The sequence below is a fragment of the Melospiza georgiana genome, chromosome W (genome assembly GCF_028018845.1).
Source record: "Melospiza georgiana isolate bMelGeo1 chromosome W, bMelGeo1.pri, whole genome shotgun sequence".
In the NCBI taxonomy this organism is placed as follows: domain Eukaryota; kingdom Metazoa; phylum Chordata; class Aves; order Passeriformes; family Passerellidae; genus Melospiza; species Melospiza georgiana.
Window position 1 is genome coordinate 10,302,782 of NC_080464.1, and position 72,089 is coordinate 10,374,870.

The window sequence follows — 72,089 nt, forward strand, 5'->3', positions numbered from 1 at the left end:
GACAACAAATGAGTGCCAGAAACAGGAATCACAGAGGACCAGTATGGTTTATACTCCCACCTCCCATGCCTGTGGGATTGCAACCCACAGCAGGGGTATTTGATCTTCTTGGTGGCGAAATACAGAGGCCAATCTGGTCTTGCCCTCTATTTCCTTGTCACTTTCTCTTAGCTAATTTCTAGGCAAATTTGGGGTTTTTTTGGTTTTTTTTACAGCCCTTAACTGTGGTTTCCCACCGTCCCTCTGGTATCTCCCATTTAACAGGCACTAATAATCCCCATCCAGAAAACAAAGTTATTACTTTAACACTTCTTGCAACAAGAGTATAAATTTTGTGAACTACAATGGTAATTATTCCTACAATTCAGGCATTTACTTATAACCCAGCTAGCATGTCCAGTATCGGGATGAATCAAATAAAGTTAACAGTATGGTACTGTTGGAGATGGTAATTCCCCCTCTCCCCTGTACAATTCACAGGCTAAGGTCCAAATATAAGAAATCTTGGACCAAAACAGTCCTGATCCTTCTGTCTGAAGTATTCCTCCCCAAGGAGATGTTTTATTCAGGCAGTGCTTGAAACCAGTGATGTAACCTTTGCCTTATTTCTTAATTAGGTGTTATTCTTTGTGCATTTATTGAATCATTTGGGGTTTCCCAAACCATTACCACTCAGTCCCTGTTTGAAAGTTAATTTGGTATCACTCGGTTTACATGTGATAGTCCATTCTTCAGGTTCCTTCAGAAGTCCTTTGATTCTGCTGGCATGAATCCACTCTCTTTCCGTGGTTCATATTGCTGTTTCAGTAGCACCTGGAAAGGACTTCTTAATAGCACAGTGATAAAAGAAAGACAATACAGCATTAACTTTTACCATTAGCTTTCTTCAAAACTTTCTGGGTTTAGCTAAAAGCTTTCTCCACAGCAGCCTCTTCTTCTTGTATCCAGCTGTGCTAATATCTGCACAGGCAAATTTTTCTTTTTGTGAGCTACAATTAGTTAAACAAGAAAGGGCAGGCCAATTTTAATCTGAGATGAATCATATCTATTGCTTTTTACTTTTTGGGCACCATTTAACTGTTTTAACCTTACAGACCCATTCCTCAGAACAAAAACTTCCTCTTTTTTTTTTCACCACGTTTCTTTCAATGCTGTTCTTCGCCCTTCCCCCACTGCTGCCACTTTACTGCAGGGCCCCGGCCAGGGCAGATCCTGCTCTAGTGGGAGTGGGGGAGAACTTACAGACAGGCACGGGCATGGGGACCCTGGGGGAATGCCTTGGGTCCCTTTTGCTCTCTCTCTCTCTCTCTCCATTTGCCAGGGCCAATGCTGCCATCCTGGACTCGGGACCCCACCACTCATACGGGAGCGATCAAACATCTCCCAAACTTGACAACCCCAAACTTGGCATACCCAGGTGCTTCTGACATTCTTTTTTTTTTTTTTTTCCTTAGTCAACATATCCTCTTTTCCCTTCAAGGAGGGCCCGTTCTGCTAAAACTTTTCCAGACCCCAGTTCTGCATTGAATAACCCCTTAACAACCATGTGTTAAGACACTTCTCTGACCTTCATGCGGAAACTGCATTCAAACTCGTGTTCTCCTCCAGCACCAAGACATCGTCACTCCACATTCCAACATACCAGACTCTGCTAACCACCCCTCCCCTACTTCAACTTCTCTCTTTCTTCTCTTCTTACTTTCTTTTCCCTATCTTTTTCTCTTTTCTTTTATTCAACACACCTCAGACTGTATGAGATGTACACATAACTAGTTTACTTCCAAAAGTAAGCTTACAACTTTCTTTTACTAGGATTGCAGTAGCTGTTACAGCTTGAATACATACTGGCCAGCTGTGGCTTACTGGGTCTAACATCTTTGATAAATAAGCTACTAGTCTCTTCACTCCTCCCCACTCCTGAATTAAAATTTTATAAGCTACTCCATTTTCTACATTTATGTACAAATCAAAAGGGTTTTTTTAACAAGGGTAAGCTTAAAGCTGGTACTTAGGCTAGTTTTAACTTCAACTCTTCTAATTTAACATTATTTTGTTTTGTTAATTTTCCATATAAAAATTTCAGTGCTTGTGTGTACCCATCAATCTATAATCTGCAATATCCCAATAATCTGAGTAGTTTTCTGATTTCCCTCTTTGATGCTCTTAATCTTTTTTCTTTTCTCGAGAAAATTTAAAAGTTATATAGTAGCCTTTTTAACCTCAACTTCAGTTTTTCTGGATTATAAAAGATAGTTTCTATTGGCCTTCTTTAGTGGGACAATAAGGGTATTATGAGAAGACATACAAAATTCTAATGTCTCCTCTTTTATAAGTCCTTTTATTATTGGCTTCAAATTTTCCTGTCCTTCTAAAGATATGGGGGGTAATGACATACATGTATGGGATTATCCTCTCTCAATTGTGACCCCTATGGGGTCCCTATCCTCCCCTTTTTCCTTTCCTAGCCTAAACTTCCTTTTTTAATTTTTTCATCATCTTCTTGGCTAAGTTTTAAAACTTTAGCTGTCATTTTCCCTTTTTCTGGTATAACTCCTATTCCTAGTTTTACTTGTAAGTCTTTACCTAATAAGTTGCTACTTGCCTCAGGGACTAATAATACATCCCCTATCTAAATTCTAGTTTCTCCCTCAATTACCACATCTTTAATGACAGGAACTGTGAAACTTTCCTTTTGCTCCTGTTACCTTTACAGTGTCTTTGCTTACACTATAACCTTTTTGAATATTTAACAGGCAGGTTCTTTCTGCCCCTTTGTCTACCACAAATTCTTTTTTTTTTTTTTCTTCTTCTTGGGGACTTGCTTAAGTAATCCCAGACTCTAGATGGTATCTGTCTTCTAAAATATAGAGCTTATGACTTCTCTATTCCTCTTCTGTGCCCATCTCTCAGAAGATTTTAGATCTTTTACCTGATTAGTGCGATTTCTTTTTTAAAGTCCTATGTCTGTCTAACTAACTATTCAGTCGGAGTTTATTCTTTCTCTCTTAAAAAGCTGTCCCTTAAAAGCCTTTTTTTTAAATTTTGTCTACGATATGCTGCCTCATTTATTCCCTTGATTATGAAATTACGATAATTATTCATGTGTTTCCTCCCCTCCTCACCATTTTGACCCCCATCAGTAGGTGCCATTGGCATTTTCTAATATCCTGAGGGGAGGAAGGGGGGTTGAGGGGAGGGATCCATGCCGAGCCTTAGTCCTCCAAAGAGCAGGCGGGGTCCGCTGCTGGAACTGCCAAAGGGGGATCTTCTGGTGGAGACCAAGCCAGAGCATGGGTAGGCCCCACATGGCTTATGGCTGCTGATCCAGCAGAGACAAAGCAGGTAGGAGACCCCGTCAGCAGTGGCGGCGCCCACCGCAGCCGGCACGGGCAGGGCAGCCGGGGATGGGATGGCCGAGACAGATGGGACCCCCCCTCTCGGTGCGGTCGGCGCGGTGACCACGGACCACGTGGCAGGACAGACACCCCCCTCGGCATGGCCGGCGGAGCGGCCACAGGCCACGCGGCTGAGACCGGGGCAGACGAACTCACTGGCGGGGCCGGAGCCGTAACAGGGGCTGGATCGAGTGGTGTAGCCGCGAGCAGCGAGACCGGGGACGGGGGCTGGGGGGAGTGCAGCAGTGAACGGGTGGGGGAACAAGCGAGAACGGAGGAGGCAATCTCTTGTTCCCAGCCCTTTTTCTTTTACCCTTTTTTCTTTTATTGCTTTGTCTCGGGGGTTTTTGATATTTTAAAGATGTCATTTTCTTATGATCTCCTCCCTAGCATGCGGCATATTCGTTTTCTTCTGGATTAAACGTTTTTTTTACAAATAAATCCAGAGCCTAACAAATCCAAACTTCTGTTTGGATACTTTGAAATGGTTGACGAGCTAACTCACGACCTCCTAATGTTGTTTTTCTCATCACCTTTTTATTATCTTTTGGCAAATTATACATCTTTCAGTTACTTGCTTTGCTACTCCAAAAATCCCAATGCATCCATAGTTCCTTAAAAAAATGATCACACAAAGCCTGAGTACCCCAGTGGGTTTTCTGATGGATGTCTTCTAATATTTTCCTAGTAAGCATTTTATTAAGTAATTGTCTTCCATCAGGAAGTGTCCATTTCCCTGATTCATCTTGTTAACCTCCATCTTGTTTAATTCTTTTTTCTCTGCTTCCCTAAACTTTGGAATTTCCAATTTTTCCTCATTCGGAGTTAATATTAACTTAACTCTTTCAGCTCCATTTTCTGCTGCATCCTTAGCTTCCTGATCTGCCAAATTATTTCCTCTTATTTCTGGGGTATTTCCCTTTTGGTGTCCCTTAATATGTACTATAGCTATCTCTTTTAGGTAACTTTATTTTCTCTAAAACCTCTAAAATAAGTTCCTCATGAACTAATCCTTTTCCTCTTGATGTAACTAATCTTCCTTTACAAATTTTTTAAAGCTATGTACTACTCTAAAGGCATACTGCATACCTTGAATCAGTATATATAGTTCCTTTATTTTGTGTTAAATATTCTAGTGCTCTTTTTTTAAAGTATATAATTCACAAGTTTGAGCTTACTAGTTTAAGGCTAATTTCCCTTTTTCCATAGTTTGCATGTTTCCCCCATCAACTACTGCATACCCTGTATTTTCTCCTTTTGCAAGGAGTTGTATTTCTCTTAGCTAACATAACTCCCAAAGGGCTATTTTGGGATAGCTTTGCTAGTATACTTTTATTCCCCCCCCACCCTTTTTTTTTCCCCCTGTGTCCAACTTACTGGTTTTCTGTCCCATTTTTCAAGATCTTATCTATTCATCCCTTGCCTCTGTTTCTCACTTTCACTAGCAACCTGAATACCACTTTCTTTCGACTACACACACACACAAAAAAAACCAAACCTTTTTCTCACACTGCTTTTCAGTACAGTACACCTCCCTCCAAGGAGATATAATGAAGCTTAAAATAAACAATCTACATTACATATACTTTCATTCGTCTATATTCACTCTTATTTCTCATTCACTTTCACACATTCTTTCACACCTGTTGAAAGCGAAGGGAGCCAACCCATCTTTGTTGTTGATCAGCATCGACTCCGATTTATTGATTAAATCAGTCACTTTATATAACAGTGTTAATTAACTTCATGCATATTGCAAAATTCGAGCTCACAATAGGTTACAGAGAAAACTCGAACCTCTCCTTTTGTTTTACAATACCTGTGGTTTGTTTATTGAAAACAGGACCAGCGTTCTCACTGTGATATGAAAAGTTCTCAAAATGCTCATATCTGTTCCCAGAGAGCCCAAGGACAGAATGTTTTGCCTGTTATGGGAAGACTGTCTGAGAATCTTATTGTTTATAAAGTGGTGCTTGAGAGAGCCTAATTATTTATAGAATCAAGCCTGGGAAATGCTTTACAACTACCTTTTACTTTTCCTTCAACTGTATACCTTCATGGCCTCTTTCTTTAAGCCATGCTAGAACCAGACTCTCCACACACACCCTCAGGACCCGAAGCAGATCCCTGTTGCCATAGAATCACAGATCCCTGTGGTGCCCCGTCTCCTTGCGGTTGGCCTCTGGGTTCCAGTATCACCGGGCCTCCGGGAAGTGCCCTGACTCTGGTCGCCTCTGGTGCCAGTTCACCTGTGAGGCTCTCTGTGTGTCATTCACACTCTTTAGCCACAGCTCTCTCCACACACCCGGGAGAACAATGGCCTGTTTGCAGGTCACCTATACCTTATGCCACAGCTCCCACTCACCAGGGGGACAATGGCTTGTTTGCGGGTCCCATACCCCTCTTTCCACAGTCCCCCCCTTCCCACCCGCCTGGGAAGTTGAGGCTGATTTTGTGTTTGACTCACTCTCACACACACAATGAGACAACAATAAGGTACCTTTTACTTTCAATTCACCTATTACAATTTTAGGTGTTACTGGCCAGACCTGGTCCTATTGGATATCCCTCAACCCAGCTGTGTTAGCCAAACCCAGATGCTCTTGGGCATACCCTAAATGCGGCAGAATTTTGCTCAATCCTGGATGCTCTTGGAATGTTAACCTCTCAACCCAGCAGGTTTTAAATCTGGATGCTCTTAGGCACTCTTATCCCTCAATCCAGCAGAATTTTTAGGGGCCCCTTCCACACTTTTTTTTAAATTTTTCCCAGTGGATTATGCCAGGAATGTCCTTGGCTTTCTCTCTCCAAGGGGTCCCACCCCTTCCCTGAGACTCAATTCCAGTTTCCCCCTGGGGGGATTATCTCACTCTTTTTTTATTGCTCGCTTCATCCCTTTACTGACCACTTTTCTCACAAAAAGATGGAAACGCAGCATGGGAGACACCACACTCACGTAGCAGGTCTGGGAAAAGCAGTCTGCCTCTCATCCAAACTTACCTATCCTTTGTGATTGGGTCTTTGTTCTTCGTGCACGCTTTAGTCTTAGGGGCCAATTACCATGGTTTTAGGGAATCCTTTCCCTTTTCTTTGTTTTATTGCCTCCTTTTGTCCATCGATCATAACCTGCGTCTGTTGGTCACACCAGGGGAAACAGAGTAAGGCTGCCTAATAGGGCAGGGTACGCCTTCCTCACCCTGACTCTCCTAAAGCACCTGCAGCGAGGTGTTAGTTAACCATCCTCTGCTACCATAATTATGAAAAATGCCAATCACTTGGTTTTAGAATTTTAAAAGTTTAATAGTAATAAAATGGTTATAAAAATAGTAATATAATTAGAGTAATAAAAATTTGGACAAATGGGATTAAGACAATACGAGACAATAAAAACAAAGAGTTAGGGACAGTCCGGGTACCTCTTTCTGGGCAAAATAAGCCCAAAAAAGGACACACGTTTAACAGAGGATTAACCCTTAAAAGCAATAGTCTGTTACATATTCATACACCTCATACATGATGCATAAATTCCATTCAAACAAAGGATTTTGTCAGGTCAGTGTCAACTTCTTCCTCTGAATCCTAATGGCATCTTCCAAGCTGAGGGAGGCGGGAAGAACTCAATAACGGAGCAATAAATTCTTTTCCTCTGAAAGACTCAGGTGTTCTGTGGCTGCTATCTCAGTGCGAGTCCTCTCTTAAAAAATAGTATCTTACATAGCATAGTTTCTATTTTAACATTATGTTACAACCTAAAACTATATTTAACACACTACTTAAGAAAATTAATACAACATAACTTTCTAACATAACACATATAATATTCCTTTTAATATTTGCAAAAAGCCAATCATAAAATACGCATTTTTCACATTTGATTCCTAAAAGTCTCACTCCTCTTTCTGGGAAGGTGTTTCTTATACTGAATTAAACAAAATCAACGTTATAAACACTGGAGTAGTCTCTCTCGAGGAGCACTCTTTATAAAATATTTTTCTAAGGTTTTACTCTTTACACCTTGAGAGCACTTAGTGTTTAACAATTTACAAATCGCAAACTTACAAATTATAAAGTTTAAAAACTGATTCCTATAGTTTTGATTTATTTGGTTAATTTGGAATGAATGCACAGTAATATATTTCAAGGGGAAAGAAGACTATAGGAGAAAAAAACATTTTCAAAAATACAATAAATAGTTGTTTTCATCTAAAAGCAAAGTGCAATGTAGAATTTTTCAGTTGAAAACAGCTTACAGCATAAGGCTTTAAATATTTTCTCATTGGCTATAGTGAAAGTATTACTTAAGTAATGTAATAAAATGATATTATGTATTAATAAAAGCTAAAAATATAAATTTATGCTTATGGCTATAGCTTCCTTTTCAGTGCCCCATAATGGGCATCTAGGAAAGAAAATAACTAGTTTTTCAGGAAAAAAATGTGCTTTGTTATACTCTTAATTATTTAAGTAACTTATTAAATGTTTTCAGGGTATTTTTTTTAATGTGTAAGAAGAAAGAAAAAAGTTTAAAAAAATAAACTGATGTTAGGCAAGATCATAAACTTACTTCTTTGTACAGAGTATTAAACACTAGCTAATGCTTAAGACAAATAACTTTTATATTTTTCACAAATGTATGGAATTCACATAGTTTTATTTTCTTTTTTTAAAAAAAATAGAATGTTTAAATAAAGCATGAACTTTTTTTCGTTAAGAATACTATTAGTTCTGAGGAGAAGAGATGGTAATAGAAAGAGTATAAACAGTCTATATCAATAAAAGGTAACTTACCTCAGTGATTTGTATAAAAATAAGTAGGTTTTTTTTAACTTGTTTAACAAGAGAATTGAGAAGAGAGGGCATTAAGGCTATTTGATAATAAGAGTTAGCTTGTCAAAGACTTTGAGTTTTAAGTTAAAAAGAAATGAGATAAAATCTTTGAGCTTTATAGTAGGGTTTGACAACTGCTGTGATTGTTTTTGTAATGCTAATAAGATTAACAACAGTAAGCTAATTCTTTTAAAATATTAACAATGATAGGGCATGCTTTTTGATTTTCACAGTAGTTTTATATAATATTACTATTATTTAAAATTATTTCGTTTGCTTATGTTGAATTTTTGTGTAGTTTGTTTAAAAAGGTAGGTTAGGTTTCATATAAGTAGCTTTTAACTAGTGTTTTAAAGGGGACTCAGTATCACAAACAAAAGTAAAGTAGTAATAAACATGGTTTAAAGGAACTGTTTTCAATGGAACTATAGTGTTTCTTAAAGCACTCTGCGAATGCAATATATAGTTTATTTTTAAAATTTTTAGTAGGTTGTTAGAAGATAACTGAAACTATTCATGATTAGTATTGCTTTTAATAAGTTGTTTATCTTAAGTTATTGTATTTTTAAAGGAATATAAGAAAACTTTAAAGGCAAAAGCTCAAGATGTTAGTGGGGGCTTTGAATTTGGAAAGAAAAACTGAAAATAGCTCCTGACATCCTTATTTGTCAGTTTTTAAAGTGTCTTTGAAAACTTTTAGGTCCCTCTGATGACAGTTTTGTTTTAAATGTCCTTTTTCTTTGCCATAATGACAGATCGGGCTTTGGTGGTTGGATTTCCTTTTACTCTCTTTAAAGACTTTTTCCTTTTTTTTGTTGCACTGACTGGTGTCTCACTTCTTTATGGGAGTGGGTTCTTACAAGTTGGTTTTCCCCCATAACAGCAGCTGCCATTATTTTAGTTACTGTCCTTACTCCCTTCTCATCTTTTTGCATATGTATACTTTTTGCACTTATTTTAATAGATCATTTAGCTTCTTGTTTTATTAACTTGGCTTAGTATGAATGATGGAAGTTATCTTCAATAAGGCTTGTCTAGTTACTGTACTATGATTTGTATTTGAATTTTTTTTTTTTTAATTTCTCTAGCTCCTTGGCTGGGGCCTTCCCATTCTTCTGCTGTTAAGCAAATATCTTGCAGGCACTCCGAGCCCATGGGATTGTTTCTTCAAACCCCCTAATAACCACTATTCCACAGTTTTCCATGTTTTGCTTTCCTTTGGGGGTCCTCTTATGGCTTGGCCTGTGTCTCATTCTCTAATTTCTGAGGACTAACTGCTGTTTTTTGCACACTATTTTAATTATCTTTGCTTGTTGTGACTCAGTCACTGTCTCTTCCAAAGCAGTTTTTATCTTTGGATTGTTTACTTTTTACAGTTTTATAGAAATTAAGGCATTTCAATGCCTGATTTCTGATTCTTAATTTACTCTTTCACACTCTCGGAATCAGGCCGTCTGTTGTGTGGATGTTTAGTACTATTTCTTATGATAGATTTTACGCTCACACTATATTCAAAAGTTCACATTTGAGTCTACAACTTAAACAGAAAATTACAACCCAAAATCTTTACATTCATCAATTTCACAAGACATAAAACATATATACTATCTTCATTTTCTATTCACACAACACTAAGGTACCTCTGTTATTTAATATGGTGTTAATATATTTTTAATAGGTCCTATCTATTAAAATGCTTTAAATTTCTTCAGAAACCCCTCTTTTATAATGCTTCTTTAAGTGTAATAACTTCTACTAAACTCTTGATTTGAGTCTCCTTGGATAAGGATCAGAACCTCTTCATGTCCCACCTTTTGCAGCTTGCTGTTCTAACTACTGTTTCACACACAAACATCCTTAATTACTCCGGTGACTCGCCCAGCCGGATACTTAAGCACGGGCTTACAGTATCAGGTTTAAGCTCCAATGTACATCAAGTCTGGGCCCGGTGCAGTACTGACTAGAGCTGTTGTTCCTACACGCGGAATCGAGTTATAGTAATTTCTTACAAATTTTCCGGGATTCACTTGGTCCCCCTCCCTTTTGCTTTGTCCCTTTGCTGGCGGGTCCCCTCGTGGGGAGATGGAATTGAAGGTAGATGGGCTTCGCACTCTCTTGGCAGATCTGGATGGTCCAGTCCATGTCTCACACACACACCATTCATTCTCCCGGTTTTGCATTCCCTCCCCCACCACCCCCCCACATCCCGCACTATACTTACCTGTATAGGTCTTCCTGCACAGTTTAGGGGCTGACAATTGCCACAGTTTCTTGGGGAACCTTTTTTTCCCCTTTTCTTTTTATCCCTTTTATCTACTGAGTGTCAGACCTGCTATCACCAATAACATCAGGAGAAGTTCAGTTGAGCTGCTGAACTAAGCAGGGCGCCTCTCACTTGGGATCTCCTGGAGTTATGGAAATGAGGTGCTATCTCGGTGGAACCTCCAAATTGTGAGAAGCACGGTTTACTATTTAAAATTTTTATAAAAGTTTATTAAAGGATAAAAGGGATAAAATCTAGCGCTGGGGTGCTTGACTATTTGCCAAAAGTACGCCATTAACTTAAACTATGTTCTCTATATATTGTTATATTACAGGGGGTACATGTATATTCATAAGAGTTTAAACATATTCAAACATTCTTTTGAGTTTAGATGTTCTTTTGCTTGGTTTTTGTCAGGGCTTTTGCTTCTTTTCTGCCTCTGTCAGGGTCGGGATTGAAAGTGTTCAAGATGGTATTTCGTGTTCAGACTCAGATGTTTATTATTTCTTATCTATATCACAGTCTTACAAGCTGTGAGTTCTACAGTATTTTACTAACAAGCTACAAAAATGGTCCCATATCTATTTCTACAAGGTCTTTTAAAGAAAAACTATCCAATTAAGAAGTGAAACCTATATTTTTTTTACTTTTAACCTAATAACTAATCGCTCGTGTCCCACAATGTGGACTTTTCTGTCCAATTACAAAATACCACCCAAACCCATGAAGAAGAACAACCAGCCACCGCCCTAAAACATCCATCTTAGCTTTATATATATTACTATATTCAAAAATCTTGTGAGAAATGACTGATCACTTAAAGAATTTAAAAGGTTTATTAAACCTTAACAAAAATACAACAAAAGGACTAAATAAGGAAAAGCGGGCCTGAAAGCTGCCCTCATGACTCCCTACCACATAGCTGGCTCATCTTCAAGATGGATGCTTCGCCTTTTATACTCCTGGGGGGGGGGGGGGTTGCATCAGCCAACCCTGGCCCCTCCCAAATTCTGTCAGTCAACTCTTGTTTGATGTTTATTGGTGGAGATTGCTTTCTTGCAACTTGATTGGCAGGTCAGGTGTTGTCATGCTGTGCGGCCTCCCCCCCCACCCAGCAACAAGCTTTTCCATTCCCAACTGCCCCATGTAAGGGGCACACGTGCGCAACTTCTTTCTACCTGTCCTAGACAACCCAGGCTGTCTGATGGCCACAATACAGGGGGTGGGGGGGGGGCGGGGGGTTGTGTGGAAGGGAACTATGGGGAGAACAGAGGACATTTAAATTACAATAACATAACTATACATCAATAAAGCTTCTCTTAATATTCACACAATATTCATCCCTTAATTGCAAGAGCAAATCATCTAATTAGCCATCTGTAAGAACCTTAAACTATAAGTTTTCCATCATGTGATATTATACACTTCTATTCAAACTACACACCCATAATCCCAGTTATATCATTCAATTTTGGAAGCCTTTTCCATGGCCTCAGGTCAAATGTAGTGTTCTCTTGAGGGTCTGTGCCTTTCAGCGCAGAAAGTCTAAAATTCTCAGCCTCCAGGGTTCCAACAGGTTTTAACTTTTGACTTGTCTTCATGCTATCTTATAGATTAAACTAATATATTTTATTTCTTCTTGTGGTTCCATCCTGTTGTATTTTCACTCCCTGATAACGTGAGTCAATAAATTATTCCTTTTTTTTTTTTTGGTGCTCTGGTTTCTGTTTCTGTTGTCTTTCAGATAAGATAGCCCCCGAATGTGGGAAATCACCTAATTATTTTACACTATTTTCTGAGTTAGTTACACGAAAAAGCATTTGAACATTTTACAGCCTCTATTACGCTATGGTCTAAAATAGTAAATATTACACTACTATTTATAATATATTTATATATTATAGCTGTACATAAACTGACAGATTATACTGTATCAAAAGCAGTAATTATTAATTGTACTATATCAGGATTTTTGTGATCAATAATGAAATAAACAGGGCCAGGAGACTTCTTCTCCTTTTTACTGCCTTTATTAAAAGTGATCAGCTCAGGATTGGGCGGCTCGACGGGTCTGCAGCGTCCGTCGTCTCTCCCAAGGCGACTCAGAGGAGGAGAATATGCACAGCTCTATCCTCTAGAGGCAGGGCTGAGGGAATCCGGTCCTCGTGGGAGCCTTTAGGGCGTGATGTCCCCGGCAGATGGTAGTTCGGTCCGAGTCTCGCTCCCCTCCCAGACCTGGCCCGGGGGATCTCCAAGACAGGGTGAGGAACAATGAAGATTTCCAGCATCTCTTGCAGGCCCAGCACTCCGCTCCTCACATCCAGACATCACTCGAGTCTCTCAACTCTTAAAAGGCTCGTTGTTTTGGGGGTTTCTCCGTGAGTTTGGAGTCGGGGGGTCCCACAAAGCATTCTGGTCTTGGGAGTCACTTTGCATAACGCCTCCCCTCCAGGTCTCTTCTCCTCACTGTTCGGGGAGGTTACTGTCTCAGGAGAAGGGCCATTAACTCGCCCCAGCCAGGGCTTTTACTAATACAAAAACAACCATTAACGACAACGACCCGTAATTACCATAACACAGGCAGCAGCCCAGCAGTAGTGGTAACTTTTTCTCACAAAAAAAATATTAACCGAATTTTTGTTCATAACAGCTGGCACTCAGTTAAGGGCTAGAACTCGTGGAGGGACTTTGCCCTGCTCTCATTAGGGCAGTTGGCTGGCAGGCTGGGGCGACTCAGACTGGAGCAGAGCCGCTCCGCTCCACTCGGCCCAGAGCCTCGAGTGCAGACGGGCACTCCCAGAATTTGCCCCTAGGCAGTCCAAGACCAAGAAACATGTTCTCAAAAAAAAAATCCAAAAAACAAAAACACCAAAAAACCCAAAGGAATGCCTCCGCGTTGAGCAAATGCCACGGGGGAAAACAAAACGCTCTGCTTGGGCAACCCTGCTTTAAAAAAGGGACCCCCCTGCCTGCCTCGCGATTCTCTTTCTGGCCACAGGGTCTTAAAGAGACAGTAACAATTTTTGGGCACAGATAGATATGGAATATAATAACATTTTGGGTTATCCAGGACAACAAGCAGCAAGTGTTATAACAAAACCTGGTAGCCATATTTATTCTGATAGTGAAGAGAGGGTGCATTGGTATAAATGTCGCTATTTGGGTCTGTTCATCAGTCCGCATATGTACTTGTGTATTGGCAATTAACAGTAGAAAAAGTGAAAAAGTCTCCTTGCTATTTCCAATGTAAAATGCATCAAAAACTTTATTTGAAAATAAGCCAGGTTGTTTTTCTTTTCTGATCATTTCCATGAGACCATTCTGAAGAAGGTGCAGGAAAACTCTTTCTGCTGAATAGGAAATAATTTTAAAAGCTTTTAAAAAGTCATTGTCGCATCATGTAAATCAGAACTTCATGAAGAAGCTGAATTTTTTTCACAACTTGTTTATTGGTTTGCTCTTTTTGTTCCCTGCTTATAATTGAACCCCTCCAGAGTGTGTTTTTCCTCAACACCTGAGATTAATTAGGATGCATTCAATTCACTTTGGCATTCTGTTATCTTTCAGTGTTCTGGGGTTTGGAGGTTTTTTTTTGTTTTTAAGGTGTAGAGGGGCAAACTTCTAAAATTTTAATTAATTTTATATAATTTTAATTGATGCAGTATATGTATTTTAAAAAACAGAGCTGAGGCTTTTTTTTCTTGATACTTTTCTCTCCTGTTACATAAAAGGGTATGAAAATAGCGTGTTATGCCACTTGCTGTCAGGTTATCAAAATGAAAACATGGTATTTTAGAATGATATGAAGAAATACTATCTTGGAGAGATGTGAGAATTCTCTCTATGTAATTTAACTTTGCTCCCTGGACCTGACATCAGAAGCAGTAGTGGTGAGTTGTGTTAATAGTAGCTTTTTATCTGATAATAGAGTTTATAATTAGGAAATGACCATTTGGATATTTGCAGTTTTGAGATTGTGATGATCTTCCTCTACTAATTCTCTTGGAGTCAATGTCAGTGCATTCTTTCAATAACATAGTTTCTATAAAATTTTCTGCATTTGCACTGAACCATGAAAAGCTTGTTTAAATTGATCCTAAAGGGGGACTTCAATGAAAATATTGCATGTGTTGTACACACTAGATATTATCATGAAGGCCTTTAATTTACTACTTTTACTACTGCAGTGATGGAAGTTTTTGTGGGCCTTGACAGATGAAAAGATGATGATGTCCTTATCTAAATTAACAGCAGAGTACCAAAATGTCACAGAAAAACATTGCAAAAACCTTTAGAAGATAATGAAGGTTTTTCTTGACCCAGGCAGTGTGACTGATTGATTTACAGTACAGAGTTTGAACTTCCAAAAGGAAGAAGCTGAAGAGATGATGCAACATAAGATATAGTCAAAGTTATTCTGTACTTCAAAATAGAAGACCTAAATTTCTGCTCTTGCATATGTTTCTGTCGTGAAAAATGGTTCTGGTATTCTTCAGAATTTAATTATTAGAAACTATAAAAATAAACACAAAAGCCATGGATGGGTGGTGTTATGTGGTGGTGGTGTGTGGTTTTGTGTGACTTGTGGGATGGTCTGCTGTGGACTTTGCTTTGTTGTTTTCACAAACTATACTATTTAACCTTGAGAATGTTTTGAACCAAGCTTTCGAACAGTGGAAAAAAGTGATTAAAAAGAATTTGTATCCTAACAAATTATCATTTTGAGTGCTTAACTGGATTTTATTTTACTTTAACTTTCACTTTGAATGATTACTGCCTTTCTAAAGATATAAATATGCTTAAAATTGAGTCTTATTGTACATCAGCTCCATAAAAGCTTCTTGGTTGAATTCCTTTCGTTGTTGGGGGCTACAGCAACAAATCTGTATCATTAAACCAATGTGAAATTATTGTTGTTTTCAAGCAATTTTCTTTGTTCACAGGTGTCAGCTGTGATGCATGTTTAAAAGGAAATTTTCGAGGTCGCAGATACAAGTGTTTAATTTGCTACGATTATGATTTGTGCGCAACTTGTTATGAGAGTGGTGCAACAACAACAAGGCATACAACTGACCATCCAATGCAGTGCATACTAACAAGAGTAGATTTTGGTAAGTAATAATTTATTTATATTAAAGCTGTTTGCAGTAGTTAAAAACTTGTATTTTATTTCACTACTTGTGAACTTTTTCCTCTCCAAATAGCATGCTGAAAATCATAGCAAATTCCTGTCTCCTGATAAAATGCTTGTTCTGTCTTTGGTTCTAGCATATGAAAGATGTTTTATTCTTTTGGGTTAAGTGTTTTGGCACACAGCACATTATCAGGCTATTAGATAGCTATCTGATAAAAAGGATTGCTCCTAAATTAACTTTCAATTCAAAAGGTGCAACAAAACTACATGCACCCACCCCTCCTTCCCTTAATATGTTCTACCAGAAAGTACCATGGTGAAAAAGAGAAATAATAGTGAGAGTTTAGGGAAAATGTTGTTTTGTAATTTCATCAGGGGTTTTTAATGCAGCAAGAGTGGTAGGCTGTACTGAATGTGGAAGACTAGTGGCAAGGGCTAAGAAGTAATCCTCTAAATTACTGGTTTTCTTCCCTGAGTAATTTCTATCACATCATATTTATAACATGAGTGTTATAATTCAGGATATACTTTCATAACAAATCTTTGCATTTAAAACATTGGATGCTTATTTCTTCATATACCTGTTTTAAGCCTACAAGGCTGTCTTGGTCCAGGGCAAATTTGGGAGAGAACCCTCAAAGGGGTTTTTCTAAAAAAGCAGATTTACTTGGCCTTTCTTCTAACTGGTTCTGGAAAAAACACTTCTTTGGAGAAAAGTGGAAAAACCACGTTTTATCAAACAATAAAACTTAAACTATATTAAACAATAAAACCTTTTGCTGCTCTAGAAGAGATGATAAATTCAGAAAAGTTTCTTTTTTGGATTGCAGCTTGGCTTATTCAGTCTCTTATCAGTCCTTCTGGCGTTGGAAATCTTGCAGCCCAGGCTCGGCCTGGTGGGTTACAGGTGCGAGCTGCTGGTGCTCTTCTGGGTGTTCAGTTTAGAGCACGTTTAAACAGGTCTAAAGAAAAGGAAACAAAAACCATAGTCTAGGGAACTTCTTTGCCTTAGCTAGCTAAAACTAACTAAAATAAAGGAGAGTTCTGTCCTGCTGTCTGTTTGCTGTCTGTTTAAACATCTACTCCAGCACTGGTAGACAGGGTGTTCAGAGGAGTTGTGTTTTAGTGCTTATTGCTTTTTTATAGGCTTTTAAAATTTTCTTTTCTGTTGGAGTATAGTTGGATTTAGACTTTCTATAGCTTTGACTTTAAAATTTTAGTGGTCGGCCTTGAGTCTTACTAGGTACTTTTTGCTAAAGGCTTTAGGACAAACTATGGGCTCTTGGTTGAAGAGTAGAGCACGTTTTTTGCATCTGGTCTTGTCTTGACTGGGCTAAGGGTTATTGTATGAGCAATCTCCTGCTTGATTTGGGCAAAGGTTTGTTGTTGTTTAGGGCTTCAGTGGAAAGTGTTTTTCTTGTGGATGATTAGGTAGAGAGGGCTCACAGTCTGGTTGTACTCAGGAATGTGTATTCTCTAAAAACTTATGGCGCTTAGGAAAGCTTGTGTTTCTTTTTTGTTGGATGGTGGAGACATGGCTGTGATCTTGTTGATGACGTTGGTGGGAATCTGACGTTGTCTATCTTGCTACTTTACTCTTAGAAACTGGATTTTTTGACCAGGTCTCTTGACTTTGTTTTTCTTGATGGTGAAGCTGGTTTTTAGGAGAATTTGGATGATTTTTTTCTTTTTTTAAACACTTTTGCTGCTGTCTTTACACAATGATGTGATTAATATATTGTAGATGTTCTGGAGCTTCATTCTTTTTTAGTGTAGTCTGGATCAATTTATGGTAGATGGTGGGGTTGTGTTTCTACTCTTGAGGTAGTTGGTTTAAGGTGTATTGTATGCTTCTTTAGGTGAAGGCAAACTGAGGTTTGCATTCTGCTGCCAGAGGAATGGAGAAAAATGTATTTGTAATATCAATAGTGGTGTATTACTTTGTTGTTTTGGACTCTAGCTTGTATTGGAGTTTTAGCATGTCTGGCACAGCAGCATTTAGTGGTGGAGTCACTTCATTTAATGCACGGTAGTCTACAGTTAATCTCTATTCTCTTTTAGATTTATGTATAGGCTAAGTAGGGCTGTTGAAGGGTGAGTGGGTTTTGTTGACTACCTCTTGGCTTTCTAGTTTATGGATTATTTTGTGGATGGGGATTACAGCCTCTTGATTTGTTTGGTACTGTTGGCGGTATACTGTTGAGGTGGTAATTGGTACTTGTTGCTCTTCTACTTTTAGGAGTCCTATTGCAGATGGGTTTTCTGATAGTCTAGGTAAGGCATTTAATTGTTTGATGCCTTCTGTCTTTATAGCAGCTATTCTAAATGTTTATCTGAGTTTTTTGGGGTTTTTGAAATATCTACTTTGGAGGAAGATTATGCTTAAAACGCATGGGGATTTTGGGCTAGTTACAATAGGGTGTTTCTTTTACACATTTCTAGTCAGGCTTACCTCAGCTTTTACTAAAGTAAAATTTTGTGATCTCTTTGTCACACCAGTAATAGAAACAGATTCTGCCCCCACATCTTGATTGGATTAACGTGCACTGTGTACTAGTGTCGACTAAAGCTTTATATTTTTGTGGTTTAGATGTGTCAGGCTAATGAATCTATACAGTCTAAAAGACACGGTTTTCTCTAGCCTCTACTTGGCTAGAGGCAGGGCCCTTCTAAGCCTGGTTATGCTTCTTTCCCTGAGTATATGTCTTGGAGGTTTTTTTAAGGGGATAGAAAATATTGTCATCATCATCATATATGGCAGTTTGGTTATGGGTTACTGGTGCTGCTTCCCTTTTGGTGGAACGTCTCTGAGTCTTGCTTTTCTTTAATTCATGTACTTGTTGTGTTAGAGCAGTAGTAAATTTTCTATTTTATCTCTTCATGTTTTTTCTGCAATCACATAGGAAGAACTACAGCTCAGTTTGTGGGGTGTACTTTCTTTATCTGGAGAACTTCTGTATTGAATACTAAAACTTCTGATTTGTATTGCTGAGATTTGGAGAAAGCTTTTTTTAATCTCTTTTTTGAGTTTTTTTGTGATTTTCTTCTATCTTATCTTCTAATTTTTGCAGACCTGTTTCTACTGCTGCGATTCTGATATGTGTTGGGCTATGTATAGCATTTGTATACGTTCAGAGCTTTTTCACTATATTAAGTACAATCTCTTTACTGTCATCCTGCTTTATTATTGTTAAAGCAGAAGCGTATTTTTGTGGCTTAAGTCGTACAAGTTTCGCTACATTATGGATGTATATGGTATTAAGTCTGGATTTATAGTGTGTACATCATCTGGGAAGACAATCTCTGCTACTACTATTTCTCTTAAGTGTTGAATTTTTTGTTTTATGGTCCTCTACTGAGTTTGTTGCATATAGAGATTGTCTGCACACAGGTATCTTTGTGCTACACTTTCTAGGATCTGTGCCTAGAGGTTGTGAGGGTTAGTCCCCCTCATAATTTTTTTGTTGATGACAGGATCATGTGACAAGGATCTTAAATGCTTTGCTTTACTACTGTCAAATTGTAGTTTTGCCTGCAATATCTTAAAGACAGACTAACTAACTAATTATAGATTCATTAGGTCTTTGAGTGTAATCCTTTCCTAGGTCATGAATGTTGTTATTATATTTCTAGAGTCCCATACCTCCTCGGTGGTTTCTTATGGCTGCAGATCTTCACAGCACGCACTCCTTCTGCATGTTGTTCCTTCTTAGTCAGGGCTCCTTCAAGGCTCTCCCTGACTGGCCAACCCACTCCCTTTTATCCCAGTTATCTTCACTAGCCACAGCTGCAGCCCAATGAAGGACAACTGGGACCTACCGGGGCAAGGCCTATATACAGATATTCAAGTACAATACATCTATTTTAGTAGGACTCAAAGGCCACCTCTACTATGCATGAAGGTCTTTTAGGGAATTGGACTTAATAGTGGTTTCTGTATCAGTTGCTTTCACTTTGGCTTTTGTATCAGTAATTGGTGTTGAGGGTCTTTCTCCTGGATTATTATTGTTGGTTATTGGCTGATTGGTTTTGTTTGTGTGCTTCTTTCCTGCGGTGACTGCTAGTGGTTTAGGGTTATTGTCTGGTTTAGTTACAACTTGAGTAGTTGAGGTGTTGGCTGTAGTTTGAGTGATTTGGGTAGCTGCTGATTTATCTCCTTGCCCTCTTGCTTCTGTTTGCTGCTTTACAGTATTTAGCAGTGTGCGATAAGCATAGGCCAGGACTTAGCTTATTGTAATGAGCTTTTTTTCTTTAGAGTTATTATGGCACTTATCTTTCAGGTATTTCCCTACTTCAGCTGGGTTCTGAATTATGTTCACGTGGAAAATTCCAGTTTACAGGGTTAGAAAATTATTTTAGGGTTTGGTTCATATTTTCCCATTCTCCACACTACTCAGGATTTTTCACGCCTGGGTCTACTTCTCGGTTAGGGGTCTCATTAGCTCTTCTGGTTATTTCAGCTCTCATTCTAGAGAAGTTGTAGACTATATAAAGAAAGCTTATTAGATTAAATACTAGAAAGATGGTTTCTTTAACATTTAGGGGAAACTGAACTTTCTTAAAAAGTGACATAATAGATTCAAAGAAGAAGAAGGAAAGGCTGGAAAGCCTCATCTTTTGCTCTTCTTCTAACAAACTGGATGCAATTACTAATAAATCCCCAAAACATACTATTGGAACTGGGACGCAGGGTAGGATGAAGAAACTATAAACTATACATATCTTGAACAGACTCTAGTATTTTTGTAAATGCCTTATAAATCGTTATCACTAAGCCCAGCACAACAGTTATTTTAATCCGTGCCCCTTTACTGTAAAAACTACTTGTTAGGGACCATAATCTTAGTGGCTAGAAAGGTATTGAAACCTCAGAAAAGCCTAGAGACTAGAACTATATGAAGGCTTCTACCCCAAGAGACATTATGAATTTAAGCAACATGGCTACTGACTGCTTTAACCCTCTACAGAGCAAGCACAACTAGCATGTAATTAATAAAAGGGTTTTTTACTTTCTCAGCCCCACATTAGATTAGCAGTCTGGAGCATCTCTCTTATGAGGAGATACTGCAGGAGCTGGGCCTGGTTAATCTGGAGAAAACTGAGAGGGGATCTCATTAATGCATATAAATATCTCAAAGGCAGGTGCCAAGAGGATGGTGCCAGATTGTTCAGTGGTGTCCAGCTACAGGACAAGAAGCAATGGCCATAAACTAAAGCACAAGGAGTTCCACCTCAACATGAGGAAGAACCTCTTTCCATTGAGGGTGGCAGAGCACCAGAACAGGCTGCCCAGGGAGGGCATGGAGTGTCCCTCTCTGGAGACATTCAAAACCCGCCCAGATGTGTTCCTGTATAACCTGCTCTAGGTCACCCTGCCTTGGCAGGTTTGGACTAGATGACCTCCAGAGGTCCCTTCTAAACCTAACAATTCTGTGATTGTAGTATAAATATAGTTGTTGAAGTTTTTATTTTTTTAGTAATTTTTTTAGCTTTTTGATTTTAAAAAAAGTATTGAATATACACATTATGCTATTTCCTATATCAATTAAAGCTCAAAACAGCTGAATATACCAATATATAGCTTCTTTCTCAGAGCTCTCTGAGCAGAGAACTATCTCATTTATGTTTATTTGTCTAGTAGCTGCTTGCCCTAAGCCTGCCTTGTAATGACTTTGAAATCTGTGCTCTGAGAATCCAGAGTTTGGAAAGACACATTTAAATATACAAATCTAGTCTTGAAAATCCTATAATTGAAGTTTCTAGATATTTGGACCCTGGCCCCTCGCAGTCTTACAAGGACAAAAGTAAAAGACTAGAGGCGCTCTTTCCTCTCCGTAGGATTGTCCCACTTTGTTGTGGAACCACTCCAGGGAGGTCCAAGGGAGGCAAAAAGAGGTCAGAGGTCTCTTCCCCAGAGATTTTAAGCCCAGGGGAAGGGGGGTGGAGGAGAGGGGCCACAGCCAATGGGATACAAGTGAGAAGAGGACAAGGGGAGGAGTAGACCAGGGAGAAACCACCACCACTGGGGCTTAGGGGAGAGGGGAAGACCATGTGATACAAGAGGGGAATCCCATGAGGATACAAACATACTATTCAGTGCAAAATACAAAACCCAGTGCAAAACAACAACTAAATGAACTATTTAGTGCAATACAACACTGATATTCCTTCTTAAACTTTACTTTTCTGTTTTTTCACAAGGTAAAAATATTTGTGTAACAGTATATATTAATTAAATGTTCTGGTCACTATTTGAGATATATGGTTTAAACTTATTTCTTCCCTGATGACAGTTATTCTTGTATATTACATATAGGGTTAAATTACAGCATCATCATAAACATTAAGGGTGCATGATTCATAGGGAAAAGAGGACTGATATATGCTTGCTTGTGGAGCTATAAATTAACATTCAATGTTAACTTTTAAAAAGTTCTTCCAACCATCTTGTGAATGTTCTGTGCATATAGAAACCATCTAGGAAACCACAATATTTTTCTTTGAAAGTCTCTAAGTAAACACACCTTTGGGTTAGTGTGTTACTCATATAATTTTTAAAAATCCATGAGAGATACATGTGGACAAGTAGAAGCTTGTCTTGAACAGAGGGTGTTCCCAAGCAACTGACCCCAGACCCACTGAAAGAGACAGCAAGGGGCAGAGCCTGCACCAGGCAGCACAGGAGATTTAAGCAGGCAAAAATAATCAGTCCAGCTGACTGCAACAAACAAGCATATATATTTCTAGTAGGCAGGCACACAGCAGCAGCAGCATGATAGCCACCTGGCAAAAAGCAGTGTCCTCTGCTTTTCCTGAGCTTCTAGCATCTGGGAAAACCAATGGAGCCATACAGACAGAGCTCCTATTCAAGGATGCAACTACCCAGGTTTCTGGCTGTGGGATGTCTGAAGGGATATTCCTAGAGATGGAAAGTGATTGCAAGCAAGACTGTGGGAGCTGTGACCAGATTGATTAACTGCTCTGCTTCGTGGCTGAGCTTCAGGAGGAGGTGAGCAGCAGACTGAGGAGTATTTGAGAGTCTAAGAGGGAGATTGACGCTCCATCAATGGAGCTGTACTCTGCCATCTATGATGTATAGAAGCCAACTCAACTAGGCCACTATGGAGGCAGGTCCAGGATCTGCTTTCTGCCAGAGGGAAGGCAGTATCACAAGGGATAAGAAATGGTAGAAGAAAGTTGCAGCATGGAGCAGTAAGAGAAAGTAACCTCCTTACCCTCTAAGTTACTCTCTCACATACCCTTATAGAACGGGTACAAACTCATGGGTACAGTAAATGAAGCTCATAATGAGAAAGAGGAGGAACCTGTGACCTGTGCAAGCAGTTTTGTCAAGGTCAGAGAGCCCAAGCCCTCGCAACAAAACCTGCATTAAGACCGTGTCGAGGTTTGAGAGGAAGTGAGTTTTTTGGGATGCTGTGGTCAAAGCAATAGGTGCTCAGATTTGAATATTGGCACCTGGTGTGGCCACTGGGACATGGATACGCCTCTGAGAACACGGGGGTTAAAAGCAGAGAACTCCCAGGAAAATCTCTCTTGGGTTCTGGTGAGTGAAGAGTTCAGACCTCTCCCCTGCCCAGCTGCTGTGGCTGGGCAGGGGAAGGGAAGCCATGGGGCCGGGTGAGGTAGGCCTGGGCCCTGAGGATGGAAGGGTGGAGGAGCACCAAGAGATATCGGGCAGCCTCCCCCTCCCGCCCTCCAGGAGAGAGAGAGAGAGAGAGCGCCAGCCTATGCCTGTGCCACCTTGAAATTTGATAGCACAGCCGGCGAGAAGGAGAAGGGGGGGTGCAGCGAGAAGGTGCCCGGCAGGGCAGCCGTGGGAGTTCTGGACAGGCAGAGCCTGAGATTTTTAACCCTTTTCTTGGATGATGGAAACCTTACAAATGCTGATCCTCCTGCAGTTGAATGAGAAGAGAGATAGGGATGAATAGCAGGAAATGGGCAAGTGTGATGAAAGTCCGTGCAAGTGAAAGATGTCCGAGAGAAGTTGAGAAGAATTCTAGGTGGCAGGAGATGATGGAGTGGCCTTTGGCTGGACTTTTCTTGTATAGCCATGGACAGAACCATGTTTCCTGTGACACAGAGACTGCATCCAGGGGGAGGCAATGGCTCAGAGCCAATAGAGTTCAGTGTTGAGACCCCTCGGCCCCAGGGGGTGAAATTTGGGGGGGACAGGTGTCCCGAAAGTGAGAGACTGTGCTCTTTTTGGAACTGGACAAAGCACCCTTAAAAGGAAAACCCTAGAATCATCTCTGGTCCATGTGCAGTGGTGAGAGCACTGGACATGGAAGGAGGAGGTCACAATGGCAAATGTTCTCTGGGTGGTGCCATGAGTGACATGGGAACACAAGAGGTTTCAACTGTGTTTCCAGGGGAAGCCTATGGCACAAGAAGGACTCCTCTCCTCTTGATGAACTGAGAATTGATTATCTGAAGGGTGGTGATGGACTGAGAGTTGGTGATGTGAGGGGTGGCAACTGAATTGAGAGTCCAAGGTTTTGTCTTACTGTGATGCATTCGGAACTTGGTTGGGGGGAAGAGGAATGTTTGGAAGTTTTTCATCCTGAGTTTTGTGTGTTTCTTTTATATATTGTAGGTTAATAAAGATTTTTCCCTTCTATTCCTAAGCTGGAGCCTGCTTTGCTTATTCCTGGTCGCATCTCACAGTAGACACCAGGGAGAAGGTATTTTCATGGGGGCACTGGCATTGTGCCAGCGTCAAACCATGACAGACCAGCACTAAGAAGAAACAACATCGAGTTATGGTCATTGATTCCCTCCTGTGTGGAGCAGAAGCACCTGTTCTCAGACCAGACCCTCTTTCCAGAGAAGCTTGCTGCCTCTACGGGCCTGAATTAGGAATGTTGCCACAAGATTGAAGAGCCTAATTCAACCTTTAGACTATTATCCATTCCTGCTTTTTCAACAATGTACAAAGTGTCACCAAAAAAAAAAAAAAAAAAGTAAGGTCAATCAAAAGAGACTTTAGAGCCCAGGGAAGAATCCTAAAAAAGGTCAGGAGCACAGGTAGTGTTTTCCTCAGTCCTTCCAGTAATGGAAGGAGACTTTGGAAGAATCAGGCAAGCCCAGGATATCAATACCTGGCTCCAGGACTGGTGCCTGTACCAAACTTTGGGATTTTAAACCACTGAAGACAATGTATGCTGGGGCCTGATGGGATCCACCTGTCCTGGATGGGACAAATGGGTCTGTGGGCTTAAGCTGATGGGACTAATCAGGAGAACTTTAAACCAGAATCAATGTGGGAAGGTGTTCTGGTTTGAAAGCAAAACCAGTTGATAGCGTTCAGGAACACATAATCACGGAATGATTATATGCAGGTGCTTTTATTGAAGAGCTCTGGGTGTCAGGGGTACAGACCCAAATCTGACTCTGACATGGGTTCAGGGTTAACATGTTTTTAGACCCTTATCATTATATAACTACATATTAATTATTAAACTTATATTCTTCTATTGTATACACTGCTTTCATCCAAGCATGGATTTTTGTAATTTCCATCAAACCCCCAACATCGTTTCTCATTATTCTTGTTACGATTAAGCAATAATTATATCCAATTACCAAACAATCATTGCATCTAACAATCATATCATTTATCATAGTCATTAAATGATTATACAGGTGCAGCCTAACATTTTCCTGGGCCTACCAGGCCTATCCTTCCTTTCTAACTCCCCTGATCATTCCATGATTTTAGAAACATTTTATCCTTATACTATCATTTCCCCCCCTTTGAAAGGATTTTCACTTCACTTCACTTCACTTCACTTCACTTCACTTCACTTCACTTCACTATAATAAGTGTAAATGCTTTCACTTGATGCAGTCCTTTGGCTTCGGAGTTTATACTTAATGTTCATCTTCAAATCTGGGGTTGTTATAAATGTTGTCATGGATGCTGTCACAAACTGGAGGACCTGAATATGATGGATGTAGATTCTTGTCCCGTGTCAGTGCCTTCATTATTTTTTGGTTTCAGGACGTCTTTTTCTGTATTTCTCCTTTTAGATTGCTGTAAACTAACCAAATTACTAAGAACATGATCAGTAAGATTATCAAACTCTCAATGATGGACTTAATCCATGAACTCACATTCCATCCTAACCCTTTGAAGATTTTGTCTAACCAGCTTGTAGTCAAGTTCTTTTGTTCTTCTTGTGCCTCATGCTCTATTCGTTTCAACTGATTGATATCATATTCTACATCTGCAGTTACATTTGGGATGTGGCTGCAGTAATGATCAGTTTGTCCTTTTAAAAATCCACACACTCCATGCTCTTTCAGGAGTAACAAACCTAAGGCCAATCAATTTTGTAAAGTAATTTTTGTGGTGGCTTGTAATTGCACATTTAGGTCTTTAAATCCTCCCCAGGTTACTCTTCCCAGTCTATCTACCTGACCCGTAAGTTTGTACAGCATTTCTCTATTCTGGTAGTTTGCTATAGGACTGAACGAAGACTCTAGGGCCCACCCAGATTTCATTCCACTAGAGGGTTCTTGCCAAGTGTCATCTGAATTTTCATTGTCTAGAACTTCTCATCTTGCTCTTATCTGCAGAAGTTCATGTTTTCCATTGAATGGGGACTTTTTCCAAATTGGACCTAAAGTAGGGAGGCCCAAAGAAATTTCTTTTACTTTCCCATCTACAGGCAGATGTGTTGTCCAGGTACCATCACTTGTTGCCTATACTAATTGTCCTGGACTTCGGATTGTACTTTTACTACATCCCACTAGTATTTTATAATTCACTTTCCCTTGTTTGTGTTTGATCCCTCTGCAGGCACAACCAGTTTGCAAGGCTAGTGCCAGTGGTGACATTTGTTTTATCTCTATGTTATCAGAAGTGCAATCATAAGTTTTATTACATGCCCACAGTTGGTGGGGCCAACTTTGTCTGCCTTCATTCAACTACTAGTGGCAGTGTTCGTTACTGCTGGATCTGTTTCATTCTCAGAGCCTTCCCATTTAATACACCAAGGGGTGTTTGCCATGTATTGGAATCTTTGAAGTATACTCATGGACCACGCACTGTCCCAGGGCTCCATTTGACCTTTCCAATCTTTTTCCTCACACTTCCACACCAGAGTGGTCTCTGTGATATTTTCTCTAATCTTTTTATAGTGTGGCAAGAAACATCCCCAATTTGCAATGTCTTGATCTTTAACCCACCACTCTATGATTTTTCCTACCTTGCCATGACTTCAAATACAGTCCCATTTCCTCAGAGGCCTCATCCACTCCCCTGTTACTTTCCAGGTTTCTCTGACTACTTGCCTTGACTCTGGTACCTGTTTACATGCAATTTTGTTCTTTTGTATTTCAGGTAAATTAGACGTTATGATTCCCCAACTTATTGGGTCTCCCACTGCCTTTGGTATTGGCAGACAGGCAGTTACTCTGCTGGTGTTTTGCATTTTGGCAAAGTCTTTAACTAATCCAGTCATTACATTCTCAGCCCGAATTGCATTAAAAACCTTTATCACCTGTGTTTCTGCCTGTACCTCCCTCTTCATTCTAGAATGAAGAGTGATTAGTTGATCTTTTTGCATTCCACATCCCAAAGATATTAATAACCATAAAGTGAGCATTGGAACAACTACTGATAATATTTGAAACAGTTAAATACATCTGTTCTGCAGCTTTGTTGGTCCTACAGTTTGTGCAGTCCACTGTCCAGGACAGACTTTCTTCACTCGGGTGTAGTGGATCCAGGAGTCTACTCCAGCCACTTTGACTGCTGTGAAAGTGGTCAACAGTACCTGATAGGTCCACTCCACCTCTCTTTTAATGGTTCTTTGTTCCAAGTCTTAATGTACACTTCATCTCCTGGGTATATGTTGTGAACTGGATTCTCGAGAGTCAGCGGCCTATTCCAGACAAGGACGCTCCGAAGCCGAGCTAAAGTTTTCCCGAGAGACAGAACATAATTATATACTTCTTGCTTTTCTGTGACATGTACATTTGGGTTAGGTTCAGGAGATTCATATGGTTTCCCATACAGTATCTCATAAGGGCTTACTGTCATTCCATTCCTAGTTTTTATCGGGATACTCAACAGTGCTATTGGTAAAGCTTGGGGCCACTGCAGTTTGGCTTCTTGGCATATTTTACTGATTTACCTCTTTAATGTCTGATTCATCCTCTCTACCTGTCCACTTGACTGGGGTCTCCATGGTGTGTGGAGGTCCCAAGCTATTCCCAGCAACCTACTTACTTCTCTTACTACTGTGGCTATAAAACGAGGGCCCCTATCTGATGATATCTCTAGGGGAACCCTGAACCTGGGAATGATCTCGTGTAGTAACCACTTAACTGTTTCCTTTGCTTGGTTTGTGCAACAGGGAAGGGCTTCTGGCTATCCAGAAAATGTGTCAACCCCCACTAACAGATATTTGTATCCTCAAGTTCTTGGCAATTCTACAAAATCCACACATTTTCCATTCCAAGAGAGGTTCTCTCCTTCCTTGGCAGACACCTGTCCTTCAAATCAGGAATGTGGAGAAGAGTAACAAGAAGGGATTCTAAAAGTGCATAGGTCAGAAAAAAAAGGCCAAGGAGAATGTACACACTACCCCCCTACCCCCCACCCCCAGTAAATGAGAAGGGAGAACTGGTTGCAATTGATACTTCTTCACCTCAGTCTTCACTGGCAGTCAGTTTTCTCCTGTCTCTCAAGTCCCTAAACCTCTAGGTGGGGGTTGGAGTAGCAAAGGCCCTCCCACTGTAACCAAAGAGCAGGTTTGAGACCACTTGATGAAGCTAAATAGCCACAAGTTCATGGGGCCTGATGAGATGCATTGCAGGGTCACAAGGGAACTAGCGGATGTTCTTGCCAAGCCACTCTCCATCATTTTTGAAAAGTCATGGCAGTCAGGCAAAGTCCCTGGTGACTGGAAAAAGGGAACCATCACTCCTATTTTTAAAGAGGGGAGAAAAGAAGATGCAGAGAACTGCAGACCTGTGAGCCTCACATCTGGGTGTGCCTGGAAAGATCATGGAACGGGAAGTAATGTTAAGGCACATGCAAGGCAAGGAGGGGATCCAAGACAGTAAGCATGGCTTCACTAAGGGCAAACCGTACCTGACCAATCTGGTGACCTTCTATGATGGAGTGACTGCAATGGTTGACAAGGGAAGACCAAGCAATGTCATCTACCTAGAATTCTGTGAGGCCTTTGACACGGTCCTACATGACATCCTCATCTCCCAATTGCAGAGACAGGAATTTGAAGGGAGAACTACTTGGTGGATAGGGAATTGGCTGGCTGGATGCAGCCAGAGAGTTGTGGTCAATGGCTCTATGCCCAGGTGGAGGCTGGTGACAAGTAGTGTCCCTCAGGGCTCTGTCTTGGGACGAGGGCTCTGATATTTTCATCAATGACACAGACAGTGAGATCGAGCGCACCCTCAGCAAGTTTGCAATGACACAAAGCTGAGCGGTGCAGTTGACACAACAGAAGGATGGGATGCCATCCAGGGAGACCTGGACATGAGCCAACGGTGTGCACTCATAGCCCAGAAGGCCAACAACATCCTGTGCTGCATCAAGAGAGGTGTGGCCAGCAGGTTGAGGGAGGGGATTCTCCCTGTCTACTCCGCCCTCGTGAGACCCCACCTGGAGTACTGTGTCCAGGTCTGGGGTCCTCAACACAAGAAAGACGTGGACCTCTTAGAGTGGGTCCAGAGGAGGCCACGAAGATGATCTGAAGGCTGGAGCACCTCTCCTATGAAGACAGGCTGAAAGTGCTGGGATTGTTCAGTATGAAGAAGAGAAGGCTCAGGGGAGACCTCATTGAGGCCTTCTAGTACTTGAAGGGGGCTTCTAAAAAAGAGAGAGAGTGCAACTTTTTACATGGATAGATAGTGATAGGACAAGGGGGAACAGTTTTAAACTGACAGAAGGCAGGTTTAGATTAGATGTTAGGAAGAAATTCTTTACTCAGAGGGTGGTGAGGCACTGGAATAGGTTGCCCAGAGAGGTTGTGGATGCCCCATCCCTGGAAGTGTTCAAGGCCAGGTTGGATGGGGTCTTGAGTAATCTGATCTAGTGACTGACATCCCTGTCCATGGCAGGGGGGTTGGAACTAGATGATCTTTAAGTCACTTCCTGTGGAATCCTCTGAATCCTTCCCCCTCAGGGAAATTCCCAGAGCCTTGCCTTGGAAGAATTTACTATAGAGTTTTCCCCACCTAGGCGGACAGAAAAGACTTCCCCATGGAGTCTTGCACAACACCATGAATCACTCCAGTTCCTTTTCCCATATGTTCCAAATTCTAGTAGTTTCTCCTTTCCCTGTTTCCTCATTGGTTGTGGTATCCCTGGTGGCTGGCCCCATCTTCCCTGTAGGCCAATGGCCTTTGCCCTGCCCTTTGTACCGCCCCTGTGCCCTCCCATACTTAACCTTGTGGAGACCACATGGTCTTGTCTTTTGTCTCTGGTTTCCCTTTGGTGTTCTGCAATAAACCTTTGCTGGAACTGACCATACAAAAGGCCCTTCTGCCTCTCTTTGCTGAGCTAGCCGTGTGTCATAGTTTGACACGGGAGGAATTTAGGGAAGTGATGCAAAAGCTTTGTGTGCAACTGACAGTCTGTTGAACCACTGAGAAGCTGAACGCACCTCTGTGAAAAACACATGTTAAAAGACGAAAGAAACCCGTGAACTTCCTTTTTCTTTCCCAGCCGGCAAGAAGGTAACATGCCCTGGGCCCGCTGGACCCCATCCTGGGCCGGGCCAGGTAGGCTCTGCCACGGGAGGCCAGGGGGTCAGGGGGGCTCCGAGCCCCGTCCTGGCTGGGCCGGGGCCCCAGTCCGGCTGGCCGCGGCTGTTAAGATCTTGCAGTCAGGTCCCCTCCCCCCAGTGCGGCTGAGACGAGAGGCAGCCCTGCAGCTGTGCAGAGTGGCCCTGAGGCTGGAATTGAATGCAGAGAAAACCAAACACCAACCATGAAGCCGATCCTGACACAGCCACAGCTCCCGCCACAAGTTACCCGGTGGGTCAGGTGACCATTTGAAGGGCCCAAGCAACATGTTAACTCTTTCAGTGCTTCAATCCGCCCTCAAGTGAGAGAAAGAAACAATATGCAAACATGTGAAAGAACAACATAAGGACATCATAGTCAGTGAGAAAGAAATTAAGTTGCAGATGGGAGGGATGAGGAGATCCCTTGATTTTGGAGCTGAAATCCTCTTGTAAGCTATGGAGAAAAGACTCTTTTTCCCTATAACGCATGAAACTATGGAGAGATGAAGAGTTCAAATTGATATTGCGCAAAGGCCTCCATGCTAAAGTAAGCAGATGTTAAAGTAGCTGTGATCCCATGAGAAGTCTGAACAGAGAAAGAGAGTAGTCCTGTGCCCCCAGGAAAAGAAGATCTCTGTTCCCAAGGATGAAGATGATTTTAGAGATAGATAATAAAAACTTTTGGCTTTGAACAACTCATCTTTAAAACAATACCCCATAAGTTGACATGGCCCATCAACAAGCTGTGGGAAGGCTTGTAGAAAATGGGAGGGACTTCATGATAACAGGGTTCCCTGGGCAGCTGTTATCGGTAAGGAAATTGCGAACCACGAGAGAACTGTTTTTTTCACTCTTGTGGAGAAGTCTCCATAACATTAACAAAAAGGACTGCTCTCCCTAAGTGAACTGAAGAAAGACTATTTTAGAGGTAGTAAACTGACTAGAAATTTTAGGTTTTGTTTCTTTACATTGTCAGTGAGAAAGAAAAGGTTGTGGGGAGAGGAGAAGTGTTCTGAAGGATTTGTTTTAATTCTTACTACTTTTTTTCTTTTAGTTACTGTTAATAAAATTTTCTTTATACCCTTTTAAAGTTTTGAGCCTGCTTTACCTTTCTCCTAATCCTATCTTCCTATCTCACAACAAGAAGTGAGTACATAGGTGATTGAACAACACTGAAACCCATCACACTCATCAGGCAATTGATTGAGAAATCTCAAAATTAGTGAAACCTCAGATTTTAACAAACCAAAACCACTACATGAAATTAAGAGTTTCTGCCTGGTTTTGAACTGAAACCGCCACACCATGGTGAGTGTGGTGTGTGGACTTGACTGCTTTGCCTGAATGCCTATCCAAGCGGCTTTTCCACAGGAGATGCTTATTGGGGAATAAGTATAGGTAGCAGTATCCACCATCTAAACCCCACGCTGCTGCACCTTCCAACCCAAACCATTCTGGGATTCTGTGGTAATCTGTGCTTGAGACCTTGTTCAGATTCTGGGTTGTGACAGGGCAATGAACCAAATAGACTGATGTCAGGGATAGCTTGGAGATCTAGTGAAATTAATGTGCAATTGTATAATTCTGTCAGAATACTTGCCAGGATCTTTGGGGGGGTGGGCAGGGGGGCTACAGAAGTGGCTTCTGTGACAAGACACCAGAAGCTGCCCCCATGTCAGACAGAGCCAATTCCAGCTGGCTCCAAGACAGACCTGACACTGGCCAAAGCTGAGCCAATCAGCAGTGCTGGTGGTGCCTCTGTGATAAAATATTTAAGAAAGGGTAAAAAGCACTGTGCAGCAGCTGTGAGGGAAGAGTGAGAAAAATGCAAGAGGAACAACCCTGCAAACACCAAGGTCAGTGAAGAAGCAGGGGGATGAGTTACTCCAGGCTCTGGAGCAGATGTTCCCCTGCAGCCTGTAGTGGACCACATCAGAGCAGCCCTGCAGCCTGTGGAGGGCAGGAATTGCAGCCTGTGGAGAAATAGCCTAAGTAGGACCAGGTTTTTCTAGCAGGATGGGTTTTTCTGGCCAATGGGTGACCCATGCTATAGCTGTCTGTTCCTGAAGGACTGTACTCTGTGGAAAAGGACCCATGTTGGAGCAGTTTTGTGAAGGACTGAATCCTGTGTGAGGGACACCCCCCCCACACACACTCTGGAGCAGGGGAAGAGTGTGAGGAAGAATTAGTGGCAGAGATGAAGTGTATGGAACTGACTGCAACCCCTTATTCCCCATCTGCCTGCACTTCTTGTGGGGGAAGGAGGTACAAGAATCATGAGTGAAATTGAGCCTGGGAAGGGTGGAGGGGGAATGTGTTTTTAGTTTTGTCTTTGTTCTTTGCTATCTTACACGATTTTTATTTGCAATAAATTAATTTTGCCCATGTAGGAGTCTATTTTGCCCCTGACAATAACCGGTAAGCAATCTCCGTGTCTTTATCTTGACCCATGAGCTTTTCCATCTTATTTCTTCCCCATGTTCTGTTGAGGAGGGGGAGAGTGAGAGCACTTGGGTGGGCACTTGGTGGCCAGCTACGGTCAACCTGCCACACCTGATCAATTATTTTAGTCCTTAGCAGCCTTGAAATGATGTGAAATACATACTAATGAGAGGTTACTGGAGGAGCTTTAGTCATGGCCTTGAATTTTGAGACTTGGACCAGTATAGGGACTCATGTGAGACTGCAGGAAATTAATAAGAAGCACTAGTGACTTTCAGCTTCGGCTGTGTTTGTGTTTATGAGCCTAGTTGTCTCGCTTCTTCTGTAAGTCAATGCACAATCTAGTATTTCTGAATGAGGAAGGTGAAATTGTGAATGGTAACAGTTGTATTGTTTTTCAGTTCCTAGAGTGATTCTGGGAAAAGATGCTTGCTAGACATAAACTTTAAAATGCTGAATGGGCACAAACATTGGTATGCTATCCCGGCAAAGGGCAGAAAGCATTGCAATAAGTCTATTAAAGAACAGGGATATGCATATCTAGTACTCTACAGAAATTATACTTTTTGACAGAACAGCAAAGAAATTCAGAGCAGATTTCCCAGTTTTGGTGTTTCTGAAAAATAATTGCTGGCAGGGAGCCACAGACTCTGCATACTAAGCTGAGGATGCTTTATGATTTGTATTATGTGGAAGCATATGGTTTTCTCACTGTTCCTGCCATTTTCAAGGAGTTAACTAGACAAATAAGGTAGTACCACTTCCCAGGAGTATCATATTAAGAATTTATGTTACTTCTGTTTAAGTTCCCGTGGTGTAAGTTCATCTTGGGTGCTTATAAGGGTACAAGATCAAAACCCTCCAGCTACCTTTTGCAAAAATGTGAGCTGCTTACATGAAGTTAAGCTTTAAAATGCCAAGTTTGAGGTTTGGATAGATTGACTACATTTTAGCTTGAGTCTTTACTATTAGAAGATGATTCATTTAGCCAGGGATTAGCTCCCCATATTGTTAAACACTGGTTCAGCTATGGCACCAATATCAACATATGAAGTGCTGGTGTCACCGAGTCATTTTGAATTACAGTATTTAACATAGATTTGCTGTGAGAGCACAATGCATCTACAGTGATTTTACCTGTAATGCAAGCTCACCTATGGTAAAAACAAGGATGGGGAGAAAAATGATGGTTCAGACTTAGTTTTCTAACATTCAGGAAGAGCCATGTTGTTTGTTAGTGTAAAAATCATGTAGTCTGTTTATTTTTTTGGAAGTTGAGTCATTGAACAGCTTTATAGTATTGGCATTTACACTTTGTGCAGAAGGAAAATGTTTATTTTGATTAATTAGTTAATGAAATTGCCAGTGATTACATGTACGCAAGTGTATATATACAGAAGTTATTTAAATAATGAGCTATCCTGCTTGAAAAGAGCCATTCCTAAAATATCATCTTTTTCCAGATTTGTATTATGGTGGAGAAGCTTTCTCTGTAGAGCAGCCACAGTCCTTTACTTGTCCTTATTGTGGAAAGATGGGTTATACAGAAACATCTCTTCAGGAACATGTTGCTTCGGAACATGCAGAAACATCAACAGAGGTGGTAAGCCGCTTCAGCGTTGTTTTGAAATTACAGTGAAAGTATATGAAAATATCCAGAAAATAAGGTGGTTTTTTTCTTGAAGTACGTGGTAATTTGAATGCTGACCAGGAAGGTATGTAGCATACATACACGCTATGCTGGTGTTTTCCCTATAGACTCCTTGAGCTATTAACAGTGCCTACATCATCACCTTTACCTCTCTCTAGAATTTCTCACAACACTCCCTCATCAGTCTGTCAGTTTTGCAGCCGAGTCCCTGCGTCCTTGCTGTGCAGGCCACTAAATCCCGATGTTACAGAAAAGGCTAAACCTTTGTAAAAATAAAAACTTTTTAAAATATTGATATATTGATTTTCAGTATATTGGGGGTTTTTAATAAAGTGGCTCCTGCTGTTTCCCTCAACCCTTCCACTTGATTTTTTCTGATGATTTCAACAGTGGCCATTGATGCAGAGCAATTACATACCATATAAATAGCCTACTGCAACAGTATTTTGCTTTTGTTTTTGTCAGTAAGCATTCTCCTCAAGTCTTCTCAAGTCTACATCTAGATGTTACTGTTGCTTGTGCCAGAAGGTCTGAAATTTTTCTGAAATGCAAGGTGACTTCTTTGCTATTGAAACAATAAAATAATAAATAACTTGGATTTTGATACTCTTAGAAATAGTTTGTTCTCAACCCTCATTACAGTGTTGAGAAACTACATGCTTGCACTGCTTTTTGTTCAGACAATTTTCTTTTTAGGAAAGTTCGTAGCCTTGTTTTTAGATTTCCCTTTATGGTGCAGGTGTATGTTTTGTATTTATTTCTAACACCCACTTCACTAATTCAACAGTTATGTGTGTTATCAATCCTAAGTTAAATTCTTGACCAAGAAATTTGGGCATCTTTCCAGCAGTAGGGAATATATTCATATTTGTGTGTGAATACTGTTTATGCCTGAGGAATGTATGATTACAGAAGGACATTCAGGGAACTGTTGTCTAGTTATTTTTGTTGTAGATCCCTATAGATATGTGCATGCTTGAAGAAATTTTTTTTGAGAACTTATATGGGAGAAGGACAATCTCTCCCCTTAGCACCTGCTAAGGGCCTTATATCAAGGAGTAGTGGAAGACTTAAAACTGGTGTAAGACCCCCCCCAAAAACTCTCTTGACAAGCCTCTTAAAAGGGCTTACGGTTTTTCATGTACTCTGAGTTAGATGCACAGGAGAAATACCATCAAGATATTCTCAAGAGGTCAAAACAACAACAACAACAACAAAAAACGTTACTGGCAACTTCACAAAATCAGGGAACTTTGGTAAAAGTTTAGAGCAGCATTCAATCAACATAAAGCATTTCACAAAGCATTAACTTCAGTCCATTCAACTTAGCAAACTCCAAGCCCATTTGATTTTAAGTTAGTCAAAATTCCAAGAAGAGGGAATTAGGAGAAAGAGAAAGAGAATAAATATAGAAAAGAACAAACATAGCTGATACTCCTGGTTCCAGCAGTGTTTAGCTGATAGAAATTCCAAGACGAGGTAGGGTCAAGATGTGTGCTCTCCTCATGCTTTGGTTTAAGTACCCTTTGGCTTTCCTGGGCCCTTCCCTCAGGTGGGACTTCTGGTCATCTGGCCACTCTGGGGCTAGATTGAGGCTCCAGGGATGAGATGTGGAGCATTGCCTCCAGTGTGCTAGTGATTGGCAGCCATTGTGGGGCTGGGATACAGGCCCAGGGAGAGTGGGGTGTGCGGGACAGTGCATCGCCTCACCAAAGGCAAGGCCCGACCTGTTCCTTCCCCTCACACACGCACCCAAAATGTTTTGAGCCAGCAATGTCCTCCAGTCTCTCACAACTGGTCAGCCTGTTCTGAGACTCAAGTGTCTTGGTCTTCCCTAAAAACATATGAATTACTGGTCTATATATTTTTCATTTTTAGATTTAAAACTGGAGTAATTATTATTTCTCCATCAAGTGATTAAGGATAATGGTCAGAAATGCAGGACATATTCAGATGGATGATAGTTACTGTTGATATTGGGTTTCAAAAGCAGCATTCAGGCAGAGGGTTTTTTTTGAGGGTTGCAGGTCTGAAAATGGTAAGAAATGCAATCAGATATCACCTTTGAATCAAGTTTCAGAATGAAGACATCACTTTTCTGCTACTCAGTCACATTTAGCAGATTCATTTTGTATTTAGTAAGGCAGCAACTAGACTGACGTGAAAGGTCCAAAGTGGGGTGGGTCAACCTTGGCTGGCTGCCAGATGCCCATCAAGTTCTTCTCTCTCACCTCCCTCCCCAGCAACAGGATGGGTAGAAAATATGGCAAAATGATAATTGGTCAGGATAAAGAGGGGCATTACTCAGGTCCTCAACATTTCCTGCAGCTTTCTTCAGAGCACATCCACCTGATCTGATGTGAGATCCTTCAAGGGCTGAAGGGGGACAACCTGTGTCACCATGGTCTTCTCCACTGGCTGCAGGGGAATCTCTACTGCCTATAGCACCTCTTCCCCCTCCTTCTCTACTGACCTTGGTGTCTGGGGGGTTATTTTTCTCATATTTCCTCACTCCTCTTTCACAGCTGCTGCTGTGCAGTTTTTTTTACTTTCTTAAATATATTATTACAGAGATGCTACCACCATCACTGATTGGCTCAGCTTTAGCCAGGGACAAGTCTGCCTTTGAGCTGATTGGAACTGGCTCTGTTGGCCATGGAGACAGCTCCTGTTGTCTTCTCAAGCCAAAAAGTCTTTAATGTGTACAGTAAAAAAGGGAGCATGGCACAGATCAGATAAAGTAATAGTGAGAACAGATAAGTTAATATTATGGTCAGCAGTGGTTAAACAGCTATAATAATTCTATGTTTCCTCTAATATGCTCTGGTCAAATCTGTCATTATCTCAAACCCTTTGAGTCCTAGGTTGCATGCCAAAAATACTGGTCATGGTTTAATGTTGAAGTGAAGGGAGACGACCCATCCTCTGAGCAGCATCGAACTCCGATTTATTGATCCACCAGGCACATTTTATAACAATTAAGCTCATACATATTGCAAAACCCGAGCTCATCATACGTTACAGATTAAACATTAATCCCTCCTTTTGTTTTCAATACCTGTGGTTTGTTATTGAAACCAAGATTTGTGTTCTCACCCTGATATGAATGGTTCTCAAGGCCTCCATGTTTGTCACTTTTGCTTTCCGTAACAGCCAAGGACAGAATGTTTACCTGTTATGAAAAAACGGCCTGAGAACTCTGCTGTTTATAGAAATGTGCCTGAGAACCTTATTATTTACAGAAACAGGCTTGGGAACTGCTGCTTACAACTGCCTTTTACTTTTCCATCAGCTGTATATTTTCATGGCCTTTTTTCCTTCAAGCCATATCTGAGCAAAATTCTACAACAGTTTAATCCCAGCTGGCAACCGGCATACACAGCTACTTGCTCACTTCTCCCCTGCCCCTAGGGGGATGGGATGGCAGAGGGGGGAGAGAATAAGGAGGGTAAAAGTGCAAAAACCTGTGGGTTGAGATAATAGGGAAATCAAAATCTGCCTATGCAAGCAAAGCAAAATAAGGAATTAATTAATTCCTTCCCATTGGCAGGCAGATGTTTAGCCATCTCCAGGATGCAGGGCTCCATCACATGTAATGATTTCTTGGGAAGACAAACACTGTAACTCTGAACCATCCTCCTTTCTTCCCTGTGTTTTTTATTGCTAAGCATGATGGCATATGGTATGGAATATCCCTTTGGTAAATTTGGATCAGCTGTCTCAGCTGTGTCCCCTCCCAACTACTTGTACATCCCCAGTCTACCTGTTGTTGGAGCAGTGTGAGAGACAAAAGGTCTTGATGATATTTGAGAACTGTTCAGCAATAGCTAAAACATTGATGTATTATCAACACTCCTTTGGTCACAAAGCCAAAGCATAGCAATATATGGGCTACTATGAAGAAATTTACCTCTATCCCATCCAAAACCAGTATACCTGCATACATAGGGAGGTGATGGTAATAAGGGAACATATCCAGAAACTGTCAAGTGTGATGTTTGGAGGCTAACTAGCTAAAGGCTTTTTAATAATATCCTGGATTTTATTCCAAGTAATATGGTGATCTGTTAATTTTAAGGGATGTTAAGAGCATGGCTGCCTTATCCAGCTCAGGACTCCCTTCTGCTCAGCTGCTGAAGCCCAGCCTGGGGACATAGGGCCCATGTTCAGACTGAGGGATGCAGCTGCCACTTTCCTGTTTGCAGGTTCAGCCACTACTCAAGACGAGCACATATTTTGGAGACCTGTACACTCACAGAGGACACTGACACATGGCCTATCACACAGATGACCACAAACACAGTTCTGCCTTCAGTAGCACCTACACGTAGGACTTGCATAAAACATAAATATAGGCCGCCAAGTTCCCTCCTTCCTCTTCATCTGGTAGAGATAAAAGGTTGCTGCTAGTGAAGGTACATGATGCTCTCTAGATTCACAAGCACACATATGTTCACTGTGATCCCTTGAGTCCTGGCATGGCCCTCTTTGTCCAGTACCCCTGCCTGGATTCCAGGCACTCTTACCTGCTTCACAGGTCTCCTATTTGCCAGCTAGTCCAGCTTGATGCTCACTTGCAAACACTTATGCACTCATCTCACAAACGCTCCACATTGACAAGTCCCCCTGGGCTTACTAGCACAGAGTCTTGCCTGCTTAATACTCCTGCCTAGACCTGAGATTCTTCCCTACTCATTTGCTAGGTCCAGATTGAAGTTTCCTAGCCAATACACATGCACACCAGGTTTGGGGAAGATGCAGGCAACCACTCCCTTTTCCCCAGCAGCTGACACCAGGCACCACATGGGCTGTGATTGGTTGTCCTGCTTCAGCTACCAGTGCTGGACCCCTCACTCATACTGATTTCTCCTGTTAGCTGTGTTTTGGGACACATACTGTTCCTGCCCCAGTGGCTAGAGGCAGAGACCATGACTCACTCTGGTAGCTGATCTTAAGACCCCACTCAGTCCAGTAGCCAACACCACAGGCCAGGGGTGCCTGCACCTCTGGTCTGACTGGAGTAGTTGGCACCAAATACACTTATGACAGCTCCCCCAGCTGCAGACACTCCAAGTACAAAGTTTGTAGTACCCACCCTAGGTCTAAACAGGTATGGCCCCTCCAGCTACTGATACTTGTTCCAGTAGCTGACACCACAGGCCGCGGAGACACCTACAGCCCTAGTCTGACTCCAGTATCTGGCACCAATTTTTTCTTCATACATACACAAGTCTCACCAGTAGCTAGCACTTAGTCCTCGCAGCATACATACACATGGGATAGACTAGTGACATTATGCAGAGATTGTTAAAATTTAATAAGAAGATATAGGAAGACAGGGCAGACTATGGTGATCAGGCTCAATCAGATAAACATACCGACCACCTCTGTTTTACATGTGATCAGTCCACTTTATACACATTTGTGTCTACCCTCCCCTTTGTTCCTCCTGGCTCTCCCTTCCCCCTGCATTTCTCTTATAGGTTCGTATGGTTCTAATGATTCTCTCACCCCTCCCAGTCTGGAGTCTCCCCGCTAATTTACAGCCTTATCAGTTGCAAAGTCCAGGTTGATATCCTTGCAAGAGTAGTTCAAACCTAGCATATACTGTATCAAAGTTTCTCCTTTCTGGCTTATTAACATGTGATCTGTCAAGCTTGAAGGCTGGCCTGCAAAACTGTTGCAAAGGACTTTTAAGGAATGCTTCTCTCAGATGGTTGCAGTCATTAGGGGGAAAAATCAAAATAGTGAATGAAGATTGTTATGGTAGTAAGTGTCCCTAGACTTTTCTTAAATGTGAGTTTAAGTTTAAGAGAAAAACAAAACCATAATGCTATCTCTCAAAATACTTGGTAGGAATAAGGAGTTTCTCTGCCAAATTTCTACTTGTGTAATTGCAGTGGGTGGTCTCAGTTGGGATACTTTAATGAATATTCACATCTGGTTTCATTCTCCTTCCTACACTTCACTGATGAGATGAATGAGAAGTATGTAGGTACATTCAAGCAGTAATCCTGTGCAATTAGACCTACTGTCTGTTTTGGAATTGACACATAAAGACAATGTTGAAAGCTGAAACATTGTAGATAGGATTTGAAAATTTTACTTTTTGGTTTCCATGGTATTATTAAAAGCATAATTACAAGGAAAAGTGAGACTTAAAAAGATTCTACAATTAACAGCTGTGTTTGAACACATTTACTGTTTTAAATTGTGGCTGTTTAGGTGTAGGATTAGAATGTGATATTTAAAGTATAAGAATCCATATCAAGTGATCAACTCTAAATTGTGTTTTGTGATTTGTATAAATTTGGCTGTGTTTGGTTTTTTTTTCTCACTTTGTTGTTTCAGATCTGTCCAATATGTGCAGCATTACCTGGAGGGGATCCTAATCATGTCACAGATGACTTTGCAGCTCATCTTACACTGGAACACAGAGCTCCTAGAGATTTAATATCCTTTCTTAAGTTGAGGGAAAAGGGATAGACTGTTCCTTATGATAGCTGTAACTACTTGTTCTGACTTATGTAGTCAAGTGGCTCCATCAGTGTAGCTTTTTTTTAGAATTGGTGTTTAGTTATAGGGGAACTATACATCTGAATTTTTTATGTGTGTGTATATATATATATATATATATATATAATATATATATATAAAATCTCCATCAGACTGTGAATAGGCTTTAGGTGTTGCTTGACAATGTGGGTGTGTGTTTTTGTTTTATTTATGATAGCGAAAGCTTTTAAAGATCTTTCTGATGCCCAGCTGCTTCTTTCTGCAATTTTTACCCTTCTTGGCCATTACTTCTGATGCCATTTTGTGTCTGGGAAAGCAGCAATCCAGATGCAGTAGTGTTTTATAGATAATTACAAGACTGAAAGCAGATTTCACTAAAAGCATATGTGTTAGAGAATACGTTGAACTTTGAAATTGAGGGATCTTAAATGTTTGATTAGTTTTATTACTATATTTCAATAGGGTAGTTGCAGCCTCTTATTTATTGACTTTTTAAAAAATATAACTAGAAGACCTATCAGGAGACTTCCATGGGATTAGGGCTATCTTTGTTAACTGCAAATTGCAGTGCTATAACTACTGTCAATGACCGAAGAGCTCAAACTGTCAGTTTCTTCACACTCCTATTACTAGCTGCATAAGAGCTAAAGAAATCAGAATAATCTTTTCAGTTACTGAGTAAAGCCACAGTGTCAGTCATCACAAAACTGATGGGGAGACTCTATAAATAATTATAGGAAATGCATATAAAAGTTTCCATATAACATTACTTTAGCAATCAGTGTTGCCAAGTTCACAAAAATTGAGAGTTTCTGGACTAGTTGTTCCATGTTGGGTGCTATTTCACATCTTCTGACAGCTAAGACTAAAAAAAAAGAAATAGGGGAGAGATTTCCCCCTGCCCAGTTGCTATCAGCTTAGGAAAGGATAGATATAGTCTTCTGTGTAGCAGTTAGGAGGGTATTTAAAGCCGTTTTAAATGGCTACACGTATTTCTTGTGAAGAATTCTATGCAGATGTTGCAAGATACTACCTTTATCCCTGGAGACTCTGGACAGCTCTTTAAATTCCAATTTCTTTCCTAAACAATTTTCAACTGTTTTACTGTTTAAAACATGGCTTTAGTCTTGACCTTGTAAATGGTTCTAGCTTGGTTGTTTTCAGTATATGTTTGCAATGAGTTAAGAGTTCCAAATGCTTTTTTTAACCCCAGCATAGTTGGGTGAGACATCAGTATACTCTTGACTAGTATATTCAAATAATGTTATTTTTCTTGAAAACACTTTGAAAGGTACAGTTAGCAAGCTACTATGATACTTTTTGAAATGAGGCCAAGGCTGGAATTTTTCAAAGTATTTATATTAAGGATGTTCTAGTTATCTTATTTTCCAGGTTTACTTTTTAAAAAGACCAGAATTGGGGCATTTGTCTGTCAGATGTAGCTATGGAAAGCTTCCCAAACTGCCTGAGAGAAGCAGTCAATCAGTAAAATATTAGTGACTATGTTCTGTCACTACTAGTATCCAGTATCAACAGATTCAGAGGAGGAACAAACCAATCTGTGCTAGACAACTATATTTTGTCCCAAAGGACATTTTCTCCCCCTCCTAAATCCTGCAAGTGAAATGTTTTATGCTCTATAGTATAATAGATTTAAAAGAGTCAATTCTTCCTGAAAGTATTTATTATAGTAATTGGATATTCTTACTTGCCAAAAGAAATCTTAATTTTTCAGTCTTAAATTTTTCAATTCAGTGATATTGTGAGGAAATGAATTCTACACCATAACTGTGCATTGTGGAATAAGACATTGGACACCAGTCTGCTGCAGATAATAGATTTTATACAAGTGATAAACATGCTTTTTTTGAAAATAAGAAAATTGGAGATAAGGTGAGCTAAAGTTACTGTTTTTGAAATTGGAAAAATATTATATGTATAAGTACATTATTTCCTAGCTTAGTAGTTAATTGCACTACTGCTTCTTAAGGTAAAAGGAAGTTTTACCTAGACTGTCTTGGGAGAACACATTTGTGTGGTAAGAATAGCAATAAAATTTTGTAGATAATTTTCAGTACTTAAATACCTTTCCCAATTTTGATGTTAAAATCCTTGTCTATTGAGCAATATGTTCTGCTGAATATGCATCATCAGTTGTAGCATTACCTAGTAAAAACTTTAATCCAAAAGGCATAAAATCCATCCTGAGATTTTTTTAAACATGATAAAAAGCCTGGGAACGATGAATTTGGCGCAAGGAGCCCTGGGTGCCTTGAGTTCACATCTATAGATCTGACTGGTGCCATAGCTATAATTACTTATTATTCACTTATAAAGTTGAATCACTGTTTTATGAATGAGGAATGTGTTGCCCAATTATTCAATCTAGTAAATGTTCTTGCTGTTTAATAGTTGATAGCAATAGACTTTTCTTAACTGCTTGATTATGATGAATCTAGTGGCGTTCGGCACGTACGTAGAATGTTTCATCCGGGCCGAGGTTTGGGAGGCCCCCGTGCACGTAGATCAAACATGCACTTTACTAGCAGTTCCAGCAGTGGGCTTTCATCTTCTCAGAGTTCATATTCTCCAAGCAATAGAGAAACCATGGATCCTATAGCTGGTAAGAGCTGTAACCACTGATTTTAGATCAGAGTCTTTAAACAGACTTTGAAACAAAGTCCATGATGAAAATGGTTGTCTTATTTTTCTGTTGGTTTGGGTTTTTTTTTAAATGCTTCTCAATGTCACAATTGATGGGTATTTACTGATGACAAGTACCCTTAATTGGATTGTCTACAGGGATTGAACCTGGAACTTCTGAAATGAAAACCACTACCCCTTTAGCTTGTGCTTTTAGAGACTTCTAGGCTCATTTCCATGACTGACCTGTTCACAGGTGGCATGCAAGAATGGTTGACATTTGAAAGGAGCTTTTAAGATCACCTACTACAACCCCATCCAACTTCCCTCCCTCCCTGCCCCCAAGCAAGACCACCTAGAGCAGGTTGCTCAGGACCATGTCCAGTCAGGTTTTGAATATTCTTACCTATGAACTCCACAACCTCTCTGGACAGCCTGTTACAGAATTTGGTCACCCTCACAGTATTACAGCGTCATGAGTGGGTCGCTGCTGGTGAGAGAGAGACGAGAATCTTGTTTCTTGATCAGAAGGCTGGATTTATTGATCTATGATATATAACACATTATAACTATACTAAATAGAATAAAGAGAGAAGTTTGCAGAGCTGCTGCTAGGCCAAGAATAGAAAAGAAAGAATCTATAACAAAGTTGTGTCCAAGGACTCTGTCCCTAGCTTGTTCCTTGTGATTGGCCCTTAATTATAAACATGGGAGCATGAACCAATCACCAATCAAAATAGGTGCCCCTGTTGCATTCCACAGCAGCTGATAATAATTGTTTACGTTCTCTTCTGAGGCCTCTGCCTTCCAGAAGACACAGAAATCTGAAAGAAAGGATTTCTGTGAAAAAATGTCTGCGACACTCACAGTAAAAAGTGTTTTCTTGTGTTCAGATGGACTTAATTATTTTTTTTTTTAATGTCTGCCCATTGCCTCTTGTCCTGTCAGTGGGCAATAGAGTGTCTGGCTTCCTTTTCTTCATTTCCTCCCATCAGGTATTTATATGCATTGTTAAGATTCCTCCCCCTTCAGCCTTTTCTTTTACAGGCTGAAGAGTCCTAGGTCTCTTAGCCTCTCCTCATATGACATGCATGAATATATTTTTGAATTTTTGAGTGGATGGACAGCAGGATGGGGACTAGGGGAGCAAAGTCCCTCCCACTGTAAGTAAACATCAGGTTCATGACTACCTGAGGAACCTGAATGTACATAAGTGTATGGGACCTGATGAGATGCATCCTAGAGTCCTGAGCAAATTGGCTGATTTAGTTGCCACGCCACTCCCCATGATATCTGAAAAGTCATGGCAGTCAGGTGAAGTCCACAGTCATTGGAAAAAGGGAGACATCACACCCATTTTTTAGAAGAGTAAAAGGGCAGCAAGTCTCAGGCCAGGTGCCACAGCACATGCACCAGTGTAAAAGATGACTTATAGGAAGAAAGTGTTACTAAAAGTCATCATTATTGGAGACTCTGGGATGGGAAAGACATCACACATGAACCAGTATGTAAACAAGAAATTCAGTAACCACTACAAAGCTACGATAGGTGCAGGCTTCCTGACAAAAGAGGTCATGGTGGATAACAGGCTAGTGACAATGCAGATGTAGGATATAGCACTCCAAGAACAATTTCAGTCTCTGTGAGCTGCCTTCTACAAGAGAGCAGACTGCTGCATCCTGGTGTTTGCTGTCATGGCCTCCAACACATTTAAAACCCTAGACAGCTCAAGGGATTAATTCCTCATTCAGGCCAGTCCAAGAGATCCTGAGGACTCCTTTTTTTGTGCTGGGAAACAAGATTGACCTAGAAAACAGATAAGTCACCACAAAACAGGTACAAGCCTGGTGCTACAGTAAAAACAACATCCCCTACTTTGAAATCAGTGCCAAGGAGGCCGTTAATGTAGAAAAAACTTTCCAGATGATTGCGTGAAATGCACTTAAACAGGAAACCAAAGTGGAGCTTTACAATGAATTCCCCAAACCCATCAAAGTAGACAAGAATGACTGAATGAAGGCTTCTGTGGAGAGTTGTATCTGCTGAGGGGAAAGGGAGGAGTTGAGCACAGTCCTTCACAGATGAATATCACACTTAGGCCCTCAAACACATGGTCCCTCTTCTGTGTTTAAAATGAAATTTTTAAAAAAATTTCCATCTCCAGCTGCCAAAATCTACCCATCTCCCATAAGTATCTGAATCCCACACTTCAGAGCTCGTGTCCCCACATCATCCACATTGCACTTCATGGTAACAAACCTTTCTCTTAGTTTAGAATGGAAACTGTCATATATGTGTGGAACTGAATCTAATTCCAGGTGTCCAATGGAGAGAAACTGTTTACAGGTAATCTGTGTAACAAGTTATATACTTTTTTAACTGTCTCATGTTTTCCACTGTGAAGGCTTCAACTGGAAAGGCTGATAGTTCATTGCAAGCTCAGCACTCAGACTGACTAGTTTGAGTTTTGTATCTCTGTTAATGCTTGTTACTTTTAACTAATCCAATCTTTTTACAGTAGCCATGTATTATGCAATGCTTCCTTAGGAAAAATCTTATAACACATGTTAATATATACAACCAATTAAATTTTTGAAAAGAGAGAATACTGGATACTCCCGACCATTCAGCCTCATCTCTGTGCCTGGTAAGGTCATGGAACAGATCCTACTGGAAGCTATGTCAAGGCATATGGAAAGCAGGAATTAGACACAGCCAACGTGCCCTAGGCAAGGGCAAATCATACCTAACTAATCTAGTGACCTTCTGTCATGGAGGGACTGCATTAGTGGACAGGGAAAGAGCTATGGATGTCATCCACCTGGACTTCTGTAAGGCCTTTGACGCTGTCCCTCACAACATTCTTGCCACTAAATTGGAGAGAGATGGGTTTGACTGGTGGATTGTTAGACAGATAAGGAACTGACTGGATGGCTGCATCCAAAGAATTTCAGTCAATGGCTCAATGTCCAAGTGGAAATCAGTAACAAGTGGTGTCCCTCAAGGGTATGTATTGGGACTAGTACTATTTAATATCCATGATGCAGAGGGATTGAGTACATCCTCAGCAAGTTTACAAACGACACCAAGCTGAGTAGAACAGTTGATTTTCTAGAGGGAAGGAATGCCATCCAGAGGGACCTTGAGAGGCTTGAGTAGAGGGGCCATGGGAACCTTATGAAGTTCAACAAGGCCAAATGCAAGGTCCTGCATCCAGTGTGCATCCAGCTCTGGGGTCAGCAGTACAAAAAAGACATGGACCTGTTAGAGTGGATCCAGATGAGGGCCACAAAAATGATCAGAGGGCTGGAACACCTCTCCTATGAAGAAAGGCTGAGAGAGTTGGGTTGTTTATCCTGGAGAAGAGAAGGCTCCAGGGAGACCTTATTGCAACCTTTCAAGATATAAAGAGGGCTTATAAGAAAGACAGAGTTGTTGGGGTTTTTTTATGAAGGCCTGTAGTGACAGGAAAAGGGGGAACAGTTTTGAACTGAAAGAGGATAGGTTTAGATTGGACAGAATGAAGACTTTTTTTTTACAAGGAGGGTAACTCATTGTAACTGGGACAGGTTGCCTAGGGAAGTTGTAGATGCCCCATCACTGGAAGTGTTCAAGGTCAAGTTGGATGGGGCTTTGAACAACCTGATCTAGTGAAAGATGTCCTTGCCCGTGGCAGGGCGGTTGGACTTGATGAGCTAATGTAAAATCTTAGAGATATCAATCTTACACTCATATAGTAAAAAATGATAAGTGTCTATCGTAGTTCTCTCTGTATCTTCCACTTGGGTAGATTCAGACAGCAGTAAGATATCTTACAAAGTATTCTTTTCCAGTCTGAACAAAAACAGTTCTCCCACTTTTTCATCCTGTAATATGTTCCAGCCTTCTGAACATCTGGGTGGCCCTCCACTGGATTTGCTCTGTTATGTCCATGTCTCATGTCCAGGGAGCCTAAAACTGAACACAGAACTCTGGATGTGGCTTTGCCCCAGTGCCAAATAGAGGGGGAAAATCACTTCCTGAGACCTGCAGGATGCATTCCAGCTACTAAAAATATCCAAGCAAAAGAGGATGAAAAATTTTCTGTCATCTTAATGACTTAAGTTAGGTCGTGGGTCTCTAAAGCACTAGAGTTGGTGCAAGAAGGGAGGATGTTTGTGTCTCCTGGAGTCCTGGAGTGCAACACTTCCTCTTATTGATGCAGTGGGTGTTAGTTTAGCTGAGTTAAACATGAAGTGGCTGCCTTGGTTTATTTTAGCCTCACAGGACCATCTCATTTAGGAGCATGTGTAATAAAATGGTATTCCTTTGAGTCTTGCCTTTTTTCTTTTTCTTTTTTTTTTTTTTTTGGTGTCAATGTTTTTTGCATTCAGACAATGTAGTGCAGCCTGGCTTGGTGTCTGTGTCATGCCAAGCCTGTGTCTCAAATTCACAAATTCACATCTGCTACTAGGGTTCTGTTAAGCTGTATTCAAAGTGATCTTACAAACAGCAAGGAAAAATATGTCTTACCTGGCAGTGTTATAAGTCTTCCTTTGTATTGGGGTAATAATTAGTACGTACTACCAGAAGTTAGAACTTGTGCTTGTAACAGACATGTACATTTTATTTATTTTTCTCCTTGTGGTTGTTATCAGTAATTAGTGAAATGAAATATTGGTAGCTGACAGTGATATCAGGTGCTCCAGATGCAAAGAACAGATGCATTGTGCTTTATTCCCCTAAGAAAAGCCTAGTTTCAAATGATTATATCATGAAAGTGAGATGGAAGGAAAATTTTCATGACTTATAATAATGACTTGCAGCTTTAATGGGGATTGGATGGATAGGGAAAAAAGGTAATCTACTACTTCTGCCCTCCTTGTATCATACACAACAAAGTAGTACTCACAACTTTGGGTGGAATATAATATGTAGCAAATTGCTGGGCAATAGCTCATTATTAATGTTTATTTTGGGAAATGCTTAGCATGGACATAATTTGTCACAGTCTTGAACTCTGGAGGAAAGGAATCCAGGCTAGATTTAACTTTTTTATCATTAGAATTTCTCTTTTGAGCAGAGGTCAAAAAGTGCACCAAAAATCCACTTTTGTGGTCAAATATTTTTCATATAAGTAAGCATTTAAAAAACCTTTCTGAACTGAATATTTTCTAAAAGTGTCTGAAATTATGCTATAAATATTTGTCTTTTCTGCAGCACAGCTTTCCTCTGGAATATGCATTGAAGGTGCATAAAGCCACCAATTGAAGTCAGAATCGAAGGGGTTAATAACTATTTTGACTAACTTGAAAATAAAATTTTAGAGAATTCTTGCACAGGATACTGCCTATATGGTATTCTCCATAGGTTGACCCTTATCAGTTTAAAAAGCTTTAAGCTTTGACACTTTTTTATACATAGTTCTTTAAATAATTCTTAATCTTCCTGTGGGTTTTGAGACATGGGGTGCTTGTAATGGATAGTCCATGAAGCTTTTCAAATCAATACAATTTGTTCATGAATTTCATTGATGAAAGTTTTTAGAAAGCAAAGAAATTGATATACTGGTATTCAGGACATAATTATGCTGTTGTGTGATATGAATTTAAGCAGATTTCACTGTAGAAACTTCTCTCTTTTCTGGCAGAGCTTTTATCTCAGTTATCAGGCGTGAGACGTTCTGCAGGGCAGCTCAATTCTTCTGGACCTTCTGCTTCTCAGTTACAGCAGCTGCAGATGCAACTGCAGTTGGAAAGACAGCATGCACAAGCAGCAAGACAACAACTGGAAACTGCACGCAATGCCACTAGACGCGCTAACACAAGCAGCATACCGACCACTCTTACACAATCTATAGCAGCAACCAATACATCTAACACAGAAAACAATCATCAGACTATACAGAATTCCCAGTTTCTTCTTATGAGGTAATTTGGTTTGGGCTTTTAACTTTTCTTCCATTTCTGTTTTCCTTGTCTTCTTGTGGACATAGAGTTCAGTGAAACTACTGCCAGATCACTAATGAAGTTTGTAGTTGAGATACTATGCTTTTGTTTGCATTTGTAACATCACCTTTTCAACCCTGCTGCTTGTTCCTAGGCAATGAATAAATATTACTTGCTTTTCAATTTGAAGAGAAAAATGGGATATTGCCTTGTTAACCTGCGTTTGTTTACTACTTCTGATAAGACAAGAGCCTTTACAATAATATGTTTCAAACTTTTATGCTGATAATGTGAGTGGAGAGAACTTTAAAGTTAGTTTTATTTAATAGGAAATGAATCTTTAATGAAGGATGAAGGTTGAATAGACATTTATATATAAAATATTTTAGATTAAAAAACAAAGAAGGATTGTGCTATTAATAACCAGCATGCATATCTGTTTCAGAAAGTATCGTTAGATCCTATAGTTCTATAGAACAGAATAGTTCACTTGGAAAGAGACCTACAACCATCATCTAGTCCATTCTACTACAGAAGACTTGCCCACTCTCATTCCAGCTCTTTTCGGAGGTTTAGAATATTGATTTTCTGGATTCAAGGGGGAGGATATTTTTAAGTTGCATGTTAAGAAAGAACAAAAGCATTTAAATAGTTTCTGTGTCTAGAAACTGGGGTTGTGATAAGTTATTGCTGTCATGCTGATTTCTATCAAAACTTGTGATGATAACTCAATCCAAAGTTTTTTGAAAATCATAAGTTTAAGGAAAGTATCTGCAAATGTCAGTCACTGATCTTGTGAGCTAGGATAGAACTGAAGCAAGCAATTCTCTTGCTTCTATTAGGTGATGGTGCATGGACTGATAAGTAAATGGAATGATGTACTGTGCTTTGGGAATCTCTGGGCATTATGTATGTAGTAATGTATTTTGTGTCATGCTTGCATTTAGAAGTTGTCCTGAGGACAAAATGAATACAAGAGATGACTTAATTTTAATGCCCCTTAAAACAAAATCCCTCTAAGGGGAAACAAACTTCAGAAATAGATTTTATTTTCCCTTCAGCCTTAGAATCTACTTCTATGAAGGATTTTTTTGAAACATCTTGGAACAAGTTTGTTAAATGTTTGTATTCTTGCATCAGGAGTGCCATATGGTGTCAGATCTGTACACGTCAAGAGAAATGCAGCAGTACCTAGGTTGTTTCTCAAAGGAATGGCTTTCAGATGTTATTCAGCATGCATCAGTCCAACTGTTTAGGCAATTAGAGAAAGCCAATTTTGTTGATGATACTACTAAGCCTGTCTTATCTTTCTGTGCTGCTCTGCAGGTTGAATGATCCCAAGATGTCAGAAGCAGAGCGTCAATCAAAAGAAAGCGAACAGGCAGATCACAGCTTGTTTGTTCAAGAGCTTCTACTGTCCACTTTGATGCAGGAAGAAAGTTCCTCCTCAGATGAGGATGAACGGGGAGAGATTGCTGATTTTGGTGCTATGGGCTGTGTAGATATTATGCCTCTAGATGTTGCTTTAGAAAACCTAAATTTAAAAGAGAATAATAAAGGAAATGAGCCTCCTCTTTGATGGCATCCCACTTTGCAGACAATGTCCCCTGTGCTGTATTTGCCAATGAAAGTGGACAACAACTATCTTGGGTTTGTTTTGGTGATTGTAATTTCAGGTCTGTCACTCTTGTTACATTGTGTACATTCAAAGGAAAAGAGAAAAGATATATACGATAATCATTTCCACTTAACCAATTTTTACTTTTAGCAGATAAATATAGGTTGCAGTGCAGAGAAAAAAAAGCTCTGTGTCCTGTAGCTTGACGTGCAAAAAGCTCTCCTAATACTCCACATTCAAACTGAAGAGGAAAAAATGAAAAAAATCTCTAATGAAGCTGCTGTGTGTATTTATGAATATTAATGAATAAAACTTGCTTGGATGGTTTACCTTAACTACTGCATGATTTTTATTTCAGTGTGCGTGAGTTTTAGTGACCTTGTAATTTGTAATTTAAAAAAATCTTAAGTACAAGGAGTAAAACTATAAAACACTGTAGTGGTTTCCCATTCCCAAAACACCAAAGCTTTCCCATTATTCAAAGGTAATGTGAAAAAAAAAAATTAAGCTCACTAGCAGTTTGCAGCCATGAAGTAGCCTTTGAGTAACACATGACCAATGACCTTTTTATGTGTTGTCCCTGCGTATTAATGAAAACTCTACAATGGGCTATATTTTTGCTTACATACTGTGACATTTTGCTCTATTGTGACCACTGTGTTGCCCTGTTAGACATCATATCCAAGTGGAATTGAGCTTTGTAGTCATCTGTAGGAGACAAAAAACAAGGGCCACTACTGGAATCTACTACAAAGGGTTTCTGTGTGCCCTAACACCAAATTTTGTTCAACTTTCTTCAAGTTTTCCTTTTTGTGTTAAATATACCTTATTTAAGTATAAATTATTCATATATTCACTGGTGAGGAGTGTGTGTTAACCTGGATTATGTTGTTTTAGTTTTAAGACTTCATAGCTCTTATAATTTTGAGTTATGTATTTTCTTCATAGTTTACAGAGACTCCTTAGGAGAGACTGAGGATTTGACTTCCCAGATATCTCCATATATTACAATTTGGATTCTTAATGTTAACTTGCTATCAAACTTGGTGAAAGAAACATGACACCTGGTCTGGATGAGATTTGGGTCTTGAATAGAAACATGACAGGTTGCAAACTAAGCATGGGATGTGCTCAGCAGTCTGGCCTTAGCACACAAAGGTAATATTTTAATAGTGATTCTACACATAGTACCAGCATGATTGCTCATTTGACATACAATGAGACTGGAAGAACTGTGAGCTTTGACAATACCTCTAACTTGTCTATCTGTGTCTGTCTTTTAAAGAAATGAGAGCTTTTTTAACCTATCTTGGGCATATTATTTAAGGGTATGGACTGTTACAGATTACTTATGGGCACTATAGCTTGCCTCAAAAGCTAAGTGTCTACATGTGCATGCATTTCTGTCTTGGGGGCCCCTGTCTGTTCACAGAATTGTGGAATGGTTGAGGTTGGAAGGAACATCTGAAGGTCCCCTGGCCCAACTTCCCTTATCAAGCAGTACCTCCTAGAGCTGGTTACCTAGGATCATATCCGAGAAGCTTTGGAACATCTCCAAGGAGGGAGACTCCACAACCCCACTGGGCAGCCTGTTCCAGAGCTCAGTCACCTTCACAGTGAAAAAGCATTTCCTGATTCTCAGACAGAACCTCCTATGTTACAACTTGTGCCCTTTGTCTCTTATCCAGTCACTGAGCACCACTGAAAAGAGTCTGGCTACATCTTGTTTTCATCCTCCCTTCAGGTATTTATATACATGGGTGAGATGCCCCCTGAGACTTATTCTAGAATGAATAGTCCCAGCTCTCTCAGCCTTTCCTCATAGGAGAGGAGCTCTAGTCCCTTGATCATCTTTATGGCTCTTGGTTGAACTGTCTCCAGCATGTCCACGTGTCTCTTGTAATGAAGCACCTAGGTGTAAGTCAGCACAGGAAGGCAGCTGTGACAACCACAAACATATGACTAAAACACAAAGAGTAAAATTTTTCCCGTTACCTTGCTGACCCAGGGGATTCCTGAAGCAATACCCAGGCAGAAGCGCACAAGTGGAGAGACAGGCACCATTAAATTCGGTCCATGACAGAGGATCACTGGCTGCTGTTCATACTGGTTTTCAAGGGTTATTCCCAGGCGCAAGTTCACTTGAGCAATTTAGTCCTCCTTGCCAGTCTTCCACTTTTTAACCTATTCCTCCCAACATTACACCCCCTCACTCAAGAGACCACTGCTGCTGGGGCTGGAAATGTGGGATAGGGAGTTTACAGAGGCACTTAAAGCATACGGAAAAAGGAATAATCATCTAATGCTCTGAGTTAAGTGTCCCACCCTTCTTGGCAGGGACTTAAACCACACAGCTAGCCAGGCACCACCAGTAGGTTGTGTGATTTGATATATTAAGTCCTGAAGATGCTGAATATTATCCTCCATGCCAGCTGATTCAGCAGTCAGGTAGAAGCAGCCTTCAAACTCAACAGCGTTTATGATGTTGAAGAGGGCAGTAGTTTATCCGTAATCAATGTTCCTTGGTGTACAGCAGTTATTCACAAAGTTAAGGCAACAATTGCCTTGGATGTCCAAATGAAACTTTGCACAAAGGCACATCAGGTGCTCTATAGTCACTACTCAGAAAGAATGATAAGTTAGTTACAGTAAAAAACAACCACACACAGGTATTTACAAAATGACTTTGCAGAAAGGTATCCAAGGTATGTGCTCATAGTACAAGCCCATGAGTCAACCTGTGATAAGGGAGGAAAATAGGAATGCCATCTCCTTCCAGCAATACATATGCTGTTGGTCCAGCTCCTTCTGCCAAAATTATTCTAGGCCTGGTAGCTTGAGATGGGGTGATAGCCTACACAGATAGAAGAGTTTTGGCTTATGTTTTTTTCAGATCAAACTTCAATTTTATGTTGGGTTTATGTCAAAGATACCTGAAATTTGAGAACTCAACAATATGATATTGATATAGTATATAGAATAAGGGGAAAAGACAGAGTACAGAACCACACTGCATTGTCAGGGGTTATTACATGAATGTTCACATCTAGATTAATAGGTTGCAGTCCCACTACAGAATCCATTGGTATAAACAAGTCCATTTCCCCTGTGGCTTATATTTTGTGAGAGACACTATAGGAAAGAACTTCAGTCCTCACTGTGTTTTGTACTGGCGGTTTACAGTCATGTTATTTTGGCCCGTGATTCTTCCATTTTCTTGCAGTGCCCAAACTACAGCTTAAATTCATTTTTCCATCAGGGTATAATGTATAGCAGAGCCTTGTAATCCCTTGGACCAAAATACCACAGATTTTTTTCAACTTTTCATCCCAGTCACCTGCCACAATCCCCACAAGGCTATATCATCCAGAATTGTTACTTCTAATTCAAAAGAATATCCTTGCCTAGGAGTGTGTAATTGAGCATGCTCAATAAAAGCATTTTGGCAGGCATTGGAGGCCTCTTGTTGCTTGGTCCATTGCCAAACAACCTTCTTCCTAGTCCATTTCTGGTGGTTTGGCATTTGCCAGGCAGTGCCTCACTCTGATGTGGCAGGTGGGGTGGAAGGGGAAGATTTTTTTTTTGCATAGGCACTAACTTCGCCAACGATGAAACACTTCCGATGCTGCGATCCCATTTCTTTCTGATGGCGGGACACCGACGTGCACAAGATCATTCCACATTTATTTACTTGTCACCTGTGAGGTAACTCTTTGGTTTTGTCAACTTATTTTCATTCATTCCCCCACACAGCTGGTTCCAAAATTAGAGCCCAAATTTCCCTCAAGGTATTTTCTAGGGTACCTATATTACCAGTATCACTCAGGACTGCTGCTTAGAATCAAGGGTTTCAGTGAAACAGGAATCCCACTCAAAAGCTGCATTTTTATACTTTTCCTTAATGCTGCTCCATCCAGACTAGATCCTGTAATTAAAACATGATCCATCCCCATCTGCTACAAGAAACTAATACCTTCTTCCATTGTACACCAGTTTCTGAGGAACAGCACTAGGTTGGCAGCATCTGCATATGCTATTAAAACTGCTGTACCCAACCTTTTGTATAGCGTAGGTGCAGCAGCATCCTGGCCATCAGGACCCCTGATATTTTGTAATTGAGTATATCCCCATTGTATTTGATCCTCACTGGCTGTAGGGCTTAATAGATCTTTTTCACACATTAATAAGCGGAAAGATGCTGTGCTACTATCTAAAGCTCACAAAATCCATGCCAGTATGCCTTCCCCACTCTGCTGGTAGACCTCTAGAAATTCCATCTTGGGGTGACTGTATGATACTCTATCCCCTATCATCTGCTTTATGCTCAGACATGAGTCCTGTAAACTAGGTCCAGGAGAGGAGGGGAAGCCAGTGGAATTCTTTAGGTGTGATCTTCACTCATCCTACCCAGGGTTCTCTCTCGGCTATGTTGTCTAGCACGGAGAGAAAGGACATATTTGCTTTTAGCTAGTTAATTTTTTTTAGCTGAGGCTAGAAGTTATTTCCTGGGTCTGTGGCTTCTTCTTCTGGAACTGTTCAGCTCTGCTCCTGTCCAAAACACCATAACATGGCCTGGAGCCCCATGTCCCAGCCCAGAGGGGAGGCCCTGGGATGCTGCACCCCAGCTCCAGATCTCAGGAGAGCAAGAGCAGGACTCAAAATCCACCAGTTTTCTCCACAATAAGAAGGTTTATTATTCATTCTTTTTCTTGTGCCTGCATGCATCCTGCTTGTTAAATAAACAGGGGTTTTTTTTCACGGTCCTCCAAGAAATTATTTTCAAACATGTGGGGGAAGAGCTGCCAAAACCTACTGTTTTTTAGAGGAGACACCGTTTTCAGGATGTTTCCTCCTAATTTGCCTCGAACCAAGACAAAGAATTTGGCACCCAATGCATGGCTAGGGAAAGTGGAAAAAAACTCTAATAATTACATTTTGGTTTTAATCATTTTGTATTGGGGTAAAGCAGTCAGTAGTCACCATGTGGTTTGAGGTAATAATGTCTCTCTGGTCCCTAGGCCTGTTTACCTATCCACAGATAGCTCCAGTTTTTTCCCTGGCATGTAACTTTTATAGAGCAGGGGTGCAAATCAGGCTTGCTATACTGATGTGCTTGGTGATAATGATTTATAGAAGCTTAACAGAGCTACTGGGAGTTGTTAAAAATGTATATGGTCTGTTGCTTCTCCATCCTAGTTTTGGTGGCCTGCTTTGGGGGTTTATTAGTAATTGCATACAGTTTGTTAGAGAAGAAGCAGGGGATGAAGTTTCCCAACTGTCCTGGGGTGACGTTATGATGCTTGTATCCCCATTCATATGTTCTGTGCCTTTAAGACTGGCTCTGAAGAGTGAAAGTTTTGTTTGGGTTTCTCTTATCAGGGACACAGAGACTGGCAGTCCATAGGGCTGCTTTTGCTTTTTGCTTTTGGCTTTCTGCTTTGCTCTCTCGCTGTCTCTCTCTCTGCTCTCGCTTCTGCTTGCTTTTGCTTCTGCTTATTAGCTAGTTCTAGCTAAACAGTCCAAATTCCTTCCTGGACTGTTTCTCCCCTCCTTTTTCTTTGACCATCTCGAACCTGCTCCGGACTGGGACCTGGGAACACCGAGGGTTTGCACCGTTTGGCCTGCAGCAGCTGCCCCAGCACCAGAGGGACTAACAGAGCAACCACCCCCGAAAGAGACTTTCTGATTTTGTCATCTTTTTCAGAGTGGTGTCATCCGGTATTGTTCATTTTGTGTGCTGGGGGGTGCTGTGCCTGTTAAATAAACAGGTTCTTTCCACTTGTCTCTGAGGAATTTTTCCCAAACTGGTTGGGGGGAGGGGCCATGTGGGTTTGCTTTCTGGAGGGGCTCTCCTTTGGAGAGTCTCTACCAAATTTGCCCTAAACCAGGACACCAACCTTTCATGTCCTTCATCTCCTTTAAATCTGGTACGTCACCTTTGAGAATGTTAAATTTCCCCTGGTTGTTAAAGACACCACCTTCCTGGTATTTTATCTGGTAGGTTTCTAAAAATGCAGGAGTTTGATGATGGGTGCTGCTGCCTATTTTCTGTTCCCAACAAACATCTCCTGTAGAAAAGCAGGTTGGGTTAACATTCAAGCAACACAGTCAGATCCACACACAACACTCACCGCAGCTGTCTCAGTGAGAGAGGCAGAAGGCTCTTTCCGGGATTTTATTCCAGCAAGGTTAATTACATGTGGCGGCTGAAGGAAATCCAGGTGAAAAAGCAGTAGCACATGCTTTGGACAGCTTAAGAAGGAGAAGGGATGAGAGGGCGGAGCTTAGGGCAGGGCAAAGGGGATTGGTCTCCAGGGGAGAGGGGGAGCCACCAGGGGTATCTAACCAATGAGGGAACAGGGAAAGAAGAAACCAGGGTAGGTTGCAAAATATAGAGATCAGTGAGACAGAGATCCACGGGGGAGATTTGTCTTTTCCCACAGGAGGAGTGAACTCTATGGTGCAATGCCCTTGGGAAGTGGCTGGGGGAGAGAGAGTTCATGGGATACCACAGACTTCCTCTATATGGTCTGCAGCTTGTCTAGAATGAGGGCTGAGATGACCAGAGGGGCTGACCAGACTCCTGACCCAGGTGTGGAAAATTCTGAGTGGTGTAGGGAATGGGAGGACATGGTCCAAACCCTGAAGGAATTCTCTGCCCTGATAGTTTGGAACTTCCCCCTTGAACAAGTTCAGAAGTCAGCTGAGGTGGGGAAATAGCTGAAAGAGAAGTGCAATGACAACTCTAATGAGACGAAACTCATTGCAATATGCTGGGCCCTGGCATATGCTTATCATATGCTGCTAGATAGTATAAGGCAGTAGATAAAGGCAGAGGGGCAGGAAGGTAAATCAGCAGACACCCCAGTCACTCAGGCTGCAGCTAAACTAGACAGGGAGCCTAAGCCAATGGCAGTTCCACCTATCCAGAGAAGAAAACACAAAACCAAAACAAATCGCCGAGTGGATGATGATGACGATGCAGGGGAAGGACCCTCAAAGCCAGCAGAGGACTCAGAACCAGAAATCATTACTGAGTCCTGTCCATGAAGGATCTTTGGGCCTAAGAAAGGATTACACCTGACAGTCTGATGAATCTATATTAAGTTGGTTAGTCTGTATTTGGGATGCTGCATATGATAATACAATTTTGGACAGTACTGAAGCGAGACATTTTGGATTCCTGTCACATGATTCAGGTATTGACCAAGGCATGGCAAGGAGGCCTGACTACCTCAGTGTCTGGACACAGCTCTTGAGAAGTGTAAAGTAAAGATACCTGCCGGTGATGAGGAGAGACAGGGAAGACTAATTCAGTGATCAGAATCTGAATTTATTGTGGACTACCAACGCTTATATACTGTTTTAGGAAGACTAGTAATGTTTACTACAATTTTTAGGTTAAAATCACATACACAAACTTAAGCATATTACAACATCTCTTGCTTGCGGAGTTTCATTAAATTTTATTTTTCTGGTAAACCTGTCTGATTTAATCTTCTTACAATCTTGATTTAATTCTCAAAGTTCTGTTTGCTCTTGCCAAGGCATCCTGTTATCAAATCTCTTATGCTAAACAGGTCCAAAGTCCATCATCTGTCTTGTGTCTCAATATCCCAACAGATACCTGTGCCAAGAATATCTCCAGCTACAGGAAACCCCATGGAAGACCATAGAACAAGGAATTCAATGCTTGAGAGAACTGGAGGTGGCAGAGATTGCTTTCTCAGCTGACTAAACAATTAAGAGTCCAGACATGGTAAAATGTACACCAGTGATGTGGCTAAAACTTGGGCCACAAGAATACGCTTCTCCTTTAGCATATGCAGATGCCATGCATGGCCCAACACATGCAAGAATCTCAACTGTGGAAACATGTCTGTCAGAGGGCATACAGAAAATGGAAGATAGGATGGAGGAGAATCACCAGAAAGTCAAGAAGGAGCTTAAAGAGGACCTTCTCCAAATTTCGCCAGTAGAGAGCAGAGGTTCTTTTACCAGATGCAGATGTCCCTCAGCTAGGGAGAGAGGGTACCTCCCACGAGCTGAGCTGTGGTTCTTCCTGTGTGACTGTGGGGAAAACATGAGGAGATGGGATGGAAAACCCACCACTGCTCTGGTGCAAAGGGTGCATGAATTGAAGGAGGGCAAGACTCAGAGAGGAAGTTCAACCAGAAGGAAAGTAGCTCCAGTTGACAATAGCTGAGTTGCCAGACATGATGGAAGAAAAGATGACATGTCTGATCCCCTTGAAGGAACCTCTAGAATGTATGCCCAGGGAGGGAAGGACTAATGGGTCCCTGCCTCTAGCCAGGTAGAGGCCAGGGAAAGCCATGTCTTTTGGACTGTGTGGATACGATGGCCTGGCACATCAAAACCACAAAAATATGAGGCCTTGATTGACACTGGTGTGCTGTGCATGCTAATTCCATCATGACACATGGGGGCAGAACCTGTTTCTATTGCTGGTGTGACGGGGGAATCACAGGATTTGACCCTGGTGGAAGCTGATGTAAGCCTGACTGGAAAAGAGTGGAAGAAATATCCCATTGTGACTGGCCCAGAGTCCCCATGCATTTTGGGCATAGACTTCCTCCAAAGTGAGTATTTCAAAGACCCAAAGGGACTCAGGCAGGCGTGTGGGGTAACTGCTGTGGAGACAGAGAGCATTAAGCAATTGAACACCTTGCCAGGACTATCAGAAAACCCATCTGCAGTAGGACTTCTGAAGGGGGAAGAGCAACAAGTATCAATTGCTACCTTGACAGCACACCACTGGCAGTATCAGACAAATCAAGATGCTGTGATTCTGTGATTCCCATCCACAAGATGATACATGATCTGGAGAGCCAAGGGCTGGTCAGGAAAACCCACTCACCCTTCAACAGTCCCATCTGGCCTGTGTGCAAATCTGAAGGAGAATGGAGATTGATTGTGTGTAAGAGACAGTTTGAAGTTTCCATCATTTGCCTCACGATCGTCACAAGGACAGAGACTAAGACCCTGAAGACCCTACTGGAGTTCTGGCCTGGTTGAGGTGGATGCTCGCCAAGTGATTGTTTTCAGGTATGCTTGCTGTGCTGCCACAGTACACTGCTCTGAGCAGGGACTGGCAATTAGCAGCTTGCTCTGTATGCTTACACCTGCTTCATGATCCCCACTCACCACAATAGCCCATGAATTTCCCTGCCTCTTGGCCAGATGCCACTCGCTTTAACTTTGGTGATTCCCCACAGAAGACCCCTCATCTGCCTCACGACTGCTCTCAAGGATGGAGATTGAAGCCCCCTCCCATGGACTGAGACTGAGACCCTTAAAATTCTAACACAGGGGCGCTGGCTTGACTGAAGCGGGATGTCTGCCAAATGTTGCCTGCAGGTGTGTTCACTGGACCAAGACTGGTTTCCCATGGGAACCAGTCCTGAAATAATGGGCCCCGCTCACTGCTAGGACTGGTTTGTCCTGTTCAGAACTAGACTGTCTGTACTTGTTCTAAATGGACTTATTCTCCACTGTCCTGTACCTGTTACATCGACACAAGACTATAAAAGACCCCTGAGTTAACCAAAGACTTTGAGATTCTTCCTGATGTGACAAGACAGATCTATTGACCGGACCACAAGGATTTTGTCTCTCCGTTGGTAGCTATTCCCCCCGCTCTTTCTCTCTCTCTCTCTCTATCCTTTATCTCCTTTCTAATCCTTCTATTGCATTTGCTGTGGACACTCAATAAAAGGTGCATTTGTTTTGATTAATACTGAAAGTCCCCTGCTGTGTGTCTTTTGCACTCTGAGATCGGTAAAACAAAACATGACGATCCTCGCTTGTACTAGCGGATCATGACACTGTGGACTATTGTGCCTTGAATGAAGTGACTCCACCACTGAGTGCTGCCATGCCAGGTATGTTGGAGCTGCACTACGACCTGGAGTCCAAGGCAGCAAATTGGTAAGCCACTATTGACATTGCCAATGCATTTTTCTCCATTCCTCTGGCAGCAGAATGCATGCCTCAGTGTCTTGGTTTACAAGACAGGTGTCTGCTAGGGAAGGCAGAAAAAGCCTCCCTTGGAGTTGTTATAAATGATCAACAAGAAAGCCAAATTAATAAATGCGAAAGATTTTTATTTTCGCGACCAAAATACGGTCCTCAAAAACCACAGTCAAAGAGACAGCGTCGAGCCTGGGATTGGCGCTGGGTGAATCTATATCTGACCTCTATCGCATCAGATATCCCTCTGTTCACGAATGCTGTTTTTTATGCCTGAGGCAGAGGCATCCTGATTCCTTTTGGAACCCCGCATATGTATGAAGGATTCTTTCACTGTGCAGGGCTGGACAATTGCTGTTTCCTGAGTAGTGGCAGGTGCTGATCATGTCAGGGGAAGTCGTGTATTCAGATGTATGTTCCTTGTCAACTTTGGTTATCTTGATTGATGATATCCATCAAGTGATGATTGTTCTTGGATGTTCCCTGATGGCTCTGGAGGAAGCCCATCTCTGCACCGGCCACATTCTTTTATTAGTAAACAAGGCATTGTTCTCCTGTTGTCACCAGGAGTTTTGTAATTCTAATGTGGTAATCTGTCTCCAGGTTGCTCCTGGTCAGAGGCTCGTTGGATGTTAGATTCCTTTTACAATTTTTATTTTATACATTTTCCCCTTAAGCATGAATTACTTTATAATATATTACAGAATGGAGAATGTAAACCCCCTCCCTCCGAATTAGTAGAATTTTGAAAATAAGGGGATCTCAGGCAAAGATATGGGAATAGAATTAACAGTTCTTTACTAGTGTGTATAATAAAGCAAACAAACAACAACTATGGCAGTAACAAAAAACAGAACCCAGAACCCAGTAACAGCCTTTCAACTGTGGTACTTTCTCCTTTGGTGTAGTTAGGGTCACAGCTGGCAGTGTTTTGCAGAGATAAACAAAACTCCACAACTTTCACAAAAGTTGTAAAGCTGGTATGTTTATTACAGCGCTGGACACATGTAGGAATCGTTCCCCTAAAATGACATGTGTACCTCTGGGAACTCCAGATCTCTTTTTATCTCCCTCTCAAATACATATGCATGCAATTTCACAATAGGTTCATACATATTCATTCTACTGATTTTGCATGACACTTGCCACTAATTCTTCAGAAGGAACTCCTGAGTCAGGTTGCCCTGCTCTGTCTGCCCCCCCTCCCCCCTTATCTCTTGTCCTTTGGTTGAAGCAGTCCCTCCAAGCACAGGCCCTTCATGACCACAGGCAGTCAGACTAAACAGCAAGCAACATACTTAAAGATGTACATTCCACCTAAATCAAAATGGATTTCTACCCTGGAAAATTTCCACTCTGCCTCAGCAGGGGCGCTGGCAGGCTCCCGGTGGACAGGGCAGAGCGATGATCTCTATGTGGTTGCAGGGGGCACTCTGGCACGGGCTCAGGGAGCACGTGGCAATGGCAGCTTGGCCGAGATGAGGAGGGATGGAGGAGAGGTCTCGCTTCACAAACCCCTGGGGAAGCCTATGCCAGTGCCCCCATCAGGACTCTCGGGAGCAGCAGGCTGGAAATGGCAGGAATGAGCAGAAATCCTGGGACAGTGAACGAGAATGTCCCAAAACTCCACGGCGAATTGCTGGAACCAGCGGGATTTCCTGGCAGGGCAGGGGAATGCAGAGGCCCAGCAGCAGAAGAAAAGTTCTCTGCTGGGTCACAGTGGTGGTAGGAGAAGGCAGCAGGGATGGAGCCTCACAGTGGGGGCGAATCTTCTCCACAGTGCCCACAGCCTGTCTCCCCTCTGGTGCCGAGAGAGCAAGAGCCAGCCAAGAAGAACTGTCCCCCAGCCTGAATCTCCGAGGAACTCTTCCCCCCCCCAGAAACTCCAGAAAACCAAGTCTCAAGCCATCAGTTTCCATTAGCAACTCCATGGGAAGAAATTCCACAGGTGATAAGGAAAGAACAGGAAAAAAAAACAAAACAAAACCCAAGCCCCAACGCTCAGTTTGCCTTCACCTGGAGTGGCATGCAATACACCTGGAACTGACTACCCTAGAGGTGGAAGCACAGTCCTGCCATCTGCCATGGACTGATCCAGACTGCACTGGAAAAGAATGAGGCTCCAGAACACCAGCAGTACATCAACGACATCATTGTGTGGGGGAATATGGCAGCAGAAGTATTTGAGAAAGGAGATGTTATAGATGAGTAAATGGTTGGCTCTCACAATTAAGGGGTAAACATTATATGTATGTTTAAAAAAGTTTTATAAATGTATAGTTATGCTACTGCAATGTGCTCCCCCAGGTATGTGTTATCATGGGATGGCCTTGGTAATCTGGGGATTTGGGAAGGTTGGCTTGTTACTATTGTGTCGTTATAGAGCATGACACAGTACAAAGTACCATGACTCCATCAGAAGGGTGCAAGAGATTTATTATAGTAACATGTTGCTTTTATATTTTTCCCAGATATTTACATTCACTTAACATACACATTCACTGCCCATTGGTTATAGGAAAAAACCAAAGTTCTCAGTGGGTGACTAAGGAGCCACGTCATTCTTTGAGCCAGCTAGAGTCTGTATCTCTTAACTTTCTCTCCTTCATCACGTCTCCATGGTGACAACCTTGGTGTCTTCCTCAGGAGAGATATGGGGCTTTCCTTTATCTTCAGGAGGCCTTTGCTGGCTCACAAGAACAGCACAGAATGTCTTTCCCACTATTCCCCCTTTTTGTATTTGACCGGCAAATACAACTGCTAAGGACTTCTGCAGGGCCCTTGCAAAAATCCAAGCAGATGGAGGATCCATTCATCATTCACTTACAGATAACCAACTTCTACCAACTCCACAACACACACCCTCACAATCTTAACGTTCATGTACAAACAAAGCACGTAAAGACAGATCTTCAAATATCGTTACAGACCTCGCAATTTCCTGATGACACGTTCGTAGCATAATGACACCTTCACTTCTAATCAAATAACTTTCTCCCACCCAGAATCAGAGACCAAGTCATCTGCCTAGTCACCACTTACAACCAAGTAGCATCCATTTAACCTTGGAACTGGTTGCTGCTATCATAATGGGCAACCAACCTAGTTGCTCAAAGTGTGGACTTCAGCTACTAATTCAACCCCTATGCAAAGGCAACACTACTCCCTTAGGTGCATCAAATTCCCCTATTTTGGGGTCATCGGTGCCCTTCTAAAGTAAATGGTACAAGACACACTTCTCAGTACTACCAACCTCTCTATACGAGAATTCAAGGGAACGAAGCAAAAGTAACATCCACTAACAACTTTTAGAATTTCACTGTAAGCCTATAACTACCTTTACTCTGTCTTGAATTACCATCTTTACCACACATTCCTTGAAGGTCCGTGCTTCCATCCACCTAATAACCAATGCAATTACCTACTCATTTTGCTCTCACTGTAGAACCACCCATCCTGTCCTTTTCTGTGTGCTCCAAATAAGGTTTAATGCAAGGGGCAGAGACCCATCGAGGGCCATTTTCTGTTAAAACACATGCATATCCTCTTCCCCATGTTACTAATTCCACTGGGCCAGTCCACTTTCCCGTGATTAAGTCTTTTACCCATACCTTAATACCTTTCTTAAAGTTTGGCTGTTTCGAAGTCAAAGATGAAAAATGGTAGAATACAGGAGACACTTGTAAGTCAGGTAAAGGACACAAAAAGTTTAAGACATAAATGGCTTTGTCTAATCTCACTTACAGTGACTCCCTCTGCATTCCCCCATTTTGTTTTTGTACCTGGCGCTTCAACACACTATGAGCACGTTCAATAATTGCTTGGCCTGTTGAAGCATGAGGGATACCAGTAGAGTGACCAACACCTCAGGCATAAAAAAACACTTGCAATTTCTTTGAAACATATGCCGGGCCGTTATCCATCTTTACATGTGATGGAATGCCTAAGATGGAAAAGGCGTGGCAAAAATGACGAATAGCATCCCGGACTGTTTCACCTGCTAATGCTGAGGCAACCATGGCATGAAAAAAGGTGTCAATTGTAACGTGAACATACTTTAGACAGCAAAATTCAGGCATTTTTGTAACATCTGTTTGCCCTTCTTGCAAAGGGAGTAAGCCTCTAAGATTAATACCATAATATTGTGAAACATGAGACATATGACAATCAGGGCAAGAAGAATAAATCGACTTTGCTTCACTATGTGATAATTTAAATTGCTGCCATAGTGCCTGAGCACCCTGATGAAAAAATTAGTGAGATAGAACAGCTTGCTGTAACACATTAGGCACCGTTTTTACAGCTGAGGCAGCCACAAGGGAATTCACATAGGTGTTACCTTCAACAAAGAATCCAGGTAGTGATGTATGGCTACGAATATGCATAATAAAATAAGAATACATTCGATTATGAATAATGGTCCACAATTTCAACAACAAAACAAATAATGGCTTCTCCTTTACATGATACAATACAGCTTGATCCAACTGCTTCACTAAATTAGCAACATAAACAGAGTCAGTAATTATAGTTACGGAACTAGGAAATAAGGTAAAGGCCAAGAGTACGGCACAAAGTTCAATTAACTGAGGAGACCCTTGTTGAACCATTACTTCATATTCCCAGTGGTCATCTTTCTTCCAGGCTACAGCAGCTTTTCCAGTTCTTCCTGATCCATCTGTAAAAACTGTTGCACCTTCCACTGGCACGGAAGAGCAAAGTTGTTTCCCCTGAAAAGGAATCCTCTTAGTGAAATTCAAAATAGGATGAGAAGGTAAATGATATGCTATTTGACCTGTAAAGGAAGATAAAGCAGATTGCAGCTCATGATGTTTTGAAAACACCACTCAAAATACCACTGTTGTACCGGTATGACAATAGTTACACGATCACGGCCTAAGATGTCATGACAGCCTGTGCGACCTTTGATAATGATGTCTGCAAAAAGCTCATACAGACCTGGAGCTGTTTTTTCCGGACCTGAAAGACAAAAATACCCACTCCAAAATATGCAATTTATATTCCCATTTATCATTCCATTGACACAACAATCCACATGGTATTTCATCATCTCTCAAAATAAATAATTGCGCACCAACAGAAACATCTATCCTAGTAACCAATTTAGATGTCAAGGCCAATTCAATTTCTTCTACAGCCTTTTTTGCTGCAGCAGTCACATGTCTCTCATCGGTAGAGGAAGTTATCCCAGAAAGTAAGTCATACAAAGGTTGCAGTTGATGATTGGTTATCCCCAAGTATGGCCTAAGCCAACCTATTGCACCAACCAATTTCTGCATGTCAACAGCAGTTTTAATGTCAATGTCCAGTTTTACAGGTTGAGGCACAATTTGTGTATTGGTGATTATCAACCCCAAATATCTCCAAGGCATCTGTCTTTGAACTTTCTCCAGGGCTATAACCAAACCAAAGGCTTCTAAATTTTTCACAGCACATTTTTCAAGAGCCAACAATTGTTGTTTATTTTCGGACGCCAACAAGATATCATCCATATAATGATAGCAATAACAATTGCTAAATTGGTCTCAGACCTTAGATAAAGCTGGTGCCACAAACCATTGACAAATATTCTGAGAATTTTTCATTCCTTAAGGCAAAACTGTCCACTGATATCTTTGGGCTGGTTCCTCATGATTTAAAGAAGGCACAGTAAAAGCGAATTTTTCCTTATCCTGATCAGCCAATGGAATTGTAAAAAAGCAATCTTTCAGATCAATGATAATTATTTCCCATCCTTGTGGAATCATTGTAGGTGTTGGGAGACCTGATTGTAAAGCACCCATTGCGGCCATCACAGCGTTTATCCACTGCAAATTGTGCAAAAGTCTCCATTTACCAGATTTCTTTTTTATTACAAACACAGGTGTATTCCATGGGCTAAATGAGTTTTCAATATGTCCAGCTAGTAATTGTTCTTTCACTAAGCTCCGCAGGGCAAGAAGCTTTTCAGTAGGCAGGGGCCACTGATCAATCCAGACAGGCTTATCTGTCAACCATGTCCAGGACGCAACCAGACGTTTAAAGCCCTGCATCCCAGTGGCCCCCACTAAAAATCCCTTGTGATTTTAACACCCCATTGGGTTTAGCAATCACGTCCCCATAAATTAGGCTGAGCATTAGTAATATATGGTCTGATGTTAGCTTGTTGGCCTTCCGGATGTGTTACAGTGATCGCAATAGCAGATAAAGCACCAGCAGTTGACCCACCTAACCCAACAACTCCAAAGGTTGATTGAGTGAGGGGCCATGTTGGAGGCCAAACAAGCTGTGAAATTATAGTTACATCTGCTCCTGTGTCAACTAAACCTGATATTGTTGTAGTTTCTGGATGACATCCCTTAGCAGTGACCAAACATTGTATTACCAAATGCTCATCTGTCACCTTTTGAGTCCAGAGAACCTGAGGTGGTCCTGTAGGTGCAAAACCTCCAGTGCCACGACTCTGGTCCACTACAGTTGGAACACAACTCATAAAAGGAACAAGATGAGCAATACAAGTACCTTTTTGAATAACAGCAGGAGGTTCACTAACAGACACCATAGCCTGAATTTGTCCTACATAATCAGAATCAATATGACCCAAATGGACATTATTACCTTTAATAGTGCAACTAGATCTTCCCATCCGAAAAGCACTCAAACCTTGGCCTATAGGACCATAAGCATCAAGAGGCACTTTACATATACCTCTTGTCAAAAGAGTCACTGTTTCAGCTACCAGTATATCAATCCCTGTCAAGCCTCTTGTGGCCCCTGTGTATTGGTCACAAATGGAGAGCTTTGCAGTGCTGGCAGGGCTCGTGATTGTCGTCGGGGTATTTGTGTCTCCACGCGCCCCTTCACGTTGCTCTTCAAGTTTCCCTGTGCTTGTCAACCACCTGAAAAAGATCTTAACTTACAAAATTTAGCAATATGGTCAAAGTTATCACAACAATAACAAGGCACTTTACTGGTCCAAATTACCCTAGAGTGTGCACATAGTCCAGCAGTTTGATGGCATTGGGTCTTCACATGTCCTGATTCTTCACAAGCAGAACATCTGGGTGAGGACTTCATGACTGTTGCCAAAGAAGCCATTTTATGTTCAACTGAACCAACCTTTGAGCAAGCAACTACAAGATCAGACCGCAAGGGATGTCCCGGTAAAGAATCAATAATTCTCCTACAATCGTCATTCGCATTTTCTGGTGCTAGCTGTCTGCATAAAATTTGCCTCAACTTATCATCTTCTACTTGCTTCTCAAGGGCTGCAGCAACCCTCTCCACAAACTGTGGAAAAGGTTCCTTCACCCCTCGCTGGATGGTAATATACCTTGGTTTAGGAGCTGCCATCTCCATTGTCTTAAGCAAGGCACTCATACCCAGCTGCTGGGCCTGTGCAAGAACCAGGGGGTCCCATCTTGCCTGCAAATCCGGGTTAGAGAATGGTCCATTGCCCAGCAAGGCATCAACTCCCACAACGTGACGTGGATCGTGCTGAGGCAACTGCATATTGTCTAATGCTACTCTTTCAACCATTTGTTTCCAGGTAGCTTGAAACACACCATACTGCACTGGCTGTAACAGAATCGTAGCAAGGTGAACAATATCATAAGGTGCAAGTATATCAGCATTTAGAACACAAAGCACTTGCATCACCTGGGAAGAGTTAACACCATACTGGTCTACTTTTGACTGAAGGTCCTGTGGAACCCTCCATGCAAAAACCTGATGGATATCTTGTCATCCTGAATTAAGAGCAGCTTTGAAAACAGGAAAAGCCACAGGCCCTCCAGAAGAAGCAGCAGCAGCCATCTCCGTCCTTTTAGGTGGACCTATTTTCTCTAACAGATTCCAATCTCCCACTTCAGCTGCTTTCATTCTCACATGCTCCCAAAATTGCAAAGGGTGTTGAGGAATCACAGCCACCTGGCAGGGAGCCAGAGTCCAAGAAACAGCAAACCTGGATCTGCTACGAGGTCTAACAGAAAGAAATTCTTGCTTCTTTTTAGGTGTACTTATAACTGGCAGTTCATCGTCAGAACTATCACTAGACAAGGAAGGACACAATATTAAAGATTGTATTTGTTCAACCAGTTCGGGGGGGGGGGGGAGGGGCAGCCAAACCATGGGAGGGTGGGGGAGGAGCAGCTGACTGAGGGAAGGGGGAGGGGGGAGCAAATAGCCCAGGGAGAGACAGAAGGGCCGATGACAGAGCCTGTTTTTCACTATGCTTCTTCTGTGACTTCATTTTTGCTAATTACTGTGCAGGCATAAGATACTTTGGTTTAGCACTCAGTTCAACTAACTGCTGAGCAGGCAAAGTATACACAGGTTTAATATTGAGACAAAGTGAAAATTTTCCAGGATAGAAATCCATTTTAATTTAGGTGAAATGTACATTTTTGAGTTGAGTCTGTGGTTAGAAACCATAGTTATTTAGCCAGACTGCAAGGCCTAAGCTTGATAGTGGAGCCCTGGAAAATTTAAAGATAGAATCTAAAATGTTAGGCTTTGTGCTTTCCCAGATCAACTGCACCTGTGTAAGCAGTATGATAAATTATATAATTGTTAGATGTGATGATTGCTTAGTAATTAAATGTAATTATTATATAACCATAAGAAGAATAATGAGAAACTATGTTGGAAATTCAGAGAAGGGCTAAATTTATGTATACAATAGAACAATATAAGTTTAATAATTAACATGAAAGTTATATAACGATAGAGTATACAAACATGGTCATTTTGGATGTATGGTCGGAATCAGATTTGGGTAATACCCCGATTCCCAGAGCTCTTTAATAAAAGCACCGCATATAATCCCCCGTGATTATGTGGTTTTGAACGCTAACATTTTGGTGACCCCCAGATGGGACCCTTGTGAGTGCTGCTGAGCGAGTTCGAGACTCAATCACGCTCCAGCCGGCACCGAGGGATTCTCGGGGAGCCCATCGGCCGCGACCGCTTCCACCGCTCACAAACGTCCCTGGGAGAAAGGTAAGGTGCTTTTTACATTGGTTTGGTTTTGGATGCCTGCCAATAAGACACAGCGAAAGCTACGCTTGGTTGGGCTAAAGGAATTCCTGTTGGTACAAGCCTAGGCGCTGTTCCATAAGACAATCGTGAAAGCGTTGCGGGTTCGGCATTTGTGGTGTATTTGAAATGGAGAAACTTAAAGGGATTTTGGGCAGTAACACCCCTATCCTGCAAAATTCTCCTTTGGGGTGCTTATTAGCACATTGGAAACAAGGTAACTTTGGGGAAGAATTACATAAAACTAAGTTGATTGATTATTGTAATTCATGGTGGCCAGAATATGCCTTGGAGAATGGCGAAAAATGGCCAAAATATGGTACTCTGCAATATAACACTATTTCGTGGTTAATGTCGTTTTGTAAACAAGAAGGAAAATGGGATGAAGTCCCATATGTTGATCTGTTTTTCTACTTACAGGGAAAGCCAGAATGGCAGGATGAATGTGGATTATTAGTGGTTAAAACATCTGCAAAGTGTGGGGTTTGTGAGGAACGTTGTTCAGAACACTTGGTGTTAAAAGAAAGCCTGAGTAGGGAAAATTATACAGATATTGATTTACAAGTAGCTCCAATAGGAACAAGAGAACCTAACCCTATCCCACCTGTTTCACCTGTTTCACCTGTTTCATCTGTCCCTATCCCACTGCCTGCACCTCACCCACCTACTCCTGAACCTGTCTCGTCTAGTACACCTTTCCCTCTTTATCCTCCTCTCTCATCATCACCCGATCCCTCTTCCTCGGAAGATGAGCAAAACCTAACTGTGATAGAAAGGAGAAAGAGGTATGCAAGTGAAAAAGATAGCAATGGTAATGAATCAGTGACCCCAATAGCCCACAGAACCCGGAGTTGGTGAAAGCTTGCCCCAGTTGAGCATAGAAAAGGCATAAGCAAACAAAAACGGACTGTGATTGCCCCCTTGCAACAAGGTGTAGGAGTGGAAGGGCCAGTATTTGTAAAAGTGCCTTTTTCCCCTGCAGACTTAGTTATTTGGAAACAGTCAGCCGGAACTTATAGAGAAAATCCTGATAAAATGGCACGCGTAGTAAAAATGGTTATAAAAACTCAAAATCCTGACTGGGATGACATACAAGTAATATTAGATACTCTGATGGATTCTACTGAAAAAGAAATGGTACTTAAGGCAGCCAAAGAGAGGGCAAGAGAGGATATTAGAAATGGACTAGTAACAGGGAATTTAGATGTGAATTTCCCAATTGAGGATCCAAATTGGGACCCTAATTTATTGTGCAATATGAGGAAATTACGGAAATATCAAGAGTGGATCCAAATAGGAGTTCAGAACGCTGTGCCCAAAACTATAAATTGGTCCAAAATATATGAGGTTCGACAGGAAAAGAAGGAATCTCCCACTGTGTTTTTGGAGAGGCTTAAGGAGGTAGCAAGGAAATATACAGACCTCCAAATGGATACAGAGCAAGCAAAGATTCAGCTCGCTCTCATATTCTTGGGCGAATCACAGGACCACATTCGTAGAAAATTGCAAAAATTAGAAGGGGAAGAACTAAGGAATTTGGATAAGTTACTTGAGGTTGCTTGGAAGGTATATAACAATCGGGAAAAAGAAGCTAGTAAAAGGCAGCAGCAGAATCTTTTGGCAGTAATACGGGGGAAAGAGAACCCAAATTTCAGGGGACGTAACAGGAATGGTTGGGGTAGGAGACCAGTTACACAGGGGTTAAGCCTGAATCAATGTGCATATTGCAAGGGGGTGGGACATTGGAAGCGAGATTGTCCAGAATTGTTTCACCAGGACAATCAGTTCCAGCAGGGAAACGCTGCCATAAGCCATGGTGTTAGGAGAATATAACTAACCAAACCTGTGGAACAGGTTCAAGAAC

General features: G+C 41.3%; 1 protein-coding gene and 1 pseudogene across 1 annotated transcript; both read left to right on the forward strand.

Annotated features, from left to right (window-relative positions):
• Positions 1–3,312: 3,312 nt before the first annotated feature.
• On the forward strand, positions 3,313–51,528 carry LOC131095417 (E3 ubiquitin-protein ligase KCMF1-like). Its single transcript, XM_058043113.1, has 8 exons — positions 3,313–3,648; positions 10,043–10,175; positions 15,429–15,596; positions 34,308–34,447; positions 40,847–40,948; positions 43,460–43,634; positions 49,284–49,563; positions 50,908–51,528. The coding sequence occupies exons 1-8, from the start codon at positions 3,313–3,315 to the stop codon at positions 51,158–51,160; spliced, it is 1,587 nt and encodes a 528-aa protein (XP_057899096.1). The 3' UTR covers positions 51,161–51,528.
• On the forward strand, positions 45,079–45,700 carry LOC131095404 (ras-related protein Rab-7a-like; annotated as a pseudogene).
• Positions 51,529–72,089: the final 20,561 nt, after the last annotated feature.

What these genes read in the sequence shown, in the direction of transcription:
- LOC131095417 (XM_058043113.1), top strand. Translation starts at nt 3,313, where the DNA reads ATGGCTGCTGATCCAGCAGAGACAAAGCAGGTAGGAGACCCCGTCAGC. An exon ending in ACTAACAAGAGTAGATTTTG is followed by an intron (nt 15,597 to 34,307) that starts GTAAGTAATAAT and finishes ATCTTTTTCCAG; the next exon opens with ATTTGTATTATGGTGGAGAA. An exon ending in CAGAAACATCAACAGAGGTG is followed by an intron (nt 34,448 to 40,846) that starts GTAAGCCGCTTC and finishes TTGTTGTTTCAG; the next exon opens with ATCTGTCCAATATGTGCAGC.